The sequence below is a fragment of the Citrus sinensis genome, chromosome 9 (genome assembly GCF_022201045.2).
Source record: "Citrus sinensis cultivar Valencia sweet orange chromosome 9, DVS_A1.0, whole genome shotgun sequence".
Classification (NCBI taxonomy): Eukaryota; Viridiplantae; Streptophyta; class Magnoliopsida; order Sapindales; family Rutaceae; genus Citrus; species Citrus sinensis.
In genome coordinates, this window is record NC_068564.1 from 32738895 (window position 1) to 32810619 (window position 71725).

Consider the following 71725-nt stretch of genomic DNA (forward strand, 5'->3'; position numbering starts at 1 on the left):
AAGATACGTGAACGGTAATAAATGTGGAAAGTTGAAAATCAGTCTCTCTCTCTCTCTCTCTCTCAGCTTTCAAACAAATTTCACTTTATTATATTATTATTTTTCTTTTTTTTCTTAAAAAAAAGAAGAAAAAGAAAAATTAGTGTATCTGGTGCTGGTGAAGTGGGTCTCTGGAAAAGGAAAATTGACTAAGTTTCACGCGTCAGCTTTTCTCTCTAAACGACAAACCTTTTTCTTTTTTATCGCGATATCCTCATGAAAGTTATTTTAATCACCTACTTACTCCTCCTTTTTTTTTTTTTTCTTTTTTGTTTACCTTCCTTATTATATTTTTTAGTTAATCTAACGGCCATGATTGCCTCCACGATAATTGTCAAAATTTGTCACGATCCTTTATGTTTGGGCCAGTCCTTTAGCTATTAGTTGGGAGAGATTATGTAATCCAATGCGTATTTTCAATTCGTCTGCCAATCGTTTCAATTGTTTTTCATGTTTAAATTAAAACCTGTAAAAAAAAAATTATAAATATCAAGCAAGTGTTTGTAAAAAGAAAAAAGAAAAAAAGAGAGGCGAGTTAAAAACACGCGGTGGGTAGGAGCGTGATGAATGAGGAGTTGGGAACAAAAGGCTGAGCAAAAAGGTTGGGTACTGCTGCGTCGTGGTAGCAGTAGTAGTAGTTGAAGAAGACTGAGGAAAGGGCAAGACTCGAAAAACGCGTAAAAGTGAAGTTAAAAAGGCCAGCGTGACTCAAGAGGGCGTGCGTTACCAAAAGCAAAGATTATGATTATCCTTTTTTTTCTTTTTTTTTTATCCTCTCTCCGCTGCCAAAAAAAAAAAAAAAAAATTTCACCCTCAACAACAACAACAACATTAACAAAACATTCGGCCTTCCTTCACAACCCCATAATAATAATAGTAAAAAAAAAGTGCTTTTTAGCTTTTTAACTTTTTGCGAAGATAATAAAACAAGACTTGTAAAGTTAGGAATCCCCAAAAGCTACATTAATAATATATTACTTTTTCTAATATTAATTAATATATTTTATATATCATGTGGGTGTTTATTATAATATATGGATTAAGATTATTAATCATCTTGTTCTTCCCCCCACTTCCCATTTTTTATTAATCATTTACTCCTTTTAGTTAGTTGAGACGCCCTTTCTCTTTTTTTTTTTTCCTTTGTTTTAATAATTTATTACTAATTTTATCGGGGACGTGTACTCTTTTTTTTTTTTTTCCTTCTTCGAATGCTTCCCTTTTAAGGTTTATTATATGTGTAGAGTCAGTTATTTAGGAAAGTTTCTTTATTTTAATATAATAAATAAAAAATACAAATTATATACGAAAATATACCACATTGAAGTGTGATTTTTTTTATCTCTTAATACATTTATTACTTTAATAAAATAAAAAATATATATTATATATGAATATATTTTTTACTTTTCTTTTTGTAATGTAATTTTTTTGAATTGTGATTTGATTCTTTTACAATATCAAGACGTATGAATCATGCGATAGGATAACATCCATGTGGTTATTGCATAATTGATTTACATCATGTTTCGTGTCTCCGTGACAATATATCTTTGTTACAAATATGGTGCTCAGCTTGAGTATTGTAACATTGGACAATAATTCTCTTCTCGCCTCATCGTACTTAGTGAGTGGTTAAAATTGAATTTTATATTTAATTTTTTATGTTATTATAGTCATGCCAACTTTTTTTTACTAGATTATGAAAACAAAGATAAATGAGGAGAGGAAATATATAAAAAAAAAATGACGAGAAGATTCGAATTTTACAACATAATTATAAAAGAAATAGTATGATCAATGATGTTGCAACAAAAAATTTGCTTCCAAATGTAGCAGAGGCTTATCTACAGTAAATATATATACAATTTAAAGTGAAATCATTATCATTTGGTTGAAAAGTATTGTTTCCTTTTTATATGATACCTAATATTACAAAATCTTTAATTTGTAAACTAAGTCTCCTATATGGCTATATATCATCATGGCTATAATACCTTATTCTATTAACAACTTTGATGTTGTATCATTAGAAATTGTTTTACAAAGTTCAACTTACAATTTCAACAAATTTAGCCATTATTGATATATTACCTTTTTTTTTTTAATTACTTTAGAATTTCAAGTACCCCACATCTACAAACTCATTCGTGAATTTATTATTTTATTTACTCCTTTATTATTATTATTATTGATTATTTATTATAAGCATGCATTGGTGTGTTAAAATTGAAAAGTTCTTCTCTGCCGACTTGAAAGCAAAAGGCGGTCCAGCGTGAGCCAATTTGAATTTGCCAACACATTAAATGCTTGATTTTTTAGGGCGGTTGAGCATGTGAATGGTAGGATCGTAGCATTGTCCAAGCATTTATTGATACGTGAGCTCTTTTATTTAAAAGAAAGGAAAAAAAAAAACATTTATATGCAAAATGTAAAAACAATAATATCTGAATATTAATGAAATACATCCATAAAATTTATGTGAAAAGTGCTGTAAATAAAAAAAAAGGGGGACATCTAATTAAAATTTCTATAAGAAACATTCTCTAAAAGATGAGCTGAAAATAGGCAGTAACAACTAACAACATAGATAATAATCATTGAGGGGGAAATTTTTTTTTTTTTAAAAAGCATAATAAAATCATAATGACCTTTTGATGAAAATAAGAGTGTCAGACAGTTCAAATTCTGATTGGCACTAAATTTGAAACTTTCCAAATTACCATCATTCTCTCAAAAGCTTAAATGAAGGTTGCTGGCTCCACTTTTTATCGTAAAAAGATTCATTCATTCATTTATTTTTCTTAATTCTTCATGTCCCTTGCATCAATGCGTGTTCATTTATTACGTTTGTGATGAATCGCCCGGTCTATATATATATTGATATATTACCATCAATATTTACAATTAAATAGCAATTAAAACTTTCATTTATAATTTTAATATGACACAGTCTAAATAACGACCCTCGCTTAATATGAAAGTAAAATCTATTTTATCTTCAAGCGAGAGCCAAATAAACCCATGTTGAAAATGGAGTTGAGTCCTAATAACGTGTCCAAAATTATTAGGCTTGAACACATGAGTTGCCAATGAGCTCATTGTCATATTATAAATATTTACCTTTATATCACAATTTATTTTGACCATAAATAAAGGGAAAAACATGTGGTGCAACTGTGGTACCGTCCTATAATTGTATCCAGCCGTTGGATGTCAGTGGACCCCACTTATTTAATTGCATCTAATCGTTGGATGCAACTGTAGCACGGTACCACAATTGCACCATAGCCAGACTCTAAATAAAAAAATATTTATTTATTTATTTTGTTATGATAATATTTGCTAGTGTGAGAGTTAATAATATCGATAGGGCCTATTTTGACTGAAGGGCACGTGGCAGCAAAATGGATGCAATGAAACACGAGATAATTTTTTACAGTAACGATATGTATTTTGTAACGCAACACAAAATAACATTAATTGTTTTCTTTTTATTTTTAGTTTTAATTTTAATTGCCCTGTAATCGCGTATAGGATTTTATTTAAAAAGAAGATTAGTTATCATTCAACGATCATTAAAAGGAGATTTGGGAATATGGTTTAGTAGAAAAGGGAGTGCCCCCAAAGCAAAAAAAAGAAGAAAAAAATTGTGGTGGCTAATGGTAATGGGTCATGGGTGTGAATTGATAAGAAAAAAAAAACAACAAAAAAGTTTTTTGTTGGCATTATAAAAAGTCATTAGTAAGAAAAGTTAAGAAAGAGAGAGAGTTTTTTTTTTTTTTTAAGTTAAGTTATGTGGAAGGTGAAAGTCGTGCGATGCCTTTTGCAGGGATTGCGTGTGAAAAGCAGAAAATTGGTTGAAAGGCGATTTGGGGTTTTATAAATTAAAACTTTAAAAGAGAGAGAAAAAGGCTTTTAGCCTTTGAATTCTTTTTTTATTATTACTTTCTGTTAACCTCTATTTCCAACCTCATTATTCCAAAAGCGCGTGCGAAAAGTGCTTCCCGTAGAAGTTGTTCTATCAACTATGAATGATATTTATGAATTTTTTTTTTTATCTTTTTCTTTTTGGCTTAATAACAGTGAATTATTTTTTTAATCTTTTAAAACACAATGTACTAAATTATAAGTAATTAAACAAAATAATACCGTATCTTTCTTCTAATCATACTCTTAACATTTGAGTTTAGTTTAGATAAATAAGATCACTCGCACTATTAGAGAGCATGATGAAATACGAATTTTTGTTTTTATTCTATCGCGAAAAATTCTAAAATATATAATGTATAGTTTAATTAAATATTATTACTAATTGTATAATAATTTTTTAAAAAATAAATGCAACATATGTTATACATGTATTAATGTACAACCAATACAAAGTTTTTATGAGAAATTATAGGTATTACACTTGATCACTACATGCATGTCTTATGCATAATTTTTTTAAAAAAAATCACCTGAGAATTAATTATTATATTTAATTAAACTATATTATATATATTAATTAGGTATCGTATCTTGAATATACTATAGAATTCCTTAATTTTACAAACACTTCATGGTGAGAGAATGAGAGAACGAAACATAAAAAAAATAATTAAAAAAAATCACCATGTTCATGGTCATGTTCATGTGTTTTTTTTTTTTAAAAAAAAAATTGAGAAGATCTATCTCTAGTACCAATGAATCTCTCTCTTCTTTCCCCATCACCTTTCTTTCTCTCTCTCTCTCTCTCTCTCTTTCTGAAAAGGCTTTTTCCTCACTCCATTATCTTTTAAAAAATATATAAAGACAAGAACAGTTAAGTAAAATACACACACATATTGATGTTTTTAATGTAATAATATAAAAATAATAAAATATTATTTTCGTATTTCATATATAAATAAATAAATATTATGACACACAAAAAAGCAGAAACAGATTGCTCTGCCCAGAAAGCATTTTCCTTCCAGAAATCCTTTGCAGCTCTTGGTACTATGAATGAATGACTCTCCTCCGTCTATATATTCTACACACAGTACACAATACTTGCTTACCCCCCTCCCATATTCTCCATTAATTAATTAATTTATTTATAATTTTTTAATATTTGTTTTTTTTTTTTATTTTAATTTTAAAGGAAAAGAACAAACATTTTCTCATGCCCATCTGCTCTCTTAACTAATTACTACTGTAACTACTACTCAATATTTAGACTAAAAAGTTGAATTCAACCCATCTCTTCCTTCCTTCCTTCCTTTTATATAATCATTTTCCTTTTTTTCTTTTTTAACCATATTTATTTATACCGAAATGAAACGATATTGATAGAGAGATTCACAACGCATCACAATGGAAGAGTTGCTGCAGATTTTCTCTTCAAGGGATCTGATCTTCTCCCACTATTAACAGATTCATTCAAGTTTTTTTTTTTTTTTTTTTTTGGGCTTAAATTTGTATTGCTTGAAATTCGTTGTAATTCAGTATTAATTATTAGTATTCATATTACAAATGAGAGCGGGTTTAAGTACGATCCAGCAGACCTTGACGCCGGAGGCGGCGAGTGTCTTGAACCACTCGATAGCCGAAGCCAGCCGCCGTAACCACGGCCAAACGACGCCGCTTCACGTGGCCGCCACCCTCTTGGCCTCCCCATCTGGGTATCTCCGACAAGCCTGCATTAAGTCGCATCCCAATTCGTCTCACCCGCTTCAGTGCCGAGCCCTGGAGCTCTGCTTTAGCGTCGCGTTGGAGCGCCTCCCGACGGCGCAGCAGAACGTCAGCCCGGGGCTGGACCCCCCGATTTCCAACGCCCTAATGGCGGCTCTGAAGCGGGCTCAGGCTCATCAACGGAGGGGCTGCCCGGAGCAGCAGCAGCAGCCTTTGTTGGCTGTGAAGGTTGAGCTCGAACAGCTTATTATATCCATTCTTGACGACCCAAGTGTCAGCAGAGTCATGCGTGAAGCCAGCTTCTCCAGTCCTGCTGTTAAGGCCACTATTGAGCAATCTCTGAATTCATCTTGCTCTGTTTCGAATTCCAGCCCAATTGGATTAGGATTCCGTCCTTCGTCGAGGAATTTGTATATGAATCCAAGGTTACAGCAGGCCGGTGGTGTTTGTGGTGGTCAATCTGGTCAACAAAGAAGTGATGAAGTTAAGAACGTGATTGATATTTTAGTGAGGACTAAGAAAAAGAATCCTGTTGTGGTCGGTGAATCAGAGCCTGAGATGGTGGTGAGAGAATCGTTGGCGAAGATTGAGAGTAAAGAATTAGATGGGGTGTTAAAGAATGTTCAGATTATTCGTTTGGATAAAGATTTTACTTGTGACAAAGCTGGGATTGTTTCAAAGCTGAAAGATTTGGGTGCATTGATTGAGACCAAGTTTGGAAATGGAGACGGGGTGATTCTTGATTTGGGTGACTTGAAATGGCTTGTTGAGCAACAGGTGACTAGTTTTGGGGTGCCGAATTCGGGGACGCTCCAGCAGCAGCAGCAAGTGCTGGCTGAGGTGGTGGCAGAGATTGGGAAGCTGGTGGCCAGGTTTGGCGGCGGCGGCGGGCGCTTGTGGTTGATTGGCACAGCTACTTGTGAGACTTATTTGAGGTGTCAAGTTTATCATCCTTCAATGGAAAATGATTGGGATCTACAGGCTGTGCCTATTGCTGCCAAAACTCCTCTTTCAGGGATGTTTCCAAGGTATTTTATAATTTGTTTTGGTTAAATGAGTGGCTTCTACCATGAGGATTTTAGATAGCCAATTTTTTTTTTAATTTTTTAATTTCATCTTCTCTTTATCATCATCAAGAATTGCTGTTTATAGAATCCATTAATTCTCGTGTGTTTTAGATTTTATTCCTGGAAAGTCAATCTCCGATCCATGTCTTGTCAGATGAGAAACTTGCTTAATTTGCACTTGCACCTTGCACAAGGAACTGAAATCCCAAACTCTTTTTTCGTGATTCAAGATAGCAGTATCTTGATGACATGCAATGGCGTCCTTTTTGTTTAAGAGTTTTCCCGAGAATCTATTTTAATTATGCAGTTTTAATCTGCGACACACTTAATTTCTTCCTTTTCCCCAATCAGTCGATGGGCATAATCCGAAAGCTAATTGCATTTGGTGATTTTTGTGTGTGGGAATTCTATATTCACATTTTCCCCGGCTTTTTTTTTTTCTTAGACTTGGGAGTAATGGGATTCTGAGCAGCTCTGTAGAATCTTTATCTCCATTAAAGAGTGCCTTTCAGACTACAGCAGCTGCTTTACCTAGGCGTGTCTCTGAGAACTTGGATCCTGCTCGGCGAATGAGTTGTTGCCGACAATGTTTGCAGAATTATGAACAAGAGCTCGCAAAACTATCCAAGGAGTTCGAAAAATCCTCCTCTGAAGTTAAATCAGAAGTAGCTAGGCCACTCCTGCCACAGTGGTTGCATAACGCTAAAGCCCATGATGGTGATGATAAAACTGCCGAGCAGACAGAAGTAAGTTCGAGTCAAATTGTTAGGCTTACTTTTTATGTCATCTTTCCATGTTTGTGATGAAACACTTAAAATTATGATCCAATAAATTGCAGTCACCGGTATAATATTTTGTATTCGTTGTTCCTTATTATAGAATAAAGATCAAGATTTGATTTGGAAGCAAAAGAGTCAAGAGTTGCAGAAGAAATGGAACGATACATGCTTGAATCAACATCCTAATTTTCATCCTTCTAGTCATGGCCATGAAAGAATTGTGCCAGTGCCCCTCTCAATGACGGGCTTGTACAATTCAAACCTGCTTGCTCGCCAACCTTTTCAACCAAAGTTGCAACTGAACAGAAACCTTGGGGACACACTACAATTGAATTCAAATATGGTATCCAGCCAGCCAGCTGAACGTGCAGTTTCTCCCCTCAATAGCCCTGTAAGGACAGATCTGGTTCTTGGTCGATCAAAGGTCCTCGAAAGCGCACCTGAGAAAACCCATATGGAGCCCGTCAAAGATTTCTTGGGCTGCATCTCTTCTGAACCACCACAGAACAAGCTGCATGAATTGCAGAATGACCAACTTCAAAAGCCATTGGATCCTGATTCATTCAAGAGGCTTCTCAAAAGTCTAATGGAGAAAGCATGGTGGCAGCAGGAAGCGGCATCTGCGGTGGCTACAACTGTTACACAGTGCAAATTGGGTAATGGAAAACGCCGTGGTGCAGGATCAAAGGGTGACATGTGGCTATTGTTTATGGGCCCCGACAGAGTTGGCAAGAAGAAAATAGCATCAGCTCTATCGGAGCTGGTGTCTGGGGCCAGTCCAATAATGATTCCGCTTGGTCCAAGACGAGATCATGAGGAACCTGAGGTACGTGTCCGTGGTAAGACAGCACTGGATAAAATTGGAGAGGCAGTAAAGAGAAACCCTTTTTCAGTGATCTTGCTTGAAGACATTGATGAAGCAGATATGGTCGTTCGAGGAAACATAAAACGGGCAATGGAGAGAGGCAGGCTGGTTGATTCCTATGGCCGTGAGATCAGTCTAGGGAATGTCATTTTCATTCTCACTGCAGATTGGTTGCCAGATAGTCTCAAATTCTTGTCTCAAGGAATCACACTTGATGAAAAGAAGCTGACTAGTCTAGCAAGTGGAGAGTGGCAATTAAGGCTATCCATTCGGGGAAAAACAACAAAACGCAGAGCAAGTTGGCTTGATGAAGAAGAGAGATCCACAAAACCAAGGAAGGAAACCGGGTCAGGACTGTCCTTTGATTTGAATAAGGCTGCTGACGTTGGTGATGACAAAGATGGTTCTCACAATTCAAGCGACCTCACAGTGGATCATGAAGAGGAGCATGGCTTCACCAACAGACTATTAATGACCCCCTCAACTTCAACCCCATCTCAAGATCTGCTCAACTCTGTAGATAGCGCCATTGTCTTCAAACCTGTTGATTTCGGCCGCATTAGACGAGACGTAACGAATGCCATCACAAAAAAGTTCTCCTCCATCATTGGCGATGCCCTTTCAATCGAAATCCTTGATGAAGCTCTTGAAAAACTTGTAGGCGGAGTCTGGCTAGGTAGAACAGGTTTAGAAGATTGGACAGAGAAAGTTTTGGTTCCTAGCTTGCATCAGCTCAAATTACGGTTGCCCAACAATGCCACTGCAGCAACGGATGAATCTGCAACTGTCCGGCTCGAACTCGATGATGGTTCTGGTAGCCGGAGCCAGGGAGAGCTGCTGCCTAGCAGCATCAGGGTGGTGGTTGAAGGGTTGTGATCATTTTTGTCACCGATATTGTGTTGAATAGAGATGTAAATATTCTCAACTGTTTTTGGCGGGGAGTGATAGACAGTTGAGGGGTAAAGAATTTAAAGAGTAAAAAAAAAAAAAAAAAGAGTGAGTAAAAGAAAAAAAAAAAAAACAAGAAGACAGTTAGAAAGAGGGAGACGTTGATAGATTAACGGTACCATTAGGAGACCTTAGACAATGTCTCGCACCCTGTTTTTTATTATTTAATTTATTTTATGTTAAAACAACAAATTTATAGTATATTTTATCGTATATATTTATTTTTTAATTACGTGGATCGTGATCAATAAAAAAGGAGGCATTCCTCATTTTCTGAAATGAAATTTCTTAGTATCATTTTACTTTTTATCTCTGTGACCAATCCCCTAAGAGATTTGAGTCTCAACGCGGCATGAGAACATAATTCTTTTAATTTCAGAGTAGATTTTGTAATATATATTTATTTTTACAAAAAAAAAGTTCGGCTATATTTGAGTTTACTTGTGGTAGAATATGAATTTTAACTACACATACGTAAAATGATAAATAATAAATAATAAATTTTTTATTACTTATTATTTTACATATGTGATTAAAATTCGTACTCTACCGTAAACTTCAATGTAACCACAACCTATAAAAAAAAAAAAGGATTAAATCTATTTTGTCCTTGTGATTCGACGAGGAACATCTACGTGTCTCTTAAAAAAGAAAAAAATTATCTAGACAATTTTTTTTTCATGAATGGTTGTGGAGGCTCGCCTAAAAATTAAAATGGGAGCGCGAGGGGGAGTTGGTGACACGGGTGTCTTGCCGTAACTTTCAAAAGATTTGACTCCTTAAAACTTTGGTGTGAGCTGTTGTCATCCATCAATTCAACGGTCAGTCCAAAATTTCGTTTTTTCGGGATGTTATAATAAAACAATAACAATTATGAGTGGCAAAAAGTGAGCAGTGACACGTGCCGCAACCTGATTCTTGACGTGTTGGACTCGAAGACATCTGGCCGCCGCCTGATTGCGCGACTTTTGGGTCGGATGATGATAGGCTTTTACGAAAAACAAACCAATCCCCTTGGGTTTGGAACGCTTACTTTTAAAGTTCCCACTAGCACGCACCCAACAATTGGCATCGAAATTTGATAGACTAAAGGGGTTGACGCGAACGCGATGACCATTGGTGCTGCTAAAGAGGTGTGTGTGTGTACATGTCTTTTGATCGCATCAAAGCAACCACAAATCCGAAAGAAATTTAATGCATAGCCAGCCTCCCAAAAGAAGAGAGACGTTCCCTTTCGCAATCCGGAGTGTGTACAAGGAAAGTGGAGTTGGATGACAAAATTGATGCCTCGCGACAAGTGAATTCAATGGAGCTGGCTTTTAACGTGTCCCAACCTTGCATGTGTTCTCATTTAATATTCAATCTTTCATCAAACAACATCCACACTTCCTTCCGCAAGTTTGCTTGCTTCCCATATCTTCCTTTGTTTGTTAGTGGTGAAATGATATAGCAAATATGAATATTTGACAATTGATTTCTTGTCAAGTCCAATTCACAAAAATATAATGAGTCACCTAGTAAGACATTATGCGTTATGCATATGAATTACGAAATCTAATCATAACATAATAAACAAGATTAGTTAAGATTGTATGTATAAGATGTGGCTCCAAGAAGCGAAATCTAGACAAATCTCCATACGATGCAATATCATGATTATAATCTTTCTTTTTAACACATGATCATCATGCAACCACAATAATAGAGCATTAAATAAATAATTAATGAGACATTATGTTCTTTCTATATCTAGCAATTACTCTTCGTCCTCTATAGTGGAGGAAGAATATATCCATAAAAATTTCACCCCTAATCACATGTTAATCACACAATTAAAGGAGTCCACAAATCCCATGTTATAATTATAATATACCTCTTTTAAAATGAAACAAACATCGGAGAGAGACTAAAGGGATAGATAAGAATGAGTTATCTATTAAAGAGAGAGACTAGAGAGATTGGTTAAGACTAATGTTTTATATATATATTGAAAATTTAAATAAATAATTGGTCCAACTCAAAGAATATACTTGAGTACAAAGAAAGCTCCACTTATTTTGTCTTGATACAGAAAAAGCAGAGTGAGTAGAAAAGAAAAAGAAAAAGAAAAAGAAAAATAAAAGCAGAGCGGCAGTTTCTTTCTGAAAACCCTCAAAGCCTTTACAACTTTATGCTTATTATGTCTCTTAGCTTGTGTCATTTCAACCTTTTTGGAATAAATACAAAAATCCAACGACTCTTCTTCTTCCTGTTCTCTTTCTTCATCATAAACCCCTGAGACCCATTATTTAAATCCACGAAGATTAGATTAATCTTTAATTAAAGATTACCATTTTTGAATAATTATTAATTCGTGGTACTTTTGGCTTCCAAGCTAGTTAATTGCAAAGATAGAAATCCCTTTCAGTGTGGTCCTGATCCAGCCAGTTACGCTACAGACAGAACTGTTTTTTTTTTTTTTTCTTTTATATTCGTGTTACGAGAAGGGGCGACTACATGTATATTTCATTATCATATCTTATATAATAAATAGTTCAACATTCAAACTTTATCGATTTCAATAGTTGGAATTCTTGTTCGATGACGTGTTGAAAAATCGATTTTTTTTTTTTTTAAAAAACTAATAAGATATTACAACAAAGGATTCCAGAGGACCCAGCTATCTTACCCTGAGAGAAAAGTACCCCAGATTTTGTTGTGACTTGAAAATACTATTAGATTAACAGTGGTGTGATCGAACGGTTAAAATCGGATCATACGATTCTAGCTACTGGCTATTTTAATTTATTGGTCATTTCAAACGCAGAAGGTTCGATCGGCGGTAACAGCCGACGAGCTGTAATCCTTTCACCTCAAATATCTCATACAATATGGAGGAAACAACCGTGTGAATGCATCGATACTCAAAACCCTTGTGAGATTAACTCACATGGGATATGGAGACTCGAATCAACTAATTCTTTTATGAAAGTTAGAATTCTCGTGAGACTAACTCACATAATAATTTTATGGAGGTACGAATTCTTACTCTTGAGAATTTTGCCACTAAACCAAAGGTCCGTTCATACAAAGAGTTTTACTTTTTTGGTTTTACATACTCGCACTGCAACTGTATCATTTCTTTGCCTTTTTGCCAATAAATCCGAATTTGCGTGGAGAATTGCAGGATGGATGAGATTACAATGACCAGTACTTATGATTCTATTAAATCCCGAATAATCAGACTTTTTTTTTTTTTTTTTTTTTTATAGAGAGAGTACGGAAGATTGGTCCGCTCCGCAAAGCTGAGCTTTTCGGTTCGCTCCCTCTATGCGGTCGGCCTATGGCCTTGAGATCACCTTAACTTAAAAGCCAACAATAGCTTCGCTAAAAGGATAAAGCTCGGGTCGGGTGCGTTACCCCCAGTATAACGGAGACTTGGCCGATTGAAGAATACGTGCGTGTTTGTCATGGCTTTTGAAAAGGTTATTATTAGTGTTCTTTTTAATTCCAAAAAACACTTATTAAAGTTTTCAGTGGTGCTTAGCTGAAAAAAAAAGAAAAGAAAAAGGTAAAATTGTGGGTTCTCCAGAAGTTATTTTTATTTTTTTTTTCCAAGGTTTAAAATTTAGGCGTTTATGAAAAGAAGGAACATGACTTTTCAATGTTGTATATTGTATCTAAGATGTCCTACCATAATTTTTAATTCCAACGTACCCTTATATATATATATAACTTGTTTGTTGTATTTGAAGACAAAAGAAATGAGTAATTTTCATATAAATTAATAGCTTGGCTTGGGTTCATTCTATGAAAAGTTGTATGATTATGAAGTTAGTCTTTTATTACCATTTTTGGTAATTTAACAAATTAAAATAACTTTTGTTCCTGTAGAATTAAACAACCTAATGATTCAAAATAATTTTTTTACTTAACAATCAAGCATTCATTCACTTCTTTTTGTATTAGAGTTTAGGGTTGTTGCACGGTAGAGCACTCCTTCAGAACCACAAGATTAAAATTATAATGTATTTTTTATTATTTATCACTTTAATCACGTGATTATGAAGAAGTGTTTCGCGATAAAGCAACTCCAAAATAATTATGATCTTTGTATAGAATCTTCTTATACAGTTTCTTGACTTTATTCCGAAGAAAAAAGAGAAAAGAAAGAGCAAAAGTAAGTCGAACAATATTTTTTTTCTTCAAATTGGCAAGCAACTAAAAGCTCTAATAATTTGCATAAGCATGCAATTCTTGACTGCATGTGTGCTTGCTTTTTATGATTTTGTCAGGCATGCATTCTGCATATATTGACTTGACTTTATAACTTTATTGCGTGCCTTTTTATCATTTCAATCTCATTATCTACTTTTGAGATGTTGCTTCGTGCAAATTAAAGTTGATAAAAAGGTTACTGGCACAAGATTCTAACTTTCCCACATTTCGTTGTTAGAACAGGAAACCCCACTTTTAAAGAAGAAAAAACAAAAAAGGGAAGAAAAAATCTTCAATTTTTTTGAATTGCCATCTACGTTACAATATACTAATATTATAATTAAAAATCTATTAAGAGTAATGTAATTATAACATAATTTGGGAGTTCATAAAAAATATATATGATAAGTGAAATTGATGTCATATTTACTAATAAATATTCTTAAGGAGGATGAGTATTCTATTAAAATTTGTAATTTTTTTACTTATGTAACGGACGTAAGATAACGTTGAGGGTGTATAATCAATCATGGACAAACCGAATTTTTTGCTTTGTCTTTATGCAGAGCGTAGACATTTGTATTTCCTTTACTTGATTCCTCTTGTGGATTCCATAGACGACTTAATCGTGTAGATTGTGTATAGGAATCGACTTAAACAATATTCTGCGTATATTAAAAAGTAAAAAGAAGGAAAAACAAAATCCTTGTATGATGAATTCATCCATCCACTGTGATTAAGCACAAGACTTTAATTTTGATTAGGCGTATTTTCAATGCATACAAATGTTTGCGTTTGGATTCCATCCAATCAACTCTCTTAAAGGGCGGTTTAATTAATCTCCTTCTCCTCTCAGATTTGACCAAATTATATAAGTAGAAAGCCAATCGAAACCCTATCTCGTAGAGTTTTATTTAATTTTTAATAAATATTATTAGATATCTCTAATTTATATTTAATTTAGAGATTCTAATTTTTTATTTTTATTTCTTGAAACTCCGAGATCATTGACTAATTTTATAAAACACTTATCAAAATCTTCAGAATCGTATGAAAGATGTCTTATGAATTTAAAAATCTAATAAAAAAATGTAAAAGTGTTTTAATAAAATATTAAGAAATTCCACAGCAATTGATTATTATTATTATTATTATTATTATTCTTTTAGTATCTACCGAGACTCTAGCTAATATATAGATACAATATATCCTATTCTTTTTAAGTTAAGGACCTAGAACAAAACTAAAATGATATATTAAGGGAAAACGTTTTAATTGAAATTTGATATACAAAGTCTAAAGTTAAGCAGCAGGCGAGGCCGATGCCGAGGCTGAGGCTGAGGCTGAAGCCATGGCCCACACGACACGGACCTTCTTGATTGGAACCCTCAACCACTTTTTGTTAAATTCGTTAAAAAGCCCTGGCCGGTGCCCTTTTTTTTGCTTTAACGTTTTCCTGAGAAAAATTTCCCATGCTTTTGCATAAAATTGGCCTTTTTCAAAAGCAGAGACAACTAATGTTTTATCCAACCATTTACTTTTTCTTTCTTTCCCTTTCCCCGTATCGTATGCGCGGGTGGCTGAGAGAGTCCTGCGTTTGTTTACACATTCATTGCTAAGTTGCTACTGCTAGCTAACTCATCGCCCCCTTTTCTCTTTTGTCATTTTTCATTCTATTTGGTTAGCTTTGATTAGTTATTATTAGCTTCTTGCGACATTCATTTAATCAATCAATTTACCAAATTTTATTTGATAAAAATGTGTAAAAGCATAACAGTCGTAGGGCAGGTGAGTGTACATGAAAATGGATTTAATGTCGGTCGCATTTATGAGAGCTTGGGAGGAAAGTAAAGAGGGAGGAGCCCCACAAGAAGGCTTACCAAACAGCCTAACCGAAAAGTAAAATTGTGGACAACAATTACGAGAAGTGGGAAAAGTTGCTCAAAAATCAACATAAGACAATGCAAATGCGAAAAAGGGATGAAACATACTTTGTATTAGTTAAAGCAATATTTGTTTCTCCATTTTGTACTCTTTCTTGAAATTTAAAGAAGAAACAAGAGCCCATAATAATTCCCCCACCTACCCACCCACCCACCCACCCATCCAACCACAATGCATCTCTCTCATTAAACAATAGAATAAAAATGGAACTGTGGGTCTCACTTGTTTACCTATACCCCCTTAAAAAAAGAAAAAAAAGATTGTCTTTGAAGGAATGGCTACTCAATGCATCCAACTTTTTCTCCTAACTTCAAAAAGTAGAGGATGACAGGCATGTCAAGTTTTTATTTTATATAACTACTATATATTATTTAATATAAGGATGTGATGAGACCTGTTAGATTAGCATTCTTTTAGTAAACTAATGTATTAATCAACTTGAATATATATATATATATATATATATATATATATATATATATATATATTACACATATTGTTTATTGGGGGATCATTTGGGGATTTAAAATAGCGTATGTAATGGATATTTTTAATTAAAATATAATGAAAATGGAATGAGGAATTGCATGGAATGGATTGGAACAAGTAGATGACAAATCAGAACATGCCTTTTTTGATTGCTCATCTTTTTGTGGATATGTAGCCTTTTTAGACCACCACGCTTACCTGTTCCCTCTCCCCCACATTTGAATTATTAAATTCCAATTCAACTTTTCTCTCATCACAATAATTAAGTGGGGGCAAATGTAACATGGGCACCTCCATATTTTCTATGTAACACAACCTTTTTATCCTAATTTTGATTGGTTTCTCCCGTTGTTCCACACTTCACCATCAAAGCAGTGAAAACTGAAAAAGAATTTTGCATGACAAAGACACCTAGTTTTGCCGCAAACTTTGAACATTAACAAGGTTAACCAAAGCATGGTTTCATTTTGAGCTCAGCAAATTTATTTCGGAACTTGGGTTTTGTCATATCTTGTCAAATTGTATTTGATTTTTTGGGTATAAATTGTAGTGCTCATACGACTTAATATTTTTATTGGGGTCGAAAAGGTATGACTTATGAGGATAATGCTGTATATGATATATTAAAATAACAAGACAAGGCAAAAAGCAGAGATCTCAAAATACCTGAACCATGAAAAGGAGAATTTTATAATAAAATGGTTTGGGTAAAGGCTTTTTATGAAAGAGGACAAAGACTATAATTCAAGAGGATGACCTCGCAATTCAATTTCAATAATCAATCTCTCCCCAGCCACACATTAATAATATTTACTAAAAGCATGTTCATTAATAAAATAAATTGGTGAAGAATAAATTTTGGCAATTGAAAGAGGGGAAATATGCTCGAACAAGTGAGAACAAAATGTAAAGCAAGATGAACATATATTGCCGTAATGGGTCCATTTTTAACCATTTGGATCCTGTCCCTCTTCCAACTATTTCGGTCTGGTCTAGCTAGAGACTCAACATTATTCTAAATAGCCCCAAATCACATTGTGCTCTCTTATGCCTCGAATCATGGCTTTTCATGAGTTGGCCCAATCTTAAAATACTTGCGCTAGCTAGGCTTTTCATATCACGCAGAATTTTAATTTATTTTTATCAAAAACATTTTTAAATTTTTTTGCCTTATTTTTATACATTTAATATCATAAAAAACATTAAAAAAAGAAAAAAAAAAAAGGAAAACCCCACGATTAAGCAATACTATTGGTGGCGAGCAGCACTGTTATATAACGATACACAATTAGACTAATCACATCTATGGAATAATTTTCCAATTAGAAATTTCCGATTATATTAAAGTTAAATACAAACTAAAAGGCTTTATTAAAAAAGTAAACTAAAAGATTAAAAAAAAAAACTCTAATAAAGTGTATTTTATTTTAAAGTATATATATACATTTTACCTATAAATAAGGATTTTTTATTGAAAACTTACTCCACTTCTATGTGTATCGTATGATAGGTTACAATAATACTCGTTAAAATATTAAAATTGTCATTGTATTCATAATCCATTAGTAAGCCTATACTTTCAACATTATTAAGAATACTTATTTGAATTTTCACGAGACTCTCTCTTTGTGACAAAACATAAAATATAAATAATTTGACGTAAAATATAAGTAGTTTGTTCTGGACTACGAATGTCTATATTTATTTATTTATTTTTAAAAGCAATATATATATATATATATATATATATATATATATATATATATATATATATATATGTATATTGTTATAATTAAACATAAAGAATATCAAGTTACAAATTTACAAACTCAATGGGTAAAGTTGCCACTAATACATATAATATTATCTATTGAAATATTCACCAGATGCGTTAACGTCCACTTCTTAAGATTCGAACCAAAATGAACAAGCCCGAGTTGAGTTGAACAGATAAGACTTGAAAGGAAAAATGGTGATAAGTGTCAGAGAAATTTCATCCTCTTGGCCTCTCTGCTTCAATCCTTCTACTTCCAGGATAAAGACATCTCCCAGACTCAGAAACTCAATATGCCGAGCCAGTTTTTCTGTTCAAAGACAACCCACCAACGCCATCTCTACCAGCACCTCCAAATTTAGCAGGTATCACGTTTGTTAAATGCCCTTTTGAGTTTTCCTTTTAATAGGGTATCAAAATTTCCTTTTTTTTTTCTTTTTTTTTGGTATATCTGATATGTGTACCTTGTTGTGTTTGCCATGTGAAAAAATACACTTCCTTTGATATACTAGTGAAAGAACTGGAATTGGAGTTAAGTATCTAAGTAGATTGTAGCGTGAATTTCAATATTGTCGAGTTCGACTGATGGAAACCTTACTTGTTGGTTTAGTTAGTGATAGGGAACTGAAACTTGGGATGCTGAGCAATTTGTGGAACAAAATCAGCCTGTCCTTACAACAAAAGTATGTGTCAGTTAGATTGTACGTGCTTTCTAGGTTTGTGAAATAGAAGGGCTGAAGTGCGGAGGAGAGAAACTGAGTGAGAAGATGGGGAGATGCTGAAATCATATAGGATCATGCAAGTAGTTGGAATGAATGCAAACTAACTATTCATGTTTTTTCTTTGGAGGCTATCCGGAGTTGTGCTAATTTTCCACATTATTCGGGCTTGTTTCAGAGTATTTATCTGTTTGCCAACATAATGTTTTACAATGTCCATTTGAATTGAGACATCTAGGAAATCACACATTGCATGTCTACTAAAATCTATAGTGCTATAATTTGTGCTGGGTTGTTCAAGATCAGATAAAAACTTTTCTTATGAATATTAAGTTTTGTGCGCATTGCATCTGGCAATATTTATCCCACGTGTTGATTCAAATTCCTTCTCAGTTGTGAGGGTTCAGTTTTTGATCCCTTGGGTATCAATCCAGATGTATGTTCTCATTTAAATAGCACTTGGGAAAGTTTTCTAAGCTTGTTATCACCAACATTTGAGAGCACATCTGGAACCAAAAGGGAAAAATCTTCTTCAGCTCGAGGAGTGGCAGGTGTTCTCTCTTTGCTTTTAATTTTTTTTTTTTTTTCCCTTAAAACCATTCTATAAGCAACTGATAGTAAGAGGTCTAGGCAATTGACGAGAATTTTTTCAACCTTGGCAGCTGCAATGGAGGACAGTTCAATTGATTTTGGGGACTTCTTTAAAGGCCCATTACCCGGAAAATTTCTCAAGCTGTTGGGGTACTTGGCCCTATCACGACTTGGAATATATATACCTCTCGGTGGGGTTAATCGAGAAGCTTTTGTAGGAAATTTGGATCAGAACAGTTTATTGAGCACGTTGGATTCATTTTCTGGAGGAGGCATTGGTAGACTTGGAATATGCTCTCTTGGTATTGTTCCCTTTATAAATGCACAGATCGTGTTTCAACTTCTTGCCCAAATTAATCCCAAGTTGCAAGATCTTCAGAAAAGAGAAGGTGAAGCGGGAAGAAAGAAAGTGCTTCAGTACACCCGATATGCTTCGGTTGGTTTTGCAATAGTACAGGTAGGGAACTAGATTTGCTGCTTAGTAAAAGGTTATCTACTTTAATGAAGAAGCTCGCAGTGTCTATTTAATCAAATTAGGTTCTTTGATTCTTCGCACAAAGATACATACCTGATCATCATTTTCTATGGCTTGTGCTGGGTGGTCTATTTAGTTACTGATGTTTGTCTTTCTATAGAACTGAATGGAACTGTTTTGATTTAGTGTGGATTCACGCTACATGATATGCAGGGAGTGTTTCTTTCAATCACATATAGAGAATAAAAGTTGTGTACATGAAGGTTGACTTTGTGCAAGCTCCTTTTCAACTGTCAAATACTGGGCTATAGTGCATTGCTATAGTGCTGTACAGTTCATATAACATGGGAGGATGTTAGACTGTGGACTGACTGTCCTACAACTTCTGGAAATTACATCAAATGGTTTCCAAATAAGCCGCTGAGCTTGGCAAATAATAAATGTTTATTTGTGATGACAGGCTATTGGTCAAGTCCTTTATCTTCGTCCCTATGTCAATGACTTCAGTACGGATTGGGTTCTGACATCTGTTACTTTATTGACACTTGGCTCTGCATTCACTACATACATTGGGGAAAGGATCTCTGATCTAAAACTTGGAAACGGCACGTCTCTTTTGATATTCACGAGCATTATCTCCTACTTGCCAGCATCATTTGGTAGGACTGTCGCTGAGGCATTCCAGGATGGTAACTACATTGGGCTAGCCACCATTATTATTTCATTCATCCTATTAGTCCTCGGCATTGTATATGTCCAGGTAAATGCTTATTGTTAGGTATGATATAATACTTGAATTAGTTGAAACAACAAGATGTTAACAATCATCTCAACAAAGGATTTCAGGAAGCAGAGAGAAAAATCCCAATCAACTATGCCTCCAGATACACTAGCAGAAGCGGAGGGCTCCAAAGATCTGCTTACCTACCCTTTAAGGTCTGTATTACAGGTTTTATATTTTCTTCTGCTCTTCTAAAGTTTTAATATTCTGAGTAACATCCTTAAATATTAAAATCACAGAATGCTCAAGGTAAAATAATTGGGATTGCCTGTCAGGTTATTCATCTGCAAACACTTGTTTTAATCCTTTAGCATGTTACATGACTTAGATAAGGGATTCCTGCGTTTCAAAAAAAAAAAAAAGATAAGGGATTCCTGAACACCAAAATTAATTATCTTGATCTGAAACTTGAGTCCCAAAAATGTGGAAGGAATAACAGCTATTTGTTTTTTGGGTTCTCTTTACAAGGACTAGGGGCCGAATATGTTGTCTGCAATTATCCACAAAGTAAAAAGAGGATAAAGCTTTGGAGATGATGTTACTGTCATCTCTATCTCTTGCTTGCAATGCATGTGTGAGCACTCTCACGCAGATACATGATTTAACAGCATGCTTTGTTGTGCATGGGTTAAGTGAGATTGCAGGTCTAAGAGTAGAAAATGCAAGTGCTACCACTTTCTTGGCCCATCTCAAATGATGTTACCCACAATGCTAGTTACGTTATAACTACAAAAGCGCCTCTCTATTATATCATAACTATATTCTCTAGTAACCTTAACTTGGATCTCTCTCTCTCTCTCATTATGAATTATCAGCCAAGATATGAGAGTGATTGCTCTAATAGTTTTGTTTTTATACACCCAAGGGATTATATGTCGTTTGAAGTATACTATTTAGTCAGATAGTTTATTGTTTTCTTATATTATTGTTTTAATTAAACAGGTGAATAGTTCTGGAGTGATGCCAATCATATTTTCCACATCATCACTGGCTCTTCCCGGTACTTTAGCACGATTCACTGGTATAGCTGCACTTAAGAAGGCTGCAGTGGCTTTGAATCCAGGGGGTAAGAGTTATAATTATTGAATGGTGAAAGTTATTGAGAAATAAGTATAATACATAATATAACACCCCCACCACCCCCCCTTCCCAGCTCAACAAAACAAAAAACCCCCTCTTCCCCAAACCTGCCACCAACCCTCCTCCTCAAAAGTCAAAACATTGATGTGAGATGGATTTTATTTAGGCCTATGTTTTCTGTGACTAAGATGAGTCCTGTGATAACACTCCACGATGGAGGATGGCAATACTATTATCCTGTCAATTGACTTGAAGAGTTAAATCAAGTGAAATAACTCAGCATGCTGTCATTTACAATAGGTAGTTTCCCTTTCATAAATGTAAGATTGTCCAAACCTAAGAGGATAATATTTTTGTAGGTTCGTTCTACCTTCCGACCAATATCCTCTTGATAGCTTTCTTCAACTACTACTACACTTTCCTGCAATTGGATCCTGATGATGTCAGTGAACAGTTGAAGCGCCAAGGTGCTTCAATTCCACTAGTCCGACCGGGGAAAAGTACGGCTGCATTTCTTAAGACAGTAAGTTTCTTATTAAAATGAAATTTATCTACTGATGCTTTTTAAAATTTTAGGGTTGAGTCAGCGTTTTACATGGTTCTAAAAATAATTCTTCTAATACTTGAGATTTATTTCACTACAAAGAGATCCGACTCACTTACATGTTTTTCATTTAAACTTAGGTGCTTAGTCGGATATCTGTGCTGGGTTCAGTGTTTTTAGCAATTCTAGCCGCTGGGCCTGCTGTGATTGAGCAAACCACGCACTTGACTGCATTCAGAGGATTTGCAGGCACTTCTGTTCTCATTCTTGTTGGTTGTGCAACAGACACTGCTAGAAAAGTTCAGGCAGAGATAATATCCCAAAAGTATAAGAACATAGAGTTTTATGACATCGACAGCTATGGCTCGTGAAAGGGAGAGCAGATTGAAGGCCAGATAAAGGGTGAAAGAACCATGTCACAACAATATTTCTCCGGATGATAGTTTTCAGATAGATGTTGCGGTAATACTGTGTTTACCATGTACTTCGATTTACAACCTTTCCCAATTAGCCATTTCGATAATACATTTAGGTTCTAAGTTGTACATAATGTTGTCCCACAATTATTCTTTCAAAAGAAGAGAAGGTAATTAGAAAATCCATCACCATTTTTTTTTTCTACACATACATTCTCAGTACCTTTTGCGCAGATAATTTTCTGCTCCACACCTATAGTGTATAATGCTCGTGTTGCTTCTGAATATCATAAATCAAGATTCTTTTACCGGGCGGCAGGGAAGCTCTTTATCACTGAGACTTTCATGTACCCAGATGTTGACAATAGTGATTAATCTAGCAGCAAACTAAAAGGATTAGAAAACATTCATCATGGTCGCTTGCATTGTCAACACAATTTGTCTGCCACATTAACTGAAATGAAAAGACTTATGAAATATTTTATTAAAATAAATAAAATCCCACAAGTTCATTTTGTGATTATGCGTACATTTAGACATCAAACATTATAGCTACCATAGCGGTTTGCAGCCCATTATCCACCTCCATTTGAGCTTCAAACATAAACTTTATGTAAGGTTTGACTGGCTATGGCATATATTAGATAAATTTAAAAGCTTTTTTGCAGTTGAGGCTTTCAGCCTTTTACGCTGGTCGTTTGTTTCTAATATGTGAAGACAGCTTGTCCTCTTTGCGTTTAAAATGAAAATGAGCTGTCGTTCCAAAGCTCTCTATGGACGATTTGTCGTCAAGTTTGTTTCTTAAAGAATTAGATGTTTTCGTCCTTGCGTATATGAAGCAGATGTACTGTCATTTCGAAGCTCACCTGTAGATGTTTTTAGCCAGCAAAAGCACAATTAGATCCAATTTTTTAGTTTATTTACGATAAAAGGACAAAGTATGTATGAAAACAACAATTATTTAACCGAAGGTTCGAGTGGTAGGAGAAACAGAGTGAGAAAAAAATTTTGTTTTCCGAGCTTCATTTTTTTTTCTTTTTTAAATCTTTCTATGGTGATTGACATTGGAGTGCCGGTTGTTTTCTGCAGACTTTCTTATTTTTTATTAAAATCTAAAAGATAAAAAATAGCTTTCCCAAAGTTTACACTGCAGTCCACCTCGTCTGTACAAAATTTTTATTGATATCAACCCATACGAAGTTGTGTAGGAGAAACAAATTGATGTTAAAAAAGTAAACCAAAAGATACAAGTTAATGCATGTTGAGCACATTTGAAGGCCAATAATTCAGCACACATTGTAATGAAATCGCCATGTTAAATGTACCATTACAAGTAAATATACAGGTAACACATGATACAAAAACAATAAGATATGGTAGATACCACTATGTTACTCTTCAAACCCCTTCCCAGTCTTAATCAACCAAGAAAACTTTTTTTTTTTTTTTTCTGGACCAAACAAGATTCTCGTTTTTAGGCAAATACAGCATTCCAGAACCCACCTCCGTTGAAAAAAAAAAAAAATTAGGGAGAAATCTGTAGTTATGGTATGCTCTAGACTAATGCACATAAGCTACATAGCTAATCCTGAACTAATCATCTTCAGGATCAGCTGAGAAATCAGGCTCTTCAGGCTTTCGTAATTTTGGCATATCAACATCTTTGAGTTTCTGTGCTCCTCTCCTTGTATTTGCAGCAAACCTTGAAGCTAGAATTGTAACCCCAAGGTTCAGCTTTGCCTGAGAAGGATTTGAACTAGCAGAAAAACGTTCCACTTCCTCTTGCATAGTCTCATCGGTCTCCCTCTCATCAGAAGCAAAGGATTCCGCCCTTGTGTATGCATTTCCCCTCTTCTTCTTTTTGTACCGGCGCCAAGCAGCCTGTATGAAGCAAGCTGCCCATGTTCTCCAATGGTGGGAGTAGAACCGGAATGTATGCTGCAGCTTCTTGCTATGGAGGCGTCTAAATTGGTTAGCCACAAACTTGAGATCTTCAGCTCGCAGAGCAAAAGCTTCAACTTCTACCAGAGCTCTAACTGTTCGAGTTGAAGAAGGCAAGTTGAGGGTGGATTTTGGAAGCAACGCCCATGTAAGGAGCTCCTCCCCACAAAAGTCTCCCGGTCTCAATGTAATTGAGTTGAAGAAACCAGTCCGACCTCCGTTAGTTGTAGAGCTCTCCAATCTACCTCTGATGATAAACAGCATCTCTGTCACAGGGTCACCCTCACGAACAATATAGGTGCCTTCAGTGCTTAAGGAGGATACAAGACGCTCACAAATTGCATCAAGCAGCTGATCATCCATCTGTGAGAAGAATGGGACCTGCAAAAAAAAAAAAAAAGCAAGTTAATTTGATTTAAGTACTAAATCAGAAAAAATGATGGCTGTTTTAAGCTCTCTAACATAAAACTTCATAGAAAACATACACGTCGAACAAGATCCAAGCAGAGGTGGCATTGAATATCACGACGGAGATCAGCTGGTAAGCCTCGAAGAATGGCTTCTTCATCAACTCCTCGGGTCGCAACCCACTTATACTGAACAAAACGTCGAACCCGGTGTTTCAAATCTTCAGGGAGTTGGCGATGCCTCATCCACTCCTCAGTGTCTCTTCGCTTAAGTCTCCATTCCTCGAGTCTCAAAGTTATAGATTGCAGGTATGTCTACATCATGAAAACAATTTTTAAACCACCACATGGTATAGGAAAAGTACAATGACAAACATGTTACACCAAAACAGGACAATCTACCATTTTTCTACACCTTTCAATTCAAATATTAACTGAACACTGAAAAATAATGCTGGAGCTGTTAAAAAAATGGAAAATAGATTTAACAAAAAATTTGTGTCAATTGCCAAACTACAGAAAAGTGGAAAAGATTCTATTGTTGTTTCTAAAGTATACTAATTTTGTAGTGGTGCATTAAAAATATAACAATGAATAGAAGTAAAGAACGAAGAAGATGCATAAGAATGCTGGTAATAAAAAGCTAGTAACCATCAGTGTCACCCATACAAGATCAATTCGAAAGGAAAGTAAGTTTGAAAGGAGAAAGTCGAGGATTCCAATGTTTTCTATGTACCTGCATATTCCCTATCAAATGAGAAAACAGAACAAGACCCAAGATGGCAATGAGTATAGCAAATGATGTCTCCCCAATGAATGTGCTGGTTGACAAATTCTGTCCATATGAACTGAGATAATAAATGGGAAAAAGGACATGGATCAACATTTGTAAACAAAATAACACAATTAAATGGCATCCACAACATTCAAAATAAAAAATATATATTACAATACAATATCAACTCCACTTCAAGACAGGTTGCCAAACATTTTAATTTTGAGAATAATCTGAAAACCATACATTCATCATCTATTTCTCAGTTTCAAAAGAATAAAACTTAAAATTAAAAAAAATAATAGTTTTCACCGAAACAACTGAATGGAATGAAGAAACCTAGAAATTTCTAGAATTAATAAGGTAAACTTGCAATTTTCTAGCAAATATATATATTTTCAATCATGTGGATGATCCTTCAATGGGAATCAAACATTTATATGTCATTTGATTGTATTTTTGTCATTTCTACAGTTGGTGTATTCTGTTCATTGTTCTAGTATCTGATGTGCGATATATAACATACATTTCTATGAAGCTAGAACTACATACTTCAGCCCATTCACATAAATCAGTTTCATTATTCCAGCCAAAGAACTGCCCCATAAAGTTAAAAAAGTACGGAAAAAAAAAAGGAATATAATGAAAACAGTTGTTGTTTTTGATGCTTAGAAAGAATAAAGTCATACCTAAGCTGCTGCAGACCCCACCATAAACAGTAGAAATACTTCTCAATAAAGGCCGAGGAAACAACGTTTTTTTCAACTGCATTCTGAAATATGCCATAATTGAAAGTGATATCGTTTTTTGGACCACAGCCGTTGAACACATTTGTTCTATTTGCCCACATCTTGCGAACGTTGAAAGCATCACAATCCAAATTGCATCTGGTACTGTTAAACTCCTTCTTGCACACTTTTTTCAAACATGATGTATACCTGTCAACTGACAGCAAATACCATGCTGCCCCCACAACCTGAATAAAAGAGAGCGACATCTTGTGAACTCTATGAAAGAAATAAAATAACTAGAAACTTAAAATAAGGATGTTAAAGGAGTAAACTAATGAACCCTGTAAAACAACAGAACAATACGCATAAACGTTAAAGTAATAAGGTCACATACATGGCTAGCCAACATGTACAATAACAGATTATAAGCAGCCCCTGCCCAAGCAGTCTTTGTGACCACACCTGTTGCCTTAATGATTTCGGAACTTAACGGAAAAATCAAATATAATCTGGGAACATACTGAAGCAGAACTATCAATGCAAGGGCATTGTTGTTGTGATTGGTTCGAGGGATTCTTGTTGCCGGTATGATAAACCAGATTACAATCTGCATTAAAGTAAATTCAGTTAATTGAGCTTCACCTTTGTCAGCTGCAGAAAGTCTAAATCAGAACACATAGAAATAATACAATCAATGAAATTAACAGATCATGTAGAAAAGGAGCAAAACTGCATGTTATGCTCAGGTTTCCAAATTTAGCATTTTATCACATGAAAATAATAGCCATAATCCATAGTACTTCTATGGATAGAGATAGAGGCAGAAGGTTGTTCACTGCCATATAGGAATTGGACAGGTGGACAATTAATAGCTTGAGTTGTCAATTTATAAATTTCTAAGTACTGAAGTGGTTTGACCGGTGGACACTAGGGACCCAACAATTAAAACATTTATGAAAGAGCGGACGAATTGGGTGGCACAGAAGGGCACTATGAGCCCAACCATGTTATATAAGACTAACTCATCTTGCAACAAATTAAGGGAAAGACAGTTAACCAACTCAAATGCAGACATAAAAGGTTGCTGCTCTGTAATCATTTTGCCCTTGAATCCTTAAAACTGACTTAACACCACAAAGTATAACTTGGCTCACCAATTTGTAAACTTTATCGAAAAAGGAGATCCCTCACCCTAATGACAATTGAAAAAGCCAGATCCTACAACAGAGCAAAGCAACTACAAAGGAACCAATAACATATCTGCAAACTAAGAGTAGACAGAAAAAGAGGCCATGCCATGCCAACACTAAATGTTCATTGTAAAAAAAAATAGAACGTATACTACAATACCAGCTAAAAGAAACTACTTATAATGTGTAGAAACAGGAAAGCCAAAGATTGATATGTCAGAATAAGTTACCTGAGGCAGAGGCAGAGTTGCAATGAGATCAATGAAGAAGTCAGATCTAAGATATCTCCGCGCAATCTTTTTCGGATCCATGACAAGTTCACCCCTTCCAAATACCCGAGAGCTTGGTGCGACATAAGCTGTCCTAAATTTTATAATCATGTGCAGCAAATAAAAAAGATCTGCCATGGTCCGGAACAAGGTCACAACAATCCGTAACTTCATGTCAGTCTTCACACATAAAGTATCCCCATCCCCTCCAACGGAAGGCAAGTAAAAGTACAATGGATCGACAAAAAGTGCCACCAAGCATGCGACAATGAAAACCCAGTTCCACTGCAAAACGATGTCACTGCCTGGGTCGAGTATTTTCTTGTACCATGGCATGTTTTCCTCTTGAAACACCTTCGACCTTCCAATTTTGTATGCCTCCTGGACCTGACCCCTGCTTCCTACCACTCCATTTAGCACTGAAGGTAATGGAATCTTGTGCGCAGAAGATGACTTCTCAAGGTGTATTGAGTCATTCTTTCCCCACAAAGTTTCTCTATGCTGTTTGCCGTCAGAATAAAACCTACAAAAGTTTTCCCACAGTTTTAAGCAGAAGATTTTCAACCTACAAAATATTTGATTCACAATATTCACATCTAGAAAACGCATCTGTTTGACAAGAAGGTCCATGTCACTTTAGCCCTCAAGTACAACCCGAAAACAAATAAAGAATTTTTATGCTTCTGAAGTGTTTTGATTACAGAGCTTCTTAGTTGACCAAAATTCTAGCTCTCACATAGCAACAAATCTAAAACTCGAAAGATTTAACAGATTAATTCGAATTAGTCTAACTACTCTAACTCCAATCTCTGTCAACATTTTCCCGCACTTTCTCATCAGCCAAATGCAGCATATGAAAAACAAAATCCCGGAAAATTTAAAAATCAATACTTCCTAGCAAAAAAAAAAAACCCAGATAAGAAATATACATATATACACAACAAGATTACCTGACAAGCTTTTCCTTCTTGAACTCCATCAAGAACAATTAATAAAGAACGAAAAGAAAAATCTTAACTCTGATCTCTTAAAACCCTACGGTGCCCCCATCCCCAAAATGGTGTTGCCCTTCTTCAATTTTGTTGTTTTTTTTTTTGTTTCGTTTTCCCTTCTCTCCCTAAAATCTGAGCTTTTTCGTAAGCTAATTAGAAGTATTGACTTAATGTGTTTGTTTTTACGCTAGTGTTTTTACTTTCGTTTTAGTTCTATTTTTATTTTTTGTGTTGACACTGGAAGTGAAAGTGAAAATCAGAGACTTGCACAGCACAAGTCAACGTATAAGGTTAAAAAAGTTGAAACATACGACTCCAGAGACAGCACCAACTAACTACTTGGCCAATAATTCTCCATTTTGCACTGCACCAATTAAGGATGCTGTATTGAATTGATGATGCTGGATTATCAACTTTTTTATTATTAAATTATTGAAATAAACAAAGGATTAAAAACAAAATTAAACAGAAAAAGGTTTCGTATGTACGTTACGATGGGAATTCAGAGATAGAGATAGTTGGAGGACGGTAATTCTTCATATCATAGTTTTTGATTTGATTTGATTTAGATGGGGGCTAAAAAAGAAATATTATATGCAAGTATTGTCTAACAACAATTTAATAGAATTAATCAATTGTGTATGATAATTGTAATAATAAGAGCGAAATTTGAAGCACATAAACCTCATTGTATGGTTTTATTGGACCTGGAAAACAATATGCGGCCTGTCGGAGCTCAAACATGAATTCTCTGAATTTTCGTTTGACTGTTTTGAGGCTTTTTATTGGGTAGAATTAGGCTTAAATACTCTAGTATTACAAACCCGGAATGGGCTGGCCTCGGACCTGAAAACTTGATTAGGCCTTGCTCAAACTGGATCGAGAAGCATATGAAGCTTCAAGGCTAATTTTCGCATAAAATACTATAAATTAATTTATTTGATGCCTTTATTGGTTTTGTAGGGAGAATTCACAAATGATATTTAATATATATATATATATATATATATATATATATATATATATATATATATATATATATATATATATACTCATGGAAAAAAAAATGTTTCTACTGTCAAATTTTCTTTACAACAAATCAAACTTTTATTAAATATCATGCATAGGTTTTAGTATGGGACAGTGTAAGAAATTTGAGGAAACTGGGAAGTAAAGAAACTAATTATCGGTAAGTTAATGAGGAAAGAGTTTTTACAATTCTCAGCGATAGCGATGTTATTAGTGGAAATTACGGCATGTGTATAAATCAAGAAGGAAAGGAAAAGAAATTTTTACTGACTATTTTTTTCCCGCAAATTTAATTTTTCTTTGCAAGAGCCTTTCATTTAAATATTGACACTTATAGGTTGTGTATTGTACATGTAAACTTCTCACAAAATCTTTATTTTATCGATTTCTTCCTGGGTTCTAATATAAATATTAACTATATCATCAGTTATGCATGTATTTTGCTATTTTATTTTATTTTTTGTTTCATCATCCACAATCTTGGGATGCATTTTTCGTTACTTTTGTGATATATAATATTCAGTTTCATTTCTGTATACAGCTACCTAACTCTCTTATAAATCGATAGTACACCTAGAAGCTTGCAATCATCACTTGTATCAAATGTTCATAATCGTAGTCTCTAAGAAGTGGTTCGAAGAAATTAATGAAAGAAGAAAGAACATGTCACCGTCACCATGGCAGATAGTACATCGAACTATTAGGTACAACCGTACAAGTGTGGTTGTTCGAAGAAGAATCTGGAGTCTTCTGCACACCAACAGGCAACAACACATCAAATTGTTAAGTGCAAATGTGGCCGACTAAAGAAAACTCTAAGAGTCTTTTGCACATCAGATTGTTAAACACAAGAGTGGCCATCTGAGAAAGAACATGAGGATTTTTTCATGAGAAAGCTAATTAAAAAAGAAAAAAATTCAAAGAAAATAGTTTGTCATGTCTTCAAGAGGGAAGATGAAGAAATGACAATTTTATTACTTGCTCAATTCTTGGCTGTGAAATTCGGCGGCGTTGTTCTTCTTCGGGGATGGGCTTGGGGGATGACCCGATGTAAATAAAATTATAATTTAAATGAAATCAAAATTCGAAACCAATTTCACAATTCCTTTTGCTTTCCACCGAATTCACGAACTATGTGCTTAATTTATAATATTTTTTAAAATTTATTGGACTTATTTATTATTTAATTTATTTTCTTTATAGCTAAGGGCAAATTTAGTAATGTTATAACTTTTAAAGTAATTGTTGTTAGTTATGCTGGAAAAATAATCAACGGTGAAGAGAAACAGTTAATATGTGATAAAATTTATTTTTAAAATTTATAAGGTTTAAAGGCAGTTATATGTATTTTACAAATCTTACTGTTTTGAACTATTGAAAGAATACAAATAGTTAAAATGGACCAAATCTTAAATAAAATTTATTTATACATTTATAAATATGTATGTCTCTCTCTCTCTCTCTCTTTATATATAAATATTCAATATAATATAGTCTCTATAAATTAATAATGTGCGAACGATACAAAACCTATTAATAATTAATAGAATGGATACACATTTTAATTAAATAAAAATTTATTGCATTGTATTTAATCTGGTTAGTTAAAAATAATTAATCCACTACATATAAAATAAATAACAAAAAAATTTAAAAATCTTGCAATTTCAGAATTCATCCCCGAAACTTCTAGAAGCAAAAAGCAAATTAGATACGAGATCCAAATGTATTTAAATTTCAAGGGGAGAAAAAGGTGACGAGTCATATTTTATTTAATAAAATATCATAACATCTGAAAACCCTTATACAACTCTATGATCTATTCATATCCTAAATTAATAGTTTGCTGGAATTACAAAATTATTGTTACATGATATTATTTCAATAAAATATGACTATTAAATAATTTTCTTTTGTTGGGGTCACTGATTAAATAATATTGGTTACCCGTTTGGCCCTAAATATTGTTAACGAAAAGTATTGTCGATGGCGCAAATTAATCAACCTGTTATTTAACTGTACTTCAAGTTCCATACCTTCATAAAAACTAAATAAATTTACAATCCAATATTTTATAAAAGAATAGTTCGTCATTTTAAGCATGTCCTTTTTTCTTTTTCTTTTTTGGATTTCCACGTACTATAACAATTATGCAACTTAGATCCGATCTTATCGACAAAGATTTTGGAAATGATGGCCTTCAAATATGGTGTGGTTATTTTTGAGAAGTTTTAGTACACAAATCAATTGTCATCAATACACTCAACGGGAAAAATATCATTCCGTTATCCGAACACTCTTTTTGACCATTATCTTGTTTTCAGAAACTGAGAAACATTGGATGCATTTGTAGAAAAACTACGCAAATAGTGAAATTTTGATTCCGCAATTCACAGTCAAACCCTTCAAGACAATTCCTAGTGGCCTTCTTTGTTGCTGCATCACGAGTCCGGCTGGTATTTGACTATTTGTCCATAGAGATAATGACAGTTTGACCGATTTATCTTCGATATGCATTAGATGTATTCACAAATAATAGTAATTCCACAAATAATAGTAATTCCAAAGAGATGAAGATGAAGATGAAGATGAATGAACTAATTTGTAAATTTCTCTAATTGGGTTTTCCAAATGAACCTGTAAAAGTTATAAAAAAAAAAAGAAAAGAAAAAAGTATTTTTCTGTACAAGGATATCTGTATCATCAATTGCCCTAAGCCCAGATTTGACTTTTTCACTATGTTCATTCTAACCTTTTATTCAAAGTAACAAGTCTTCATGTGATTCCTGGTAGGATGCCGACTTAGAATGTACAGATTCTGTAGCAAGGCCTTCAAGCAAGTTTATGACTTCTGCAGTATCATCAAGGTAATATTTAGCCATGCTCGGTTTCTGACCGACTGTACACGCAAATACTTCTGCAATCCCTGGTACCGATGGATCGGCAACAGCTTGCTCAATGCTCTCGAACATATCTTCATCAGAACGGTCATCCCCTATGCACAGCACAAAATCTGGAGACTTCCCCCTACTTCGCATAGTTGAAATCAAGTTTTTTACAACAATGCCTTTGCTTACTCCCTACCCAATTCACCACATTAGAATGATCATCCGAGCAATATCAATGAGATATAAAACAAAGGGCATTACACCGTTTCTTCGTAACATATCATATAAGTTTATGTAACAACTGTATTAAAAAGATTGATGTTGACATACCTGTGGCTTGACCTCAACAATGTGTTGGCCTCTTTTGACAACAACAGGCTCATTAGCAAGAACATTTTCCAAGTGGTCAAGAAGCTCTTTAGCCTGGCATGAGCCAAAATGAGGGTCGGCGTGCTGGTGGTGCCACACAATTGCAGTTTCTTTATCCTCTATGAAAGAGCCATCGGTTGTCTCAGTATAAAGCTTCATTACAGGTTCTGCAATCTCTTTCCAATCAAAGTCTCTTGTCAACGAGCAAATTTCCCATGCAGAGTTCTTACTCCACCTACAATAGATAATCTTAGATTAAAAGGATAAAAAAAACAAAACAAAACAAACAAACACACACAATGACGCGCAAGAAAATTCAGTGAATAAACAACAATTTAAAGCATTACCTAGTGAAGTAACCATGTTCGGCTGAAAGGCCCAACTTCTCAACCCCAGAAAACCAATTGCCCAGAGAATCCTTTCCTCTGCCACTAACGATGAAAACAGCATTTTTGGGATCATTGCATAAATCATTCAAGATTGAAAGAACCTCGGTGCTTGGTCTTTTATCCTCTGAAGTTTGTGGCATCACAGTCCCATCATAATCCAAAAGAATCAATCTGCTATTTGTCTTGTTATAAGCAGAAGCAATATGGTGCATTCCAAGCTTCCGAAATTCAGGCCCCAAAGCAACAATCCTGAATCCCAAACCCAAACCAACTCCCCAACATCTCTTGAACAAATGATCTCTGCAAGCTCTCTCAAGATCTTGATCAATACTCTTAGCCCAATAAGCCACATCATGAGAGCTAATGTACTTATAATGCTTCTCATGCCGCAAAATTTTCTCTTGATTCTCCATTTGTAAGGCAGAATCCATGGCATCAGCAACAGCATCAACATTCCACGGATTGACACGAATCGCCCCACTAAGAGATGGAGAGCAGCCGATGAATTCTGACACAATTATAACACTCTTCTTCTGGGGAGGATTCTTTTCATCAACACCTAATGCCCTGTCCAAAACAGGGCTCCCCTGTCTGCTAACAGTATATTTATAAGGCACCAAGTTCATCCCATCTCTCACACAATTCACCACACAGCATTCAGCAATGGCATAGTATGGAACCTTATCTTGAGTACTAAGCGGCTCTTTAATGATAACAATCGGTTCGTAGCCTGGTTTGCCAAAATTGAGATTGATTTCTTCTGCAATTCTGTTGGTATCACTTAGAAGATCTTGCACATCCTTACCACTACTCCTAGCTGGGTTTGTAATCTGTACTAAAACCACTTTCCCCCTCAAATCTGGGTGCTGTTCTAAGAGCTGCCCCATTGCTAAAAACTTCAAACTAATACCCTTAAACAAATCCATATCATCTACCCCCAAAATTACAATTTTCCCATCAAATTTTTCCTTCAACTCCTTAACTTTCTGACCTGTGACATCAAGAGACATAATAGATTCAAATTGGCCCATGTGAATCCCGACAGGCAAAATCTTTATACTCACAGTCCTACCAAAATAATCTAAACCAATGTAACCCCTCTTGGACTCATAATTAAGACCTAACATTCTGCTACAAGATGACAAAAAGTGCCTCGCATAATCAAAAGTGTGAAAGCCAATCAAGTCCGAATTCAACAAGGACTTAAGAATCTCATCTCTCACAGGCAAAGTCCTATAAATTTCAGATGAAGGAAATGGACTATGCAAAAAGAAACCAACTTTCACTCTATGAAAACGTTTTCTCAAGAAAGAAGGCAATACCATTAGATGATAATCATGTATCCAAACATAATCTTCATCTGGGTTTATCACCTCCATCACTTTATCCGCAAAAACTTTGTTAGCAGACAAGTAAGCCTGCCACTCCCCTCGATCAAAACGAGCCCCATGGCTAGCCGTCAAAGGCAACATGTAATGAAATAAAGGCCAAAGATAATGCTTACAGAACCCATGATAATACTTCTTGTGTACATCAGCTGGCAAAAACGTTGGCACGCACTTAAATTTCTCCAACAAAATCGTTGAAACCTCTTCTTGATCATCAACACCAATCTCAACGTTCAATGAGCCAACGTATATAACTTCCGTCTCCAGCGGGAACCCATCTTTGAGCTGCAAATAGAGGCTGTCTTGATCATATTCGAACCCCCACTTGTTACTATCTTTTTCATAATAGGCTTTCACAGGCAGTTGATTAGCCACAATGATCCTGCGCTGGCATGGCTCCACGATTGTTGTAGTACTGTCGTTGCTCTTATTTTCAAACTCTGATATCACCCCAGGGACTTTCATGACTCGTGGGATTCGATTCAGTGTCCCAAAATCATCAAAAGATATCAAATTCAACAAGTCTAACGAAGATCTCATTGAGAACAAACAGAGACAAAATACAAAACAAAGGCTTTTTTTCTTCTCTTTTAACTTTTAATGGCTTGTTAATATATATGTATTTACAATAATGTGTTAATGGGGTTTTTAAAGGAGAGAAATATAAATTCAAATCTTATTACAGAAAGGCAAAATCAAAGATAATGATACACTTTCCATAAGAGCTTTGTTAAAATGGGATAAGGACGAAGGAAGAGCCCGGCTCGGAGAAATTAATTTATACGAGTTACGTGAAGAGGGGCTGGAACAGACGATTCAGATTTGTGGGGTTACGAGCGGGTTCATTTTTGTTATAATGAGGTTGATTGTAGGTGATTGCGTAGGTATGTCACCACCGACTGTAACCGAACTGTTCAGTTCTGATTTCTCTGCTGTCTTCACTTTTTGTCTCGGTTACCGGACTAACCGGTTACTTTTATTTTTAATAGTTGAGTTACAAGAAATGACAATAAATATGATATTAATATATTGGATCATACTACGGTGCAACTGTGGTATCGTGCTACAATTAGATGTATTTAGATTGGTGGGGTCTACTGATATCTAACTGCTGAATATAACTGTGACACAATACCACAGTTGCACCACAGATTTCTCTTAATATATTATCCTTTCACCAGTTATTAATTTATTGTTGGTAATTTTTAATAATCTAAAATTATGAACTTATTATTATTGGTAATTTCAATAAGCTATAAAACATATTTGATGATATATTTAAAATTCTTGGATATTAAATTTACTTGAATAATTTGATAAAATAGTCTAAAAATGGTTTTTATTTTTAATTTTTCACCTTCTCTTAAAAATTATATTTAGAAACATATTTTTAGGGCATCCTAATTAAATTTTGTTTTTTTAAGGAGAAATGTTACTCTGTAAAGTAACCGAAGTACCTTAAATTATGAAATGACCAGTTTTACTTTTAACAATTTTTTTCCCCCTTGCAAACAATAGTGAAAAACCAAATACTCACATTAAAACATGCGAATTTAGGTCTTTTTCTTTTTTGGGTATTTCCATCACTAATTTTCTTGAGGAAAGTTATCAATTTAAAAAGAAAAATTGAATGATAAAATCCCATTAACTGCAATATATTCTAAACAAATCATTTGATTTGTTATGAAGTCAATTCGATAAATAATACAAATAAATCACTCAGAAAATTTATAATTTGCGTGAATCATCATCAATATTTCACATTAATGAACAATGGAATCTATAACAAATATTTGCGATATTGAACATTTAATTAACATAATAAAATTAAATTGCCCACATTAAAGATTAATATAATAGTTCTTTTGTGAAGTAGCATCCTTATCCAATATAATGCATTATAAAATATATGATATCTGATTTTATGGGATAATAAATAATTATATATCATTATAATTGGAATTATAATATTGATGGATTTTATGGTAAATCGCATTCTATTCAAGGAAGCCTAAATATAACAGATGTCGAAAATTATTTGGTCTGCCAACGGAATTACTCGGTCAGATTTTAAAAACACTTGGATACAACTCTACAAATATGCCACGTGTAGATATAACAACTCCCACCGCTCATGAATATCCGCGAGACTCTTTCCTCTTATACTTTCATTTTATATATGAAAATATTGTTATATTTTACGTAGTTATTAAATTTGGATTCCAATTACATTTAATGTCAACTCACATTTATTGGCCCATAAATTTAATTTTCAAGCTATAATAGGAAGTATTTACTAAATATTTTACTGTTATAATCTTTAAACTATAATTATTCGACCTCAATATCAAATAAGGTCTCAATCCTTATCATTACAATATAAATTTTATATTGATTGATTCATCTATAATTGTCGAGTACTCAAGTATTGATTTTTAAAATGATATAATAAAATTAAAATTGTAAGATAAACAATTTTAGAGTAGTCACATTAAATTTATATCATTAGATTTACAATGTTGATTATTTAGTTTTGTTGTCCTTAAAAAAAAAAACGGTAGAATTAATACCGCCTGTATACGGTAACCAAACCCATTTGATCAATTCTTGTCTCTATAAACGAGACTTAATGTCATTGTTATCTACTTATCTTATGCAGTCGTTACAGCTACTTCGCACGGGCAGAAAATCAGATAGGGGTTCTAGAACTCGCCACGTGGAATTATTACAAAAGAAACGTGGCGTGCCTGGGTCGTCAAAGCAAAGCCCAAAATCAGTCACGGACTGGGCAGATGCGGTTCTTATTGGTTCCACTCGCTAAAGGACGCGTCACCTACATTGAACGACTGTTCGTCGTGCTTCTTCTCCTGCTCATCTCCTTTATTTTTGTTCGGCGTACAACTATGTAGACTTGCAACCCCCCCCCCCCCCCCCCCCCCAAAAAAAAAAAAAGAGTAACGCGTCGGCTTATAAGATACCGAGTACCGACACGGAAGAAAAATAAAAAATGATTTGCGCCACAAATGAATTTCATTAAGACATCATTAACTCAAATGTAAAGGAAATTCATTAAAATATTTGCACCTTTATTTGATTTTTGGATTAAAAGTAAGTTATCCTCGGACATCTAATCGAGTAATTTTTAAAATTATTTGATTTGATTGATCAATTAAGTTTAAAAATCTTAAAATGAGTGGAAATTAAAAAATTAATTTAACTTCAAAAAAATCGTGACTTAACATCAAAAGGTCCCCCCCCCATAAAATAATCTCACGTGGACGCTTTTTCCGTCGTACGTGTCAGCACAGGACGCACTCTGACAATTGCGAGTCAAAGTCAGGAACTTTTTAGGCGAAGAGGAGCTTCTCTCCAACCTCTAAGAAATTGTAGCCTTTGGTCCAAATCCACGACCGCGCGCAATTTCGATAAAATGCAACTCGAATAGAAGAAATCAATTAAATTATCCCATCTGACTGAACGACCCAGTAGCGGGACCTCGCTCAGCAGTGGGCCCCACTTTATCCACAAAGCTGGAGCTGAGGATTTCATTTCATTTCATTTTTTTTTCTTTTTTTCTTTTTCTTTTTATCTTATAATCTCATCAAGTCTGATGGAACGTGGGCGGCACCTCGTCTTTAATATGCGCCCGCCTTAGGATGGGACCCACACTCCAAGAGTTTTGTGCTTATCTTTATTTTTTTGTATTCTGTGATATTTCTTGTGGTGCTTAATGCTCATTCAAAATAAAACAGTTAAATTCATAAAAACTCAAAGTTAAATATAATTATAAGAGCAGTAGTTTCAGTTTTTATGAATTTAATTTTTTTTAATTAATTATAATTTGTAGAGTTAATTTATAAAAGTTTTTTTCTCTTATAAAATATGAGTAGAGTCACATAGACATATTTCGTCTGTAAAGATTATTTATCTGATCATATACATCATATAATTTAATGTAATAATATAATAATTTATTGTAATAAAAATTTTAAATATCTGTATCATACAATAATTTGATATGTAATTAGTATTTCAAAAAAAGTTAATAATGTCTAAATTATTTATTTAGAACTTAAAACATAGGAGATTATTAACAATTACAGTTACTATTTAAAAAAGAGGATGTAACACTCAAAATATAAATCTAACGTGTCGGTATAAGTTTCGCATATTGATATAAAATTTCTATTTGCATTATGCCTATTATGTAAACATCATAGGCTTCTTTTTAAATAGTAAATTTCGTAAGCGATATTATTGCTACTTTTTTCTCTTTAATCTGGATTTTAGACATTTATCGCTTAACCAGCGTAAATAAAGTGCCTCTTTATAATTTAGAACGTGCCAAGAATAAACTCATTTAATAGATACCTTGGACGATGCTCAAGCAATAATATAATAATAATAATAAAAAAAAATCAATCACCTAAACATAATTTTGCTAAAACAATGAAGAGTATAAATGACGTCATGCTAGCGCATAATCCTTACATAAATAGTCTCTTGACTCGCCGAGTTCAAACAACACGGCAGCCGTAAGCTTTTATTCGTTTGAGTCAAAGTTTCACCAAGGAAAGGTCACGAATCAAAACCCGTTGTGTAGAGACATATATTTCTTTAATAAAAGCTTATTTTAATAAAACAAATGAACCCAATAAACACACTTGGCTTCAAGTCTTATGAACTGTTAACAACTTCCTTAATTTAGTCTATGAATTTTCTTGGAATCGGCCATCCAAACAATGTCATTTTTGTAGACCCATATGGAGAAAAGTTTATTTTCGAAAATTTAAAAAAAAAAAATTGAAAAGTTTCTGATAAAATGAAATAAAGTGCAGTGTCTTTATTACCTAATCCAAAAAAAAAAAAAAAAAACTTTACTAATTCAAATCACATGGGAATATTCAAAGAATAAAACTAATCCAATCTCTATTAACTTTCTTATTATCTCATTTATCTCTCCAATTGTTTAATGCTTATACCATACCTTAGAACATTATTTATTTATTTTTTTGTTTCCCTTTGGTACTATGTTTGCTTTTGATTTACAAAATTGATAATGCTTGATAATTCCTTAGTTGGATAAGACAGCTGACAAAGAGTTAAATAATGTTTCACCTTTGCTGCTCATGAAATCTCTTCTGGCCTCCACACCCAAAAGATTACATCCTTATCGAAACCAAATTGGAAAAATTGACCAAATATGATATTACTTATTTTATGTGGCCAGATTTGTTACATTCTTTCCATGCTTTAAGGTTTAAATTAATGAGTTTTTAATATATATATCCTTTTGATTAATATTGATCCATTCGTAAAACTTCAATCTAATTATATCCAATCGCGCAGTAGATTTTATACGTTCAATATAATTCAAGAGAATAAGAAGGGTAGATTTAATTGAATATGATCTTCTTCTTTTTTTAATAAGAAAAGAAATTAAACTTAGCAAAATAAAGAAAATAAAATTGTCCTTAAAGAAGTGGGTGAGATTGAAACAAGCAACACAATCTTCTAATTTATCATGCATGCATGAAAGTTAAGTGCATTTTATGGATGGTCGACATAGCAATAAAAACTCCACTAGCATACTCCTCCACTTTTTGGAGATATGGTTGTTTATGGTGGACACAAACATTATAATAATAATAATGTGGCAAACCAATTTTTAGATGGACCTACATCGCTATAAATTGTAATCTTAAAGGAAACAAATCAAGTGGATAAGAATAATTATATATCAATGAAAATTAAAAAAGGGGTCCATCAATTTCCTAACCGGCTAGCTTGCTCTCAATATATACAGCATCTATTTTAAATTTTTGGGATCTAATTATTGTTGCAAAGGCTTCTCTTATCATGTCAGGTCAAGGATTTTTGCTTGTAGTTTTAATGGAACATGATTATAGGGTTGTTTATACTCCTAAATCATGTAATTTAGTGGCTCAAGGTTTAGCAAAAATGGCCTTGTTCAGTTCGGAATCTCAAGTGTGGATTGAGGAGGTTCTAAAAAAAATTAAAAATCTTTGTAACTGTTTTGTTCTTTTGGAAATGAAATCATTTACCATTTAAAAAAAAAAAAAAAAGACTTTGGGAATTGCATGTGTGGTACATAAATTGGATTTGTTTGCTTAATCAATTGATTTTGCTAGCATGGCGATCAAGGACGTGTAGCCCATGAGTGAATTTTGAGACAAAAGCTTCTTTCATGAAGAAAAAAATAGTTCAATGAATTAATGTATAATTTCATCATCATGCATATTAAAAATTTATATTTTAGGATAACTCTATGTTACTTACACTCCATTAATATAATTCTTAAATTTGTCATAACATGTCTTAAATTGTGTAAAATTTAAAATATAACTCATTACTTGAAATTTTGATAAGATGTATGTTTTGTTTGGAACTGAAAGCTACAGTTGCTGTGAAAAAATTTATAATTATAAAATAAAAATTAATATTATGTAGTAAATATAATTTTTAAATAATAATTTTAACAAAATTAGTAAATATATAATAAATTTTTTATCGTACAAACATAAAATTAAATTAATTTAACTTTTAAAATACAATTACCAAATATTTGAGTATTATAACTTTTAACATATAACTGCCTAACTTTAATTTCAAAAAAACCAATATAAGTTACTTCATTACTTCAACTAACCATGGTTATGGGTTAAAGTTTTAACATCAAGATCAAGAAAAAAAACAATTCATTAAAAAAAACTTTAAGAAAAAAAGTAATAGAGCTGCAAACATTTGGTGGGAAGTGGCAATTAGTACTCTTCTTTAAATTGTGGTTCTAATATTCGCGTTCCGTGGAGAAGGACATGATGTGTCTCGTCCTTTCTTTTTGTTTTTTTTTTGTTTCGAAGGATTATTTAAATCATCAAAGTCAATTCAGATAAGATCAACTGAAATAAGGATGTCCCTGTGAATTTGGCAGCCCAGGCCACATGGATTGATTCTAATGGCTAGTCTCACACCAAATTTGGTAAAAGGTAGAAACAGCAGTGGTGGAGCCTGAATACAGCTAAATTCAAGCTGCCTTCTTCAATACACATTTCTCAATTAATTAAAATCCAACTTTGAATGGTGGCCTAAATTGAACACTTCAAACTTTTCAAAAATTGTTCTCCAGATTTCACATTCCTATTCACACCACACCCAAAGGGCGAAGCAAATAATTCCAAGTCTCCAATTAGGTTCCTTGAGCCTTCACGTATCAAACTTTTGATCAAATATTATACGTTTAGCCAGCACTTTTGGGTTGATTTTTTGATTTTCGAGAATTGAGACCCCACTCGTGAGGAGCCACGTTAGACGAAAACTTTGACATGTATTGTTGGTTGATTTGTGAGAATTCTATTCGTGTTAGTGGTCAATATTGGTAATCAATACTTGTGGATATCCAAATCTATCTAATTGTTCAGAAGGAAAAATCAATCTAATTTCTAGGAGCCCACCACGATCTTGAATAAGATTTGGACAGAGAAAAAAATATCACTTTGTACCAAAGCCTTTTGCCTGGTTATTTGTTCAGCCACGTTTTGTGGAGTTGGAGAATTTGTTAGGCAATAATAGTATGATCATGAAAGTACAAGAAAAACACTGACGCACTTGAAGTGTTTGTCTTAATGTGTTTGGTAGTAGCTTCTCTTTTTTTTTAACCGAGTAGACGCACAAATCCCCTTTTAAGTTTGGTTCCCGCGTTGGCCTATCTGTCTATTCGTAAATTGTTGGAGAGTTATCCATTCACCAGACAAAATTAAAATTTTGAGGATCAGAGAGCATCATTTTCACTTAATTTTAACTTTTGACATTATATCAGTTGTGCGTTACAAACCTTAGTATTCATCAACAGCATTAGGAGAACACTTTGAAATGGGTTTGTTATTTTAAGCGCCCTGTTTACCTGTTCCATTTATCTCTCTTCTGCCTCCATTGATCTTAGTGCAGGTTTCGTTATCAGTTTAAACCAACCTTTTTTTTTCCGAGAAAGGAAAGTGCTTATTAGATAAGAAGCACACCAAAAGATTGAGATGTTTTTCACCTAACAACATTTAATACATTACTAACTCAGGTTGGCAAATACCAAATCCTTGGCGGTTAGCTTCATTTACTAATAATTTAATTTGGCAACAGTCCATTCTTCTAACTTGGTGGTTGAATATTATTGAATGACCGCCAACTAATTCCAGTTCGTTCCAATCTGTAAAATTATGTCTTTTCACTATAATTTTCAGAAAGTACATTGCTGGTCTCCAGAAAAACATAAAGCCCTCCAGGAATGGTGTGGAAGAAAATTAATCACAAGTGCTTTTGAGGGTTTTTCTAAAGTAGCTGTCTTTGTAGAAGTGGTTGATGCTGCTGCTCGGAAGCGCTTTCTTTACAGGCACTACAGTAAAAGTGAATTGAATGGCTCAATCAATAAATACAAAAGCACATGGTTCGTGAATTTCCACACGGCCTTTCCCTCATGACCCGGTAATGTACACGAGCAACGAACAAATCCATATTCATTTTATTTAGGCATAAAAACAAAAGCTAAGTAGGTGGGAAGGTTCACCACATTGTATACATACCAGGGGAGATGAACTTTGAACTTAGAAAGCTGCAGTGAAAGGCCTAAAAGTTAATGGTCCATGGACCCTACAATTGGAAATAATAGTTTAAAAAATAGAAAATAAAAACACCAGAAATAGAAAATCGTCCCTTTGTGCACTGGCATTCAGTTATTACTGATTGAAGAATTAACATAAACAAAATCTTACGAAATTTAGTCCAGAAAATGTACCTAAATCAAACAAATCCTCTGTTCCAAATGTCAGCCGCTGATTTAACCAACAAGCAGTCGCCACTGTAGCCGAAAATGTTGTTATGCATCATATGAACCATGCAGTTTATAAAGCTCAGTTGCTTTAAAATTAAATGGTATAGTGTGTATGTCAGTCTTAAGAAAATACAGTGTGATAGTCTTGCAAGTACAATTTAAACATGTATTCAAAGAGTGGATCTGCTACTGCTTGAATTCAACAATTACATCTGCACAATGTCTAATGCACAAAAAAATGGACAATGGAAGACCAGTAACCAGCCAGCTGAAAGGGAAAAAAAAGAATCCATTAATCAAACTGGTTGTGGTCGATGCGCAATGGCTAGCTTCAACCTTCAAGCCAACTGAAGGAAAAAAGATTCATTCGTTTGTGCTTGTGTATGGAAGAAGGAAAATACTTCACCTGCTCTATAATATTCTTCCCCGTTTGACCTTCAATTACTAGGCCAACAGTGAGACCAATCATTGCCCATGCTCCGTTAATGGCCTCAATTTGCCGTCTTCTCTGAAAATGCAAAATAAGCCATCAGTAAACAAAGCTAAACTATATCCCACATTCAACTCCCCAATTTTTATTCAAGAGTGAAATTTGGGTATGCTGGTTATTGCCCTCCAATGTACTCATCAGGAAATATTTACGATAAACTACTGCTATCAATACTTAATACGACAAGAGAAGTCATTTATTATTCATTATCTTCATAAGATAGTGAATTTCCTCCACCTTGAATTTCTCTTTTGCTTGAATTTCTTGCATCTGTTTGTTGGCCAACCGTTTGGCTTCCAAAGGATCAACCATGATTATTTTTTTGCTTGAATCATTTGTCCTAGGAGATATCTGTATGAAGAAGAAAAGACGGGTGCACATTCATATTAATAAGACTGTGATTTAGCACAAAAGACAATTTTATTTCCATACAATGCTAAAAATACATGAAGCAGGGAATCAATTTCCTCCCATTGGCTGCAAGCAAATTAAGTGCCAAGGTGGTGAAATGATCTTAACCAAAAAGTGCGAGTTGAATCTCCAACAGATAGTAAAGGAAGGATGTGATCACAAAATATACGCACAGATGCAACATAAGCAGTGATCAGGATATAGTTTCCTAAGAAAGAGGATAATCTCTCAGTTAAGCATTCCCCTGAGCCGTCAACAGGCTTATAGGATTTTGGCGGCTGGAAACACGAGAGCCACTTAATAAATAGAGATACAATATTCAAACTCAGAAGGTATAGGGCTAACAATAAGCACTCACAAAAAATCTTATGTAAGGTTCTCTACTCTCTAGACAATATCTACAAGGAAGGTTTAAGAGCACTCAATGAATTACAACACATTAAGCGGTCCCCCAAAATTATGGGGGCTCATAACTAAGTCGCTAAGTAATCATTTAAGTACTCGCAAGAAAGTGACATTAAAGTGCAGAAAAGGGATAATTCACCTAACAATATGCCCCTCGGAAGAGGTCCTTTTAGTTTAAAAGGGAAAGCTTCTCTATAACCAAAGCGTTTTGCTTTTTGATTTTGAATTCTAGCCAAACAGGACTGATCCTTATGGTTTGTTTCAAATTATTGTTAAAAACTGAAGTGAACAGATGCGTGCTCACCCTTATCTAATACCGGTATGCTCCTCAGATAGATGGTTTGCAGTTATATCTAAATGAACTGAAAAAATGTCTAGACACAGGGATTGTACTAACATGAGCCACTCAACTGACTGGTCATCAATCACATACCTACAAGATCTTTGACCATAGTCAAACCAAATATATCTGGCATTATACATGTGGAAGGCTTGGGGGTTGATTCATACATTAGGATTAGCCAAGACTTGAAATGCTTGACCCTTGGTTCTACGAGTAACCAGGCTTACATTCAGGTCTCTTCTCCATCCCCACCTGAAAAGAGAAACGTAAAAAGATAAATTCCCCTTCAATCATAGTAGTCACGACATGAGGCGACCAAGCAATTTCATACTTGCATCACTACGAAACAACATAAACTACATGTTACATTTAATAACTGAAATTACTTCAAGGATGTAATATTGTTCTGGTCAAAACTATCCCACAAAACCACATGACCAAATACTTCCATTGTATTCAAAGTACTTCAAAAAATTTACCAATTATTTCATTATCAAGCCATGTATAATCTTCATTATTCACATTCTTGAAAAATTAAAAAACAACCTTTCACTATAGGAACTGGGAAAATGCCCAGAAAAAGTCGGTCAAAACAATCTGTTTAATTAATATTCATAAATATTTATTCTTATCAGTTAAAACCAAATGAACATGAATCCTTAAATAGATAACCATCCATTTTTTTCCCCCGGCAACCAGAGAGAAGACAGAAAATAATAAATAAAAAAAGAACCAAATAAAGGAAGGAATAAGAGGAAATGAAGAAGTGGGTAAGCGTGAACTTACTTCAAGAAAGTAGCAGAAGAACAAGGGTAACGAAGAGAAGAGGAGAACTCCGGAGCTCCATTGATGATGACGATGGCACGTGCTTGTACATCATATGCGGACGCCATCTCGATTCTCGCCCTTCTTTCTTTTCGGCCTTTTCACTTCTTTATCCTCCTATCCATATTTATGTATTTATTTATTCGTTGGGATTGATTGGACCAAATTTTTTATTTTTATTTTTTAAAATTTTTAAATTTTTTAATTTTTTAATTTTTTTGATAGGGACAGTTTTAGAGTTGGCAAAAATCTCTACGCTGACGGGTATTTTCAGAGATTTTTTTCATTCGGGAAGGGTATGAGGATAATTTTATACCCAATTTCTTATTTGGGAAAGGGACAAAAAAATTTTTTAACCCAATTTCTTATTCAGGGAGGGGACGAGGATGAGGTGGAATCCCCATCCCCTACCCATTTTTCTATTTTAATTTTTAATTTAATTTTTAATTTAATTTTTAATTTTTAAAATTACTAGTACATAAATTATAAAATTATAAGTATTGGTAAAAATAAAAAATATCAAAATATTTATATTATTAAACTTTTAGGCCTGATTAACTAATTAAAGTTCTAAATTTTTATTTAGGACATTAAAAAGACCGGACAGATTCTATTAGCCCAAAAATTTTGTTTTAATTTTAATATTCATTAAATATTTTAAACTTAAATCTATTTTTTATTTATTTTTAAATGTTATAATTGCCACAGCAAATCACAATTTTAATATCTAATCTAATCTAATATTTGCTCTTGATTTGCTTTGACTTAACTATTATGTAGTAAAGGAAATAGTCTACATTTATAAAGTGCCCACGCTACCATTGAAAAGTTAATTTTGAATCTAAATTTGATTTTATTTGTTATAATTTTATATTAGACTATTAATTTATTCATGATAGTTTGTATCCCTTGCATGCTGCGTTACTTACTAATTTAATGTATGTGACTTTTGTAATGGACATTAATGTAAGATATATTTCGAACTTTACTTTTATTTGAATTTTTTATTTTAATATGATTAACTCAAAATCGAAAACAAAAAAAAATTATATTAATTATTCGGGAATCGGGGACCTTCGGGGATCCCCTGTTATTATTCGGGGAGGAGATAGAGATTCTCTTAAATAATTCTGACGGGGACGGGGTGAGGATGGGGACATACGCAAAATATCAGGGATGAATACAAAGAGATTGGTCCCCTCCCATCCCCTCCCCATTGCCATCCCTAGATTGTTTTCCTTCGCTCGCTATCGTTAATCAAGGCATTACATAACGGTCGTTTAATTTGGGCGGGACCGAGGGGGTTGCCGTCGTTAACTGTGATGGACAGACGGTGGCTCACAAGTCACAAACATTTCTGTGGGCTTACTGTATATATTAGTTCCTAAAGGCCCGGCCGTTGAGTTATATTTTCTGTAACTTAATAATTAATTAAAAAATAAATTCTTTAGTCATTTTGTAATTAACAATCGAATCATTCTAGGATAATGTAACTTATTAATAAAATAACTTTCAAAATGTATTTTTTTTTCTATTTTAACTAAAATTTCCACAAAAGTGTAAGTCAAATTAGGGTTGCCAAAAAAATGTAAAGCTTGAAATCCGGCCCACATAAATTGGGCCTGGAAATGAGCCGAAATGTATAAGTCCATATACATTGGGCCTGAATAAGGACTTAAGAGAAAAAAAACTTGAGTTTTTTTAATTCATTAATAAAAAATCAAAATATTAAATAGATATTTTTTTTATATTAATATCTGCGAATTATTATATTGTGTTATTAATATTTTATTTATTGGGCTATTATTCTATTTTTTATTATATAATTATCTTTAGTTTTATTTATTTTTTACTTTATAACAATTTTTAAAGGGATTGGGCTTATTAATAATGAATTAGGCTTCAGTCTGGGCGTGTAAAGGCCTGGCCCAACCTTAAGTCTGAACTGCATCAGTACGCGATCTTAACATGCCCAGTCCATTCGACAAACTTCACCATTCATAGACTAATCTCATTCTTTTATTTATTTATTTTATTTATTTTTGGATCGACACACATGTTCAATACTATAGACAGCCTCACTCGAGATAGGCCTGTTTCTCTTCTTACTCTTTGAATAAGCTTTGAAATTCAGTCCAATGTCCTGTGGAGACTTATCTCATCCACCCAAAAAAAAAAAAAAAAAAAACACTCGACAATAAGGTGTGGTGATATCCACCACTTAACTAAATAATCATTTATAAAATTAACAGATTACCAAACATCCCAATTAGCCATAAACAATTCAATACAAGCAATCCCACCATCATCATCTGAAACGCCGTAAAATGTTTTGATAATGTAATCATAAAACCAGGAACCATATTGCAATGAGAGGAGTCAAGAAATCCATGAAGCTCTATGCCCTTGACAATATTTGCTGCCTTTCCAAGTGCTTCAGTTCCATAGTAATTTTCTGAAATGACAAGTGCTAAATTGTAAATTCCACACCGCTGTCAAGTAAGCATAGAATGCGGCAATTGGAATGAAGTAAACAGCATCGTGTACAAAGCTTTCAACGCTGATGGATCTTGAAGAAACATCATGAGAGGAAGCAGAGTTACCAGGGCAGGGAAAATGTAAGCAACACCAAATATAGTGAAAGTGGTCAATGGCCTTTTAAATGTTCTTGCTGTCCAAGTCCTTTAATGACACAATTTGACCACGATGTGCTATTGCTGATGCAAGGATAGTGGATATTGAGAGGAAGAAGGAGATGATGAAGGTGATGAAGAGGAAATCCATTCTGTGCCAACGCACATTCTTATATCCTTATGCTGAAGGATAAGAAGGTTAAGAGTGTTCAGGGTTGTTTGGACTTAACAAAAGAAGGAAGCTTTGTTTAATGATCCATTGGCTGATCAAAGATTTAATGGAGAAAAAATTGGACAAGTACAGGATAGAAATAAGTGAGAGGGCAAGTGCGGTGAAAGATGCGCAAGGTTGCCATTTTTTTGAGGGATTCTCTAAGAATTTCCAAAAATCCAAGAAGCATATGGGCTTCGGTTGCACAAATTGTGGACTGACTCTACATTTCAAATCCTCAGAAAACTTGTATATAGAAAATGAGCAAAAGCTATAGCCCTGCCTATATATTTAGGTATAAATCATGACATTTTATCTTTGCATTAGTCCATCCTTTTTCCATTTACATGGGAGAAAGAAAAGTCTTGGTCATTTTTACTTCCTTGTAATGACTGAGGCACTGAGCCTTCCACAGTTGAAGTTTCCAATATATTGGATGGAAAATAATTTAATATTGTGGTAACAGCATGAAGATTATAATATGAAGAAAATCAATGTCAAAGAAGTGAAATAAATTAAAGATGGAATAAATTAATTGGCAATAAGATTACAAACTTTTTTTTTTTTGGGGGAAACTTAAGACAAAGTCCTCAATAACAGAACAGGAGAAGAGACCAAGTAAACATGACAACTGGGAATTAAATGAAAAGCCTACTTAGAGACTCGATCGGTTATGGATATTGGCCCACAATTGCTATGAAATGTAAGCTCTAGCTTTCAGGCAGTTAATTCTGAAGGGCGCTTAGAAAACACCTTTAACAGCCTTGGGAAATAACTTAACTTGTGAGTCAATCTGTTAATTCTGCATTCAACTCCAAGTGTACATGTGCTCAGCCAGTGTATTTGATCTGACAAGCATTCTGTTAAAAAGCAGTTGATTTACTCTGCGAAAAAAGAAGCTTATTTTCACTTGGTAGCTTTGTTGTATAGGCTACCTGAATGTAACAAGCATACTGGCTGTTTAACACTGATTTAAGAAAATTGTAGAAAATATGGGACATGTTTCTGGTACATAATTTCTTATTAAATTCATTCAGCGAATGACACTTAATTATCATAAGAATTCTGTGCAGATAGTGAAGAATATTTTTATGGATTTGGGATCCTGACCGCCATAAATCTATTATAGTCTCTTGGAATACAATTTGCTCTCCTAAAGATGAAGGTGGTTTAGGTCTGAGGATCTGAAGTCTTTAAAATTAGCCGCCTTATTAAAGTTTGCTTGGGATATTGTGAATAAAGATTCACCTTGACTTACATGTATGTAAGATTTGTCATGCAATGCCTCGAATCAGTCTATTTTCAAAATCCAAACTTCAGGGGCAGAAACTTCAGAGAAAATTCGGAGTCCTTAAAATAACATTGTAAATACTGGAAAAAGTCTTGTATGCCTCTTAATCAGTTGCCAACTACTACAAATACTTCATTCAATTATGCGATGGTCAAAAACTTTGATTATTAAGCCTCAAAAATCATTCAAGCTATAATATAACACAGTAGGAGAACAAGAATAAAACCCAATTAGAAGGTTAAATATTCTGATTATCAAGTGTTTAGAGGATATTATCGTTTTATCACCTTTATATATATATATATATATATCACTTTATCATTAAAGTTTTATGATAATTACATTTTTCTCATTTAATGTTTTAGTTTTTATTATTTCATTAATCAAACCATTAAAGGTAACATAAATTATAACAAAAGTCTATTTTACAGTTGGTGATAAAATTTGGGTCATACAATTAATTAGAGTGTGGCACATATACAATAGGCCCATGTCTAATATGCCCTTATAAAATGTGAAAAGGAAATTGAAAGGTAAAAATAAAATGGGAATATCTTAAGAAAGGAACATGAGCCACTTTATTAACATAAAAAGTGCAAAAAATATCTCTCAAAATGTTTTAAAGTTGCCACATGTCAATGGGGACCTACTGTAATAATGACAGTCTCTCTGTTAAAATTGTTACCTTAAAGTTGCCACATGTCAATGGAGACCCACGGTAATAATGACAGTCTCTTTATCAAAATTATTATATGTCAACATGATATGGTCCCCATATGGATTATCTCAAAATATCTCTTCAACAGTCACATGCACCTAGAATGAGAAAGGAATCAGCTCAGTTATCATTTGAGCCACCAACAGTGAATTCAGTAGCTTCTATAACCCAATTGTCTTATTTCAAATGAGCTAATTGAATATTAAGATATGTTGTCACCATAGAAAGTCTCACACATGCCTTAAAGAAGCTAAAAGACTCTAATTGAATAGTCAAATTACTTAAAAACCCCTACTTGAGGAGGGCAATGATTTATTACAACTTGTCACGTGTCTAAAAAGACACTAAGAACTCGGGGTTACTCTCCATATAAGGTCAGGTCAATCTCAGCAAAATAGTTTTACATTATTTCTCACTAATATTAGGGTTTCTAAAACCCCAACGATTTTTCCAATACTTACTTGACTTGACTGTTGGAGTGTCATCGCAACCACCACCGACGCTGCCTCTAACAACTGTTTTCTCTAATTTTCAACAGTTGCAGGATTGGAGCAAGTTAACTTGCTGGCAGTTCAACACGGACTTAAAAATTAAATTTGTCAAATATATGCGACATGTTTCTGGTACATCATTTCTTGTTAAATTCATTCGTTGAACGACAGTCAATTATCATGAAAATTTTGTGGGAGAAGAATAGGATTGTATAAATATTCAATTTCATACTTCTCCAAGACATTAATTGTACGATGAATTGTCAGTCAAGGCATGCAAAAGCTTTTCATTCAAGCACAATTATAGATCTGAAAGCCATCACTTCATTGTCAATGGAATCTTGCTTTGCCAATTTGAGGGAGCTTTCCCCAATTCTAATCAGAGCCTAAAAGACATTCAAATGCTAGGAGAAGAAAACGATTTATTATCAGAATGGAAAATACAATTTTGCTACAGCACAACAATTTAGAATTCAATTACGTCAACAGAGATTCTTTATCATGGTTCATTGAGAATCGGTGCAGTTGGTACTTTGCTATACAAAATTCTGTCTTGTGATTCAACCTCTTCTCCTTGTGTTTCCTTGCACTGATAGTAAAAAACTGTGTATGCAATCCACCAAAACATTCTAACCAGGCAGATAGAATTTACAACAAGCAATCCAATGACTATAGGAAGCACCGTAGATTGTTTAATAGTCATCAACCTCAAAGCCTGGAATAAAATGGAACTTGATACTGTAAACACGATATTCAACCCAAAACCAAGAAGCCGCATGCCCTTAACAATTTGTGCTGCCTTTCCAAGAGCCTCAATTCCACATTTTTCTTCCAGAACTGAAATTACAAATGCCAAAGCCCATATAACAGCCAAGTAATTGTAGAGAATAGAAGCTAAGATTCCAATTGTTATCAATAACGCTTTCGAAGCGATTGGTTGTTGAATGATGAGCATCATAGGAAGTAAATTTTCCAAGACAAGGAAACCATAACCCAAACCCAGCAGGGTTATGTAAAACCAAGTAAAGAATGGCCTTTTTAATGATTTAAGAGTTGATAGCAAGAGCTCCTTGAAGAACAAGCTTTCTCCACCATGCGTTGCAGCTGATGCAATTATCGTAGCTGTTGAAAGGAATAAGGAGGTAGCAGTGATGACGATAGCATATGTCCATTCCAATCCAATAAAGACTCGAAGATCTTGCATCAAACCGATGAGAAGATAGGCGAATTCTGTGCTTTTGGGGTCTGTGACAGGAATAAGAAATGCCTTGGTAACCAAGTCAGAGATGAACGGTTTGGTGCAGAAGACATTGGACAAGAAGAATAAGGAGAGAAGTAAGAGGTTTAGCAAGGTGAGAGAGGCCATAAGCCGCACATTTTTGCTGAAGATTTTGGGGGTTTCTCTTAGAATCCCCGCAAAACCTAACGTCATATCAGATGCCATAAGCATAAACAGGATGTGTTGATATGCCTGTGCAAGGAAGCCATAAGCTATGGCCTATATATACAGACATATTATACGTATAAGAGTTGCATTTTATAAAACTTGGAGCGAGTCTATTCTAGAAAGGAAAGAGAAAACTCCATTTTGGGGTGCAGCACGCAGAAGCTTCTGAGTGAATGCACTCACTCATTGACTTTGAATATTTGTTGGCAAAATAGTTGACTTAGCAATTTATTGACTTAGCAATTTATAAGATTCCGAATTCTTGTGCTTCCAAAAATCCAAATACATAGACTCATTGACCAAGCAATGTATTCTGCATTCAAGGGCAACAACAATACATGTGTAATATTGCTTAATGAACAGTGCTAAAGCCGTGATTAACTAGATAAATTCACAATGAGAGTTAAAGCAGCATGGTAGGATTACAATGTTTAATGTATGATACTGATCTTCAGGTACAAATTATTATTATAATTATTAATTTTTGATAATCGTCTACAAGTCAATTAGACCAAGATTTCACTTTCAGTGTGAAACACACCCATATGTGTGTGTGTATATATATATATATATATATATAGTTTTATTCAGATACGAACTACATCGTACATTTGTAAGCCTTTGGAAAAAAAAAATAATAATAATAAACAAACAATTTCACCATTCATCTATTTGAAGTCTTGACTTCTGAGAACTAAAATAAAAACCCGAGCGATTTTTTATTCTGCACCGACCTCTTGGGCTTTACTTGATGAAGGGAAATTGGAATGATTTGCACGTTTCAATGCGTATAAACAAACGAATATTTAGCCCATCCCTCGAACCAAGCCCAGCGACTCTTTGTTTTCGTTAAAATTTTCTTTTTGTATTTTAAAACAAATTCCATTTATTAAAATTATCTCGTGATGACTTTTTTTTTTCTAGATATTGTCTTCAATGAAATAAATTTTGGTCCATATTTTATTGAAACTAGGGATCTTTTGTTATAAAATTACTCGTACAAAATATACTATAATTAAATATCCAATGGTGGATAATATTTTAACTAAGTTGGTTAAACACTTCCTTACTTTATTTTTTGAGGTATTAGTTTAAGTCTTCACATAATTACATGAGTGTGTAGGGAACTAGGGATGATAAAATTTTCCATGAGTTTAGGGTTCCCTGGGACCCCATCCAAATGGGGTGAATTTTAAATAATTTATGGGGGATGAGATGGGGAGTGGGGTGGGGAGTGAGGGAAAAATAATCCCTAAATTCTTAATGAGGTGAGGTTTGGTTTTGTACTCCTCACCCCACCCTATAATTTTTTTTTTTAATTTTTACCTAATATAAATTAATAAATATGTTATAATTAAGAGAAAAATCTTACAATACAATTCTTATTTAACCCTAAAAGATTTTTATATATTTTTTTGTCTTAAAGTGCCATTCAGCCATTCCCTTCAAACAAATCCAACCTTATTCTTCAAGAAATTTCAACAAAGCTCAGTGAGTTGAAAATATTTTACTGTAGACTAATACTTTTACTATAGCTTGGTCAAAGTATATGCAATATGTTCTTGTTTTTTTCTTGGGTAATTTCCACTTTCCTCCCCTGAGATATGGTGTATCCCCACTTTGATAGGATGTATTGGTGTATCTCCACTTTGATAGGATTTATTGGCATATCTCCACTTTCCTCCTTTCACGTTAGTATGCGGTTTTGTATATCGTTAGTCATTGATGGCAAGTTTGTAATTGCACACTTATATTAATTTTAAATTAGACAAATTTAACATCTTTTTTTTAATATCTTTGTACCGTTATTCTTTATTTATAAGTTTATCTATGTTTCATGTCCACATACTTCTAATGTTTTTGCTGATGTGTCAATGGAATGTTTATTGGATTGGAATATTGATTGTAATCTTTCTACTTTAACAGTAGATAATTATACCACTAATGATGCTATAATTGAATTTCTTTATGAGAATTTGTCTAATAGTTCACTTTTATTAGGCGGAGAGATTTTTCACATGTGTTGTTGTGCCTATATCCTAAATTTGATAGTAAAAGAAGGATTAGATGTGATTAGTAATAGTGTTGAAATAATGTGATTAGTAACCATGTTGAAAAAATTTGTAATAGTGTTGCTTATTGGACAGCAAAACCAAAAAGAGAGGAAATTTTTTTTAGAGCTACTCGCCATTTGAATATTCAAAGTAACAAGAAGTTATCTTTCGATTGCAAAACTATGTGGAATTTTACCTATTTAATACTTCATACTGCTTTGATAAATAAAATTATTTTCCTCGTTTAAAACAACGAGAGTCACAATATAAATATTTGCCTTTTGAAGAAGATTGGATGTTGGTCAAGAAGATTTGTAATAGATTGGAAATATTTTTTGAAGTGACTTGAGTTATTTTCAAGTACTTAATATCCTATAGTCAACCTTTACTTTTCAAAGATTTGTCAAATTAGACTATCGATTTTAGAATGGCTTATTTCTCCATATGATGCAATAAAGGACATGACATCATATATGGTAGAAAAAATTGAAAAATATTGGAATGTGGTAGATTCGTGAGTCCATAACGTAACAAATTATATCCTAAAACATTAGAGGCTTTAATGTGCGCTCAAAATTAGTTATGGGCAGAAATTAAAGGCATGTTGTATGAATAAATAATTTGCATTAAAGGTGTATACATATATTTAATTCTATTTGATTTTAAGATTTTTGTTTGGTGTTTGCAAACCATTGTTCATATGTGAGTTTGTTTATATTATCAGGTTTTTCACAAAAAAAAGAGATGCAACTCATTTTATGAAGATACAGTTGAGGTAAATTTCTATTTGAATGAAGCTAATCATCTTATTTATTACAAATGTTTACAAATGACATATGACAAAACATTTTCTTAAATAAATTTGTAGTGAACTAAATTTGTAGAGAACTAACTGTCATTAATATATTATTTGATATTGCAGGATTAAAGTGGCAATCATAGGCTATATGAATATGGTAAAGAGAAGATGAAGCCTAACAAAGAAGGATTTGAAACATATTGTAAATATAATATGTTTATTATTCTTTTAGTTATTATTTGTCCAAACATTTTACAGTTTCAATATCATTTTAAGATATTGTTTCAAACTTTTAAATTTTTTTAATAATTCAAATACTTTATAATATAGTGATGACTTTATTTTATTTAAATCTCTAATTTTTAGTTTATTGAAATTATGTATCCATACCTATTGTAAAATAATTAAATAAGTAAATGGAGAATATGGTGGAAATGAGGAATGGGGTAAGCCTCCCCACCCCCACCCCACCCCACCCTATTGCCATCCCTACGGGCGTGAGTATTTACTTATTAAAGCTTTTCTATTTTAAATTTTTAAGTTCAGTTGTAATTTTGATATATTAAGACAAATCTTAAATACATTTAGGGCCCATTTGGGATTGCTTTTAGGAGGTTTAAAAGCGGTTTTGAAAATTTAAAAGCTAATTTTAGCGATTGGTAAAATAAAATCAAAATCACTTTTGTCAAAATCAGTCCCCCTACAGCTGATTTTGAAAAGCAGAGAAGGAATAGTTTTTAGATTCTGATTTTGAGAATCAATTTTATCATTTAATACAATTCCATAAATATCTTTCAAATTATTACCTAAACCCAAAATTATCCTTATTTAAATTGAAACAAAATCAATATTTTGATAAATTTTTATTATAATTCATCAATATAAATTTATTAATATCAATTTGTTGGTCGAATTATTATTACATTGGTTTCCCTAAATTATAAATTTAATTATCAATTATTTTAGGATAAAAAATAAAAATAAAATCAATATACTATAAATTTTATTTTTAGTAAAAATTATTATAATACACAATCAAAAATATTATATGTACATATTTTTATATGTATAAATAAATTTTATCTAACATTATTTACTTTTTAGTCATTTATTTTCTCTTAACAGTTTCACAGTAAAATTTACCAAACGTCCATAACTGTTTTTAAAATTCACAGTACTTTTGAAAATAAAATTTACCAAATACTTAACTGATTTTCTTCACAGCACAGTATACAGATAACAATAATTATTTTTAAAAAATATAATATTTCAAAACTGACCCTTACTAACTTTTAATTTTGAATCGTTGATTCAAGTTTACGTAGATATTGGATGAAAGCCCTAAACTTTAAGTTTTGATATGATTGAGATAGTTGTGGATGTATTTATCATTATTTGTATTGTGTTTTTTTATGGTAATATTAGAAAGCGGACACCGCATCCGCCGAAAATTTTGATCATGATATACACATGGAAAATGCCAATAATGCCACTCAAATCTTCATTGACTTCATACTAATGGGATAACAGCTTGGCTACATGTCTACAGAATAAAGATTTTGTTTTTGAAACGTGTCAACTCAAGTCGAAGCCGCATTCTGTTATTCTATTTTTTTTTTATTTCTTAAGCAAAAGAACGTGGAGTCTAAACTCTTTTTAAGTATTTTAAAATTCTGTTTTCATCCGTTTGACGAGTGGTTGAGCTGCTGCCGTCACACGTGTGAGGGCAGCAGTTAAAACCTTCCAAAAATATTATGGAGATTAAAATATTCATAAGTTATTTTTATTTGCGTAATATAAGTAGAGTAAAAATATATCTCCTTTTTAGTGAAATGTTTACTATAATAGCTGTAATATTTGTTATAATAATAGTTATAAATATCTGTACAACTGATTATAAAATATAAGTGAAATGTATGTTATAATAGCTGTAATATCTGTTATAATAGTTGTTGTAAATATTTGTACAATCAAATAATAGTTGTAAATATTTGTACAATTGATTTTAAATATCAATAAAATACCTGCTATAATAACTGTAATATCTATTATAATAGCAATTGTAATTATTTATAACTGATTGTAAATATCAATAAAATATCTATTACAATAATAATTATAAATATATGTGCAATGCATTAATATATCGTGAGAGCCCTTATGTTACAATTAATATAACATACACGCTCAACAACAACCACATAAATGATGGACCCACATAATTTATGTGGTTGTTATTGAGTATGTATGTTACATTAATTGTAACATAGCATTTGCCATATAACGTATAATCATTATTAAAAAAAAAAAAAAACTTGAGCCAACCGACTGCAATAACCTTATCATAAGGGAGCCTCTAAGTTACAATAATTGTAACATACATCCCTCATGTGAACCACACAAATTATGGGTCCTACAATTTTGTGTGGTTCACATGAGGGATGTATGTTACAATTATTGTAACTTAACATTTGCCTTATCATAATGGATTATTAAATTAGCCAATCAATTATAAAACTGAAAAAGCAAAGCATCATTGCCAGCTCTGTGGTGAAGATGAAAACTCAAAAAAGAAAAGCTGCTGCTGGCGTTGCCTGCACTTCTCAAGGAATCAAGCACGAAATCTGGTACCCGTATCTTTTTCTTGTATACTTTTTATCGACAAATCCCATCAAAGAGAAGAAAATATATGGTAAAAGTGTCTAACACTTTAATTCCTTTAAGTCGTGATATATTAACATTATATAAACATTATCAGAAATAAAGTTGGCCAAGTGGCAACCATATACATAACATGTAAAAAAGCATTAACACTATCATACTTTTTTGTTTCCTTCAACTTAATAATGATTTTTCAACCAAACACGTATAATTGCGCAACATATTTTATAATGCATATTAAGGTTGACATGCAAACTAAGTATTGTGATACTAATTAATGCCAGCCAAAGGAAAATTAGTGTAAAAACACTTTCACCATTTGTTATCACAATATCATAATCATGGATAACAATTTTTTATGCACTTCTAAATAAATCTTGATAAAAATGAAATAAAGTTTAAAAAAAAAAGGCAGAAAAAAAAGAAAAAAAAAAGAAAAGAAAAAGAATTCCCGTATGATAAACACAAAAGAGGAATTGTTTCTAATTCTATCACATGCAAAAATCTTACAAAATGTTAAACTGTAAATACGTTGCTGTCGTTTTCATTTGTACTTACATGTCGCTTCCTATACTCACAGTAAAAAACGGTAGTTACAACGTAACTCCAAACTACCTCAATCCCATGTAAACAAATCAACCCAACTTTCTCCCAACTCCCCATCACCACCGTCCACTTATTCCCCTTCCAAAAATCCTCACCGTCCATCATCGCAGCCATCAACTTCTCCCATCCCCACCCGATCAAACCCGACATCAATGCAAACCAAAACGACAGAAACCACCCGCACACCATCCGCCCCTCCATCATACCCGCCCCGACCCTAACCGCATCAAACCCGAACCTGTCCTCCAGCACGGACACCACTAACGCGAGACCCAGAACCGCCATTAAGTGAACCTGAAGAACCGACCCGACTGCCCACACAAACACAGTGGGGACGGTTGAAAGTGAGTTGTTACCCGTTACAGCGGCTGACACAAAAAACAGCTGAGAGTACAACACTAACACGACGTAGATGCAAATCGTGGTAGCCAACGGACGCTTCCACGTCAGCTTAACGGAGGCAATGGCGGATTGGAGAGTGAAGCGTCTGTTGTGAACGGCGGAGTGAGCGGAGTTAACGGTGGTTATAGCGGCGACGAGAGAGAGGAGATAGGAGGGCGGGAAATAGAGAAACTTGAGGCGGAGGAGGGAGAGGGCGTTGGCACGTGACTCTTCCCGCACGTGTTGTGACTCGAAGCGTGTGAGGGCGTAGCCGGCGAGCGCTTCGAGGCTGTAGATGTGATTCTTGGTGGCGTGGCAGGAGAAGGAGAGGGAGAAGCGGAGAAATGAGAGAGGGAGAACGGTGAGGGCAAATATGAGGGAAAAAATCCGTTTGTTTCTCGAGAAAAGTACGAGGGAATTGAAGAGGATCTTCAAGCAATTATTTTCTTGGGAAGAAAATGCATTGTCGATGTTGTTCTCGTCATCATCATCGTCGTGTCGTTCGGACATTTTGTGAATCAGCTGTTGGATTTTGGTTGGTTTTTGGCTTGGGTGCGATCTATGTTATACTTTGGCGTGCTCGTTCAATCGTCCGTACGAAGTGTGTAAACACATAATTACTAGAATGCCCTTGTTTGTGGGGTTTATCACTTTTTTTTTTTTTTTTTTTTAATTTTGCGTGTGTGCTAAGTTTTTCAACTGGAGAATCTTGTGAGCCAACGCAACGAACACCTTTGCCTCTGCTCTGGTGGCCTCAAATTAAAACATCATGCCTGGCTAGCTATTTTCATCTCCCTTTATGATATAAATTAATGCATGATTAAAACTAATTTTTTCGGAGTTTAAAGTCGGTCAAGCAATTCTAGCATATATATAAATCCCGATACTTGGATTAGATATAATTAATATTTTAATCTCATTCTTGTAAAATTTTCACCTTCTAAATCCTTAAAATTATATAATTTTATTATAGTTTGTTTGGTATGTGTTGCTGTTCTTTAATTAAATGACTCTTATAAATACACGGACAGTTTCAATTTCTTTGTGCATCACGGGGAGGTGTGAGTTGCAATGTATGGTATGTACGAAACAATAACCAAAGCAAATCTCAGTAAGGTTATGAAATCGATGGGTAACGTTATTATCTTAATATGCGTTGCGTGTTAATATAATATAATATAATATAATATATTGAGAATTTGATTTAGATATAATATAATATATCTAGCTAGGTGATTCTTTCTTTAATAGTGGATTATCTACTTTACTAGTCTTTTTCTTTGTCCTAATTTCTAACCGAAATGACCACAATTGACTTGTAGCTAGATTGCCAAAATATTTGTTCGTAATTGACACCTTTTCTACCAACTCATCAACCAATTAAACAATTTGGTAAACCTGTGATCTTAAAAGAGAAAAAAAAAAAAAAAAAAAGGAACCTTCGGGATAGAAAAGGAAAAAAGGAAAAAAAACGACAGACAAAAAAGAGATGTTTAAGGAACCTTCGGGATAGAAAAACCAAATTGAGGACAGACAAGAAGTACTTCGACAAATACATGACATAAGCCAAGCAGTATAAAACAAATTATTGAGCGAGCGTATAGCATACGTAGGACGTAGCAACCTCTTGAAAATGCAAGAACAGAACATGGTGCAAACAATGAGGGGTGGAATTTATCAATTTAATGGAGTATTGATGAAACATTATGTTTGAGAAACGTAGCCAAATTAACGGCAGGATGTAATTGCAGCTGCAAAATCAAACCATATGATTGATTATCTTGGTCGTATACATCCACCACTAGACATGTCAACAAATGTACACTCCATCACCGCTAACATGGCCCGGTACCGACAACTTCATCTTGCTCAAGCCCCGTCCCCCGCCTACCAGAAGACTGTGGTCTGCGGGAGCATTGCCCAACTCTCATCACTGTAGTATATCCTTAATGAATTATAATTTTTTTCTTTACACAAATTTATCATTTACCTTAAATATTAAACTATTTATATTGAAATCATCAACATCCTGGTTGGCATGGCTGTGCGCTACCAAGGGTTTGCTTGGAATGTATTTTTGTTAATAGATAAAATTTTAATTAATTTTATTCTAGTTGGGTGAATTAGAGTTTACCCTAACTTTTGTTATAAATAGTCTAATCACTTATAATATTGTACCTCTAAATTCTTACAAGTTTGTTGTAATTTTATTACTAATTATTTTTACTTAAGTATATGTTTAATTTAATTGATTACTTTCATTGAAGATGAATAAACTTAGTGAAAAATAAACGGAACAGGTTCAAGAGACACAATTTTTAAACAGAAGTTAAACAAGTATTCTAATAATTAAATACTAACAAAATCATATAATGAATCCAGTATAATAATTAAATTATTACTCGTTATTCTTTCACTTATTTAATATATTCATCTTATTAATATTCTATTTTTCTCATCTCTCATCTCTTTAATAACTATCTCCATTCTCTCTCCTGTATCGCCAAGTTCTCTACTTTATAATTTCAGAGAAGCCATGCATTGAATTTTGTTGAATCTCCAATTGTACCCATCAAAATATCTTTCAAATGATATTCTTAAAGAACTATAAAAACTAAACAGGAGAAAACTAATAAACCAACATTTTTCAAATACAAATGCCAGTTTCTTATTTTATAAGTAAATTAATTTTGATACTTTTAACTATTCCATTTAAATATTTATAGTAGAGAGAAATGAGAAAATCTTAAAAGAGAAAAGAAAGAAGATTAAACAGTAAAGAGAGGAGAGAGAAAAATATTAATGAAATTAATAACTCATGTCATCTAATCTTAACCTTTCCTTTCAATCTAATCTAATAATTGAAAATTTGTATTTAAACATGTGTTTAAACAAATCAAATCAAATGGGATATGAACCCTTTACTTCCGCAGCAACACAAGATCTTGATTGATGCACTGGCCTGCCTTGCATCATCTTCAAATTCAAAATAAACCTACTTCATCTAGTTAGGGATTTGTCTATGTTATTTTTAGTTTTTGGGTGAAGAATCATTAAGTAATTAAATAAATACTGTTATATAAATTGATGCCATTCTTTAAATGTAATTATTACGAATAATTTGATATCAGTTTGTGAGAATCTTATTAATAATTTGATCACACTAAACTTTTGGGAACTCAAATGTTTTAATATTATATACAAATCAAATGTTAGCATGAGCTTTTACACTTCAGTTGTCAATAATAATTAGATTTATGCTTATTGCTTTTATTCAATTTTCTTCCAGTTTATTAAAGGGCCAAAGGCTCATGCTAAAATTTTGGACATATTCAATAAAGTCGGCTAGGAACGGGGCAGAGCCGCAAGGTGAGCTGTAGAAGACAGGTGTTATAATAACACGACTTAACTGGTTGACAAGCTTTTTACAGAAAATATAGTGAAAAACTCTAGTACTATTTACTATTTGTAAAGAGTCTAATGTTTACATTATGATTTATGATTGACCATCGGCTAACATAAAGGAGTAAAAATGTAGGGAAACCAAGATCCTTTCTTTGATAACCCATCAATCGATATTTTTATGGTACGTTTAGTTTCCGTATTTGAGAATCGAAATCCAGAATCAAGAATTAAAATTGAAATCTGAATCATGAGACCCACTTTAATTTAAAAATTAAGAAATCAAATTTCAAAATCAAAGTCATTAACAACATTTATTTCGTAAAATAAAATCAGAATAGTAGAACTCACTCCAATTTGAGAATGAAAAATAGAAGATTAATTCTCAAGGGTGAGATGGAAATGAGTCCCCTCCATTACGAGGAATGACCATTCCCCCTCCCCCCAAAAAGAAATAATTATTATCAATATACTTAATTAACATATTATTATCTCAATTATAATTAATTAATATATTATTACAATAATTACTAATAATTTTATTATTATTTAATATATTATTAACAATAATTAATAATAATAATATTTGAATAAATAATCACTATAATTAAAATATAAAATAATAATTATAACAACAGTTCATTAAGTACTTTTTAATAATTTATTACAATCTAATTCATTCCAATTTCAATTTCTAGACAAAGTAAACATATTGATTCTATTTTAGTAAACACATCATTAAATGGTATGTGTACTTGTGGGTTTGGGGAATGAGTATGAAACTCATGTTTACTTAGCAAAATGTAATTTGAAAATGGGAATAAAACGTGTGGGTCCCACACAATTTGAGAATAAAGAATAAATCTCATTCCCATGGGGGGGTTGGGAATGAAAATGTGAAAATAAAAATGAAACATATATTTACTTTTCTATCATTCTAATTTGTTCATATTTCCTAAATTACCCTTATTAAATTTTATTAACTTTATTATTTTAATTATTATTAATTACTGTTAATATTATTTTTAATAATAATAATAATAATAACAACAACAATAATGATAATATTGTTAATAATGATAAATTAATTATTTTTATTAATTATTAATACTATAAGTATTTTGGTAAATTGATTCTCATTTCCATTTATTTTGCCAAGTAAATACATTAATGGCATTCCAGCACATTCTCATTCCCATTTATTTTTATCAAGTAAACATTGAAATCTCATTACCATTCCCAGCCCATTCCCATTCCACCACATTCTCATTTCCAAAAAGTAAACACACCATAAATTCTAACTCCTAATTTACAAGTAAAATCCTATTTATATAGGCTAAGCCCTAAAATTAAGCAACACAATCCAATCAACTTTTAATAGAAAAGAATATGTACTCCTAATAAGTAACACATAACCCAATCGAACAAGAAAACTATATTAGGAAGCCCAATGTATATATATGATTAGAACAGCTAGCAAATATTGATTTAAAATAAATATAATCTCAAATTCCTATAATCCTAAATAAACAATTCTTGATTATTTTCAGATGCATCACTTAGTTTTGAGTAGGAGACTTTGATGATGAATTATCAAACTATCAAATAATCAAAGTGATATCTCCCTATATTCTGCTGCTTCTCCCGCTCTTGAAATTCCTTTTCCTTTTTTTTTCCCTTCCTCTTTAATTGGTTCTACATCAATTTGCTATCAGAAGCCAAACTCTTATTCATACACTTCCACAGATAAAACAGCCTCCAGAGTATAAGATGATAGATTGTGCATGCTGGTTACCACTTATAATTAAGGCAGTAGATCATTATGAAGCTAAAACATATCTGGTCATCCTCAAGAGACCTAGGAAGCCACTGTGTGGCCAATTTATTCATCATAAACATTTTAGGACTTCAAGGAAGAGTTAAAAGAATCAAGATGGGCAGCAAACTAAACTAGTATTAAACAAGCAACCCCATATTGAGAGACAAAAGAAAGTGCAAATATAGGAAAGCTTAAAACTGTAACTTATCAAGCTACTATAAGTGTGCTACAATTTATTACTGAATCCTCGAGCCAAAATGACAACGCAACTATTTAGTTCTCCCAGATTGAATAAAATGAGTTCCTCCTACACAATCAAACCAAGATATCAGTAGTCTGCTATTCCAGCAGAGCTTAATGGGAAACACCTGGAAAAAACCAGCTTTGAGGAGTAAAACCCCCATCTTTGACAGCAAACAGGTGCATTAAAAAATTGAATTCTTGATACAGAACCACATGCAACCATATTTGTCCCATGGCATATACCTTCACTTCAAATTCTAGACAATTTATCAACATGTACTACTTCAAAGAAGAATCCCATTCTAATCCTGTCAAATAAAGGCTCTATCTTATTCATTATTTTCGAATTCCAATCAAACTGTTTAGATCTTCCTACTTGTTGTAGCTAAATTACAAACAACATAACTAAATTATAATAACTCCCATTTCGACACTTATCCTGGTAATTTCGCTTCATAAATATAAAACATAATTGATCTTTCATTCTCAAGACAAAATTCACTCTTATCTTATTTTTTAAGAAAAAAATTTAAACAAATATTAGGCAATTCTTTATATTTGGAAGATCTTGATACTATACATTGCCAATTTGCCATTAACTAAATCAAATTGCATATAACAATTACTCATAAACAAAAAACTCAAAAAACTTACAAAAATCTGTCAAAGGTTGTCGGAGTCCGACAAGTCGGACACGCAGCGACTTTAAGCAGCCACGTATCCAAACACTTCCTATGAAAAACATGGCCACAGCCCACGAGCTTCCTACACCACTGCCCTTGTTTAAATCCTTCCAAACAAACCACGCACTCAGATTCAAACCCCGGCTGGGATTCGTTTCTCTTGGAAATTTTGAACTGGGATAAGCTTTTCAGTTCTTTGGGCGACAACCCATCTGAGTGACAGGCTCCGCGGTGGCGGTCGTGGTGGCGGTTGAGAGACGTAAAGAGGATAGGGAGGAGTAGGAAAGCAACCAGGCCGAGAAGAAGGAAGAACATCGAGGTTATTAGAGTCATTATTATCACCTTGAGAAGGATTGGGAGGATTTTCGGATTTGGTTTCGGCGGCAGCGGGGGAGAATCATGGCGGTGGTGGATGTCGACGTCGTCGTCGTAGTGTTGGTATCGTTGCGGCGGAGGCATGGCGGCAGATAAGGTGTTTGATGAAACGCGTGAATGAAGAAGAATCGAATATTCCCGTAAAGAGATGTCGGATGCCAACAAAAGAGAGAAATTTCTTAATTTGGACACTCGACGGGAGAGCGGTGAATAAAAACAGGAAGCAAGTCAAAGATCAAATCAAAACTTCCGACGCTTTACGTTCGTGGTTTGTGGTTGTGGACCACAGGTTTATAACCTTTTATATGGCGGTTTCGATATTTTCATTAATCAATTATTTCTTTATTTATATATATATTATCGTTTTGGATAACAATTTTGATAATTTCAAAATAAATTAATAAAAATAAATATATCAAATATATATATATATAAATAAAAGCGTGGGAATCGCGATTAATATTCTATTACAAGCTGGTTCAGATGTAAGGAGTATTATTATTTTGATCTGCCAAAACTCCATTTTGATTTGACAATTTAGATTTTTTTTATTTATACGAATTTAGAAAGTTGTTGAATTAGTGATTAAATGTTATTTATTTATCCTGTTCATTGGATTAATAGATGAATAATTAAGAATTTGCTTCTGATATAAAGAGAATAATTCATTAATTCTAGGTATTATACGCAATCGATTTGTGCTCCATTATTTATATGAATTAGCTTTTTTCTTTCTTGGTTGGAAATTTATTGAAAGAGTCCAAACCTATGATCAATTAAAGAAAGTGGCTCAATTTTTCTTGATACTTATTTTTATTTTAAAAGCAAATAAATGGTATTTCAAACATAAATATCTCTAATAAATTTGTCAAGTCAAATAAAGTGAATTGCGTATTAGCCACTCATGGATTAGTTACTTGACATATGGATTGCCTGTCGATTATCCATCAATAATCGACTCCGTACATGTGGACCACTAGAATTTTAAAGTTATTTTAATTTTTTTTTAGTCTCTTTTCTCATCCTCCAAATCACATTATTTCTTTGGTCGAATTGTTACAATTGCTGAAGTGTTCTTTCCACCAAACCCCAAATTGTCATGTTACATTAAATATATCATCACTAATAGTTATAGTTAACATTGATGGTTGTTGTCCTAAGTAGATATTAGGAAATCGACATGACAATTATTTAGTAAGTTTTTAAGGAATAAACTAAGGCGTGCATTTCGTGTTTTGGTTTGGTTTGGTTTTTATGGGTTTCGGTTTGGGTTATAATTTGTTCGGTTTTGAAAATTCAACATAAATAAATTCAAAAGTTAGTTTGATGCATGTTCAAATTCGGTTCGGTTTGAGTTTGAGTTATAATTTTGGGTCAAAATTTGGTTTGAGTTGAAATTTGAAGGAAATTGGAGTTTTTATTAGATTTTTTTTTTTATTTGAATGTAATCCGATCGGGTCAATGTTCGGTCTGGTTTTAACACGACTGAATCCAAATCCAATTGATTTTTAATTCTCAACCAAATCAATTTTTAGAATCAAATCGAACCAAACTAAAAACCGAATTAAATTTTAGGTGTGGTTTGTTTCGGGTCAACTTCAACTAAATTCTTAACTCTTAAAATATACCTTGTCAATTGTAGGGAATGGATAACGATCGACATTTACACTTTAACATTAAAAAAAAATCATATTTTGAGTATTATTTTAAGAAATGATCTAATGTATAAGGTATGAATTGAAAGTTTCATTTATTGCAAATTTGAAGAGTACATGTTCCGTCTTTATTTGTCTAAATATCAAATTGAGAACTTACAAGAATAATGGTGTGTTTATTTGTGGGATTGGAGAATCGAATTGTAGAATGAGAATGACTGATGATATTTACTTGTTAAAATAAAAGGGAGAATGAGAATGATAATAATCAACTAAGTGCATTTTAGTAACTTAAAATAATTTATCTGATTCTTAAACAAAATAAACACATAAATGGGAACAACAACTCATTTCAATTATAATTTTTACAGTTCAAGTATATAACATATTTTAATTTTAATTTCAGTCTATTCCAATTACCAATTGATAAAACGCACCATAAATGTAATGTTGAATATCACGTTAATTTTATCATTAGTACTATGTTGTGGGCCTATGAACAAACTGATTTATGAGTGTAAAAACATGTTATTATAGAATAGAGTAATGCTATGCTGTTAGAACACGTGAGTAAAGAACATCAAACTTAGTAATATAAAAATGAAACATAAAAAACTTTAAAGAATTATGAACATTACGAATAAGATTAAAGTGCCAATTTTGACATTATGAATTAAATATCCTAAACTCACAAAATTGACTAAATGAGGGGTGCGGGTTATCTATTAAACCTTATATTTTATTTACTTTTACATTACAAATGTACTTATATCTACAATTAAAATTTATCAAATCCTCCAGATAACTTTGTGATGATGCAATAAAAAAATATTTGGGTGTGTAATGATTTAAACCCCTTCCATGAGAAGGGAAGTAGTTAATCACTCAAGGAAACAATTATAAAGGCACACACATGTATATGTATGATAATTTAAAGTACACTGAAAGGAATCCCAATATATATGCATGGCAAAAAGTTTCGGTCCAAATTTCGGCTCGATTGACTCGATTAGAATTTTTCAGGTTTTGACCTAAATTTAAAGATTTTGGGTTGGGCTCGGGCCTAAATATGAGGGTCCGATTAAATTTTAGGTCAGAGTTTGGGCCCTAACTATCCTAACTTGACTCAAAATTTAAAATAAAATATAAAAATATGATTTTATTTGTATCATTTTATAAGACATGATTTTGGATTATGTTTATTTTGTTATTTATAAAACTATATGGTTGAGAACTTAAGTAATTTTTATGTTTAAGTTAAATTTTAATATATAAGAGAGGTTATATTAAATTTTAATATATAAGAGAGGTTTTATCCATTAAATTACTTAAATATTAAAAAAATTCTTAAAAATTAAGGAATTCGGACTTGGACAAAAACCCAACCCAACACTGACCCAAAATTTAAATAATCAAGTTTTTTTCTAGGTCGGACCTTTTATTTTTGTGATCAGTCGGGCTTGAGCTCACGCTTGACCCAACAAATTGCCATCCTTACTAATATATGAGTTTTAATTGATATAATATTCATCCATTAGATGATAGAATAATAAATTTATAAAATATAAAATTCACTATGTAATAAATGAGTGATTCATTGAGTAGCGACTAAGTTACAATTTAAATATTGAGATCTCTAATGTTACTTTAATTTAAAAGATTTCCTATCCATCCTAACATCACATTCCATGTTATCCATTGATCAAGTGTATGTTGATAATTATTAATTAATAACAAAATCAGTTAATACTATAAATACACATGGAAATAAATGATTTACAGGAATTAGGATATAAACAAACATTCCAGATTAGTAAACATAACGTTATTAATAAAGGAAATAGGGATGCCACTATTCTATTACACTCCTAATCTGACACTTGGTAATAGAATTTATATTTATTTTAATAGTGAAATAACTAAGCTTATTTCCGAATTTTTTATTTCAACCGTTCGATATTATTAAATGTTAAGATTGATTTAGCCAAGAAAGTTGTAGCTGACTAAAGAAATCTCAACCTTTAATTGTATCTAATAGTTGAAAAAAATCTCGGATAATAAGCTTAATCTGGGTGACCAATTGAGAAAATTATATAAATTTATTTTCTAACAAAGACATACTCACTTTGTTAAATTAAAAATACTATTAAAATATAAAAAATATATAAAATTTATTTTCTCTAAAACCACCAAGATGGTGGGGGTTAGGCTAGAACCCTATTTGTAATATAGATCATAAAATATATAGAGAGGGACATAACTGAATACCTCCAAGTTTAAGAGAAGAAATAAGAAAAATACACAAAAACACACTAAGAAGAAAAGATAATAAAGTAGTAAAAGCAAAATGATAGGTAAAATCTAACGCCTAACATGAGGTACTTGCTATGCTTACAAATAAGTAATCCTAGATAAGCCGACAGGAAAGCTTGAGGACTCAAAAAACACTGATGAACCCGATGAGTGCAAGCCCAGTTAGCCATAAAATCAGGTGTGGAGATAGCCTCCCGAAGAACATGCCTGACCAAGACGGAAACGGCAGAAGACATAATGCGGAATTGACCCAAAGTACAAACATATTCCCATCGCACAAGAGCCATGAGAATTAATCCACGAGACTAGGGTGGCCGAATCAGACTCTACTTCAAGCACAGAGTAACCAAACTGAGTAGCAAGCTCCAAACACTCACAAATGGCCATTGGCTTAGCATAAAGGATTGGCTTGTGTCAAAGAAAAGAACTAAAAGCAGCTAAGACCACACCCGATGATCACAAAAAACCATCCACAGTTAGCTTCACCATCTTAGGTAGTGGTCGCAACAAGGAAATTTATCTAATTGGCTTCCCGGTCAGCTCAATAGTTCTCAACTCCTCTGCAATCTAAGAGCCTAAAACCCCTTGTAATTAGGATGGTTTAAAAACAAAGGCAGAACTAACAACCCTAAATTCTAAAACCACCCTATAAGTAATCAGGTCAATAAAGAATGCCAATGAGTCGAACTTGAAGACATTACAAACCCTTCAAACATGCCACAAAAATAAAGTAAGAAAGAATAACATAAATATGACTCATAGAAGGAGTACTTTGCCGCCAATGAACAAGCAAAGCATCAATAGTCAATACATTGAACATTATTTTTTCTTTGTTAGTAGCATCCCCACACAACTTAACAGGGTATCCGCATTAAAAAAAATTGATAATAGTTCATTACTAATTCCTTCCTTTGTCCGTGACATTTTTTTTTTCCCAGATTAACATACATACATGAAATACATGGCATGTCGTCTGAGAATTATTGTTGGGAACCACTTAGCGTTTAAAATTTATGTATATACGACTTATACTATTGTTTTATATACAAAATAATCAAGAACTAAAAGCTTCGTGTATTTTGCATTAAACAAAAAAAAAAAAAAATTAATCAAACAACTGAAGTCATGATGCAGAAGAGCATTTTGATTATGGTGGCCAACAGTTAATTTTTCTGCCACCGCATGCTTTGGTAATAAAGGCCAAGGTGTGATGCAGAGGCGGCAGGTGATGCTTTATGGAACAATGGCGCCGTGTGGGGAAAAATGTTAAGGCATAAGTGCACAGAGGCAAGAAATGCTGCGCCACATCCATGGACAGGCAATAACGTAAATGTGAAGATTGTTGATCATTGCTCAGGCTGCCCGTCGACCATAGATCTCTCGAGAGAAGCCTTCACTCAGATTGCCAATCCAGTGTCAGGAATTATCAACATTGACTACCACGGGCCAGTAACTTACTCGCGCATCTTCGGTCGCCCTTCCCTTGATTATCTGCAATTTTATGTTTAGTGCAATGCTTTTGTAGCTTCTATTCACCATGACCCCAACTTATGTGCGCAGGTGTTTTTCATCATTGGAATTTTATTTTCCCCCTGTTTATGCACAGTTCATTTTTTTTTTTGAGTTGCTATGTTAATAAGCCCTATTAAGACTCCAATCTAGTTACTAATCTGGTTCAAAATGATGAAAATTTTTGAATCATTCAATTGTGCATACATGTTAATTGTTTGAACAGATCGATTATTTATCGTCATCATCATAAATAACTAACGTCATCATCATTATTATGATGAGGGAGATAGGCATGTAAAAATAATATATATAGATTAGTATTTTTACATTTTTTAAACCGATCTATGGCACATTAAGTTGTATGGGTGAGTTTGTACGTATCAC

At 33.3% G+C, this 71725-nt stretch overlaps 6 protein-coding genes across 15 annotated transcripts; 2 read left to right on the plus strand and 4 right to left on the minus strand.

Annotated features, from left to right (window-relative positions):
- The first annotated feature begins 5006 nt into the window (after positions 1-5006).
- On the plus strand, positions 5007-9585 carry LOC102616672 (protein SUPPRESSOR OF MAX2 1). The gene is made up of 3 exons (XM_006474059.4): positions 5007-6725; positions 7210-7510; positions 7644-9585. The coding sequence occupies exons 1-3, from the start codon at positions 5539-5541 to the stop codon at positions 9282-9284; spliced, it is 3129 nt and encodes a 1042-aa protein (XP_006474122.1). The 5' UTR covers positions 5007-5538; the 3' UTR covers positions 9285-9585.
- Positions 9586-17861: 8276 nt separating this feature from the next.
- LOC102616382 (preprotein translocase subunit SCY1, chloroplastic) lies at positions 17862-22573 on the plus strand. The gene is made up of 8 exons (XM_006474058.4): positions 17862-18125; positions 18873-19030; positions 19142-19527; positions 20006-20305; positions 20392-20481; positions 21269-21392; positions 21766-21929; positions 22091-22573. The coding sequence occupies exons 1-8, from the start codon at positions 17956-17958 to the stop codon at positions 22319-22321; spliced, it is 1623 nt and encodes a 540-aa protein (XP_006474121.1). The 5' UTR covers positions 17862-17955; the 3' UTR covers positions 22322-22573.
- Positions 22574-23642: 1069 nt separating this feature from the next.
- On the minus strand, positions 23643-28906 carry LOC102616094 (cyclic nucleotide-gated ion channel 17-like). Its single transcript, XM_006474057.4, has 7 exons — positions 28630-28906; positions 27641-28202; positions 26615-26827; positions 26179-26465; positions 25451-25562; positions 24793-25029; positions 23643-24688 (listed from the first exon to the last, which is right to left on the minus strand). The coding sequence occupies exons 1-7, from the start codon at positions 28656-28658 to the stop codon at positions 23960-23962; spliced, it is 2169 nt and encodes a 722-aa protein (XP_006474120.1). The 5' UTR covers positions 28659-28906; the 3' UTR covers positions 23643-23959.
- A 3377-nt stretch (positions 28907-32283) lies between these two features.
- LOC102615793 (probable alpha,alpha-trehalose-phosphate synthase [UDP-forming] 11) lies at positions 32284-35503 on the minus strand. Its single transcript, XM_006474056.4, has 3 exons — positions 33305-35503; positions 32919-33192; positions 32284-32780 (listed from the first exon to the last, which is right to left on the minus strand). Exons 1-3 carry the CDS (start codon positions 35272-35274, stop codon positions 32460-32462), a joined length of 2565 nt encoding a protein of 854 aa, XP_006474119.1. The 5' UTR covers positions 35275-35503; the 3' UTR covers positions 32284-32459.
- A 7450-nt stretch (positions 35504-42953) lies between these two features.
- Positions 42954-46177, minus strand: LOC102615020 (uncharacterized). Of its 9 annotated transcripts, none has more exons than XR_003065066.2 (7): positions 46009-46177; positions 45390-45474; positions 44301-44414; positions 43980-44081; positions 43538-43600; positions 43326-43354; positions 42954-43138 (listed from the first exon to the last, which is right to left on the minus strand). XR_003065066.2 is itself a non-coding variant. In XM_025097874.2 (6 exons), the coding sequence occupies exons 1-5, from the start codon at positions 46113-46115 to the stop codon at positions 43580-43582; spliced, it is 429 nt and encodes a 142-aa protein (XP_024953642.1). In that variant the 5' UTR covers positions 46116-46177; the 3' UTR covers positions 42954-43354; positions 43538-43579. The 9 variants fall into 9 exon arrangements, 5 of the variants coding, with proteins under 5 accessions (XP_024953642.1, XP_006474118.1, XP_015384589.1 ...); XR_003065065.2 differs by having other exon boundaries at positions 43326-43392; XM_025097874.2 differs by having other exon boundaries at positions 42954-43354.
- Positions 46178-64153: 17976 nt separating this feature from the next.
- On the minus strand, positions 64154-66161 carry LOC102614149 (RING-H2 finger protein ATL56). 2 transcript variants are annotated; one of them, XM_052434472.1, is made up of 2 exons: positions 65458-66161; positions 64154-64610 (listed from the first exon to the last, which is right to left on the minus strand). In XM_052434472.1, the coding sequence occupies exons 1-2, from the start codon at positions 65943-65945 to the stop codon at positions 64562-64564; spliced, it is 537 nt and encodes a 178-aa protein (XP_052290432.1). In that variant the 5' UTR covers positions 65946-66161; the 3' UTR covers positions 64154-64561. The 2 variants fall into 2 exon arrangements, with proteins under 2 accessions (XP_052290432.1, XP_006474113.1); XM_006474050.4 differs by lacking the exon at positions 64154-64610 and adding an exon at positions 64678-64867 and having other exon boundaries at positions 65458-66152.
- Positions 66162-71725: the final 5564 nt, after the last annotated feature.

Excerpts from the sequence above, each read along its gene's own strand:
- LOC102615020 (XM_052434413.1), bottom strand. The coding sequence starts at position 46,115 with ATGGCGTCCGCATATGATGTACAAGCACGTGCCATCGTCATCATCAAT. Across the intron at positions 44,415-45,389 it reads AAGTCTTGGCTAATCCTAAT|ATATCTCCTAGGACAAATGA; the intron begins GTATGAATCAAC and ends TTCTTCATACAG. Across the intron at positions 44,082-44,300 it reads AAGCAAAAGAGAAATTCAAG|AGAAGACGGCAAATTGAGGC; the intron begins GTGGAGGAAATT and ends TTGCATTTTCAG.
- LOC102616672 (XM_006474059.4), top strand. The coding sequence starts at position 5,539 with ATGAGAGCGGGTTTAAGTACGATCCAGCAGACCTTGACGCCGGAGGCG. Across the intron at positions 6,726-7,209 it reads CTTTCAGGGATGTTTCCAAG|ACTTGGGAGTAATGGGATTC; the intron begins GTATTTTATAAT and ends TTTTTTTCTTAG. Across the intron at positions 7,511-7,643 it reads AAACTGCCGAGCAGACAGAA|AATAAAGATCAAGATTTGAT; the intron begins GTAAGTTCGAGT and ends TCCTTATTATAG.
- LOC102616382 (XM_006474058.4), top strand. The coding sequence starts at position 17,956 with ATGGTGATAAGTGTCAGAGAAATTTCATCCTCTTGGCCTCTCTGCTTC. Across the intron at positions 18,126-18,872 it reads AGCACCTCCAAATTTAGCAG|TTGTGAGGGTTCAGTTTTTG; the intron begins GTATCACGTTTG and ends ATTCCTTCTCAG. Across the intron at positions 20,306-20,391 it reads TCGGCATTGTATATGTCCAG|GAAGCAGAGAGAAAAATCCC; the intron begins GTAAATGCTTAT and ends AAAGGATTTCAG.
- LOC102616094 (XM_006474057.4), bottom strand. The coding sequence starts at position 28,658 with ATGGAGTTCAAGAAGGAAAAGCTTGTCAG. Across the intron at positions 28,203-28,629 it reads AAGAAGGAAAAGCTTGTCAG|GTTTTATTCTGACGGCAAAC; the intron begins GTAATCTTGTTG and ends AAACTTTTGTAG. Across the intron at positions 25,563-26,178 it reads TGGGGTCTGCAGCAGCTTAG|TTCATATGGACAGAATTTGT; the intron begins GTATGACTTTAT and ends TTATTATCTCAG.
- LOC102614149 (XM_052434472.1), bottom strand. The coding sequence starts at position 65,945 with ATGCCTCCGCCGCAACGATACCAACACTACGACGACGACGTCGACATC. Across the intron at positions 64,611-65,457 it reads ACAACCTTTGACAGATTTTT|TGGCTTCCTAGGTCTCTTGA; the intron begins GTAAGTTTTTTG and ends TTGGCCACACAG.
- LOC102615793 (XM_006474056.4), bottom strand. The coding sequence starts at position 35,274 with ATGAGATCTTCGTTAGACTTGTTGAATTTGATATCTTTTGATGATTTT. Across the intron at positions 33,193-33,304 it reads GAACATGGTTACTTCACTAG|GTGGAGTAAGAACTCTGCAT; the intron begins GTAATGCTTTAA and ends TATCTATTGTAG. Across the intron at positions 32,781-32,918 it reads TTGTTGAGGTCAAGCCACAG|GGAGTAAGCAAAGGCATTGT; the intron begins GTATGTCAACAT and ends TGAATTGGGTAG.